Genomic DNA, 72,089 nt, shown 5'->3' with positions numbered 1-72,089 from the left:
AAGTCCAATAAGTTGATAAGACATGGCGAGAGTCAATTAGAATATCGTAAGTTTGCTTTACATTAACACACACACGTGCGCGTGCGCATAAACACACGAGTCTGGTACCCATTTTGAAGCACTCCTAGGTTAGGTATTGTAACAGCATATCTTAGAAAGAGTTTGGCTCATGCATATCTGAGATCCAAGAAAGATAAATAGAACCACATATGAGTGGACCAAGTCTCCTGGAGCCTCAAACAAATGGCCCAAGTCCACCCCAAACTAAGGTGAGGAAATATTTGAGAGATTGGTGAGTAAAGACACCTTCTGGTATCTTCATAAAGGGCTTACAACTTCCCTGCTGTAGTCTATGTCACGTGGGCTTTAGACTGTGTCTGAACTGTTTTCTGGGGTCCCCTACTGTGATCCTTAAGGCCTATGAATTCATATTGACAATTAATAAACTCTTGAGCCTGGTAATACAGATAATTTAAAAAGGAAAAAAAATCCACACTAAAAATGCATAAGATAAAGATATGATATACATTATTTTAAATAAGTGAAGTTGGTAAATAAAATAAATAAATAAATAAATAACTATAAGGGTCTGGTAGCAAAAATGGAAGTGAAAACCACAGACAAACAAAATAAAAAGTTATCTGAAATAGGGTTGGCCCTAACTTCACTTAGAGGACTTAAAGCTGTAGGTAAAATCATATTATTCACAAGCAACATATTAAAATATTGATTGTCAGATTGCATAAACTATTGTTTATAAGGGACACATCTAACATATAAGGCAAAAATGTTGTAAAAAGATTTCAAAAAATCTCAGTCAAAAGCTAATAAAGGTATGGTAACACAGATACCATACCTTTCCACTTTCAAAAGCTGAAATACACACACAAATTGAATTGCATAAGGAATTTACAAAGCATAAAACTAAATGGTCATAAATCATAGGACAATAATGTTTAAAATCACTAGTAATCAGGGTAATTTGAATTTAAATTGATATGCAATAACATTTTACAAATATCAGACTTGGAAAAATTAGTCTGGAAACAAGGATTCCTGGCACTGAGATGGAACAGTAGGCATTCTCACACACTATTGGTCAGAATGTAGTTTGGAATAACCACTTTGCAGTGCAATTTGGCTGGAAATATCTAGTAAAGTTGAAAATGTGCATATTCTGTATTCTGCTAATTGGCCTTTTAGGTATAATCACCTGGAGAAATTGTCATAGATGTACCTAAAAAAAAATTTAGAAAATGTTCTATATATATATGCAAAATGTTGGAAACAGTCTAAATTTATAAGATATTGTGGTGATGATTGGTGAAAAGGTTGAAATTACTGAAAGCAGAATGATATGAATTAACATATATAAACCTCAACTTCCAAAACTTAATTGACAATGATATGTACAGTGTGATAATACACATACTACAAATCAAATACACACACACTTATATGATGAAAAATAGGCCAAACCAGATCATACACTGTTTATTATATAACAGTAGTTTTTTTTTAAATAAAATTATGCCATAATGTATGAAAATGATAATAATCAAACTCAGCAAGTAGTAGGAGAAGATGCCTGGAGTTGAAGACAGACCCAAGTCTACAGGTTGCAAGTGCTCATCTAATTCCAGAAGATACTGATGACAAGAACACAAATATTGGCAGATCTTAGAAAAATTTCTGACCTGAAAAAATTTTCAAGGGCAAAAATATCCCATTGTTGTAGGAGACTCAGAGTAAATGACCTTTCACATATTGCTAATGGTTAACTAAATTTCTGTGGCATTTCTGGAAAGCAATTTATGTCAATATCATTTAAAACTAACATACACATACCTATCTTTCTTCCAAACAGTTTTACACCAGGGAATCTATTCAAAGAATGTTTAAAAATACAAATAACATCTCACACTTATCAGAATGGTTATTATAAAAAAGACAACAAATAACAAGTGTGAGTGAGGATGTGGAGAAAAGGGAATTTCTGTGCACTGTTTCACTGTTGGTGGGTATGTAAATCGATGCAGCCACTAATGAAATATAATTACATATTATATAATATAATTATATATTATATATAATATAGTATATATTATATAATTATATAATTATAGAGTACATTATATAATTATATAATAGAATATATAATATACAATATAACATATTGTATATTATATATTATAATTATAAATATAATTATATGTTATATATATATATATACATATATAAATAAACACACACTCTTTCATTATTCATCTTGTTATTTGGTTGTCAGGTATTGAAACAACAATTTATCCCTTTTCAACTTGAAAAATCTTATATAAAATAATTTAAAACACTCAACAAATTTTTTTGAAGAGCTTTCACCTAAATATTATCAAATTCCATTGCCAAAAATGAGTACATATTTAATTCAATAAGAAATATGTAGATATTCCCGGTGCAAAATCCTGGGACATACTATGGCATAATAACCTGTATTTAAGTTTTAGAATCAAAGAAGCTGGGATCAGATTCTTCCTGTCAGATACTACCTGTGTAAACTTGGAAAATAATCTAGTGGTTTTGTGCACCAGTTCCCTTGTTGTAAAATCCAAATAATAGTGGGGAAAATGAGGATAATAATACATGACTAACAGTATTTCTGAAAATAACACACATGAAACTCAAACATCTGACACACATTAAATGCCAAATGTAGGTTAGTTATTATAATTAAGAAAAAAGAATCTGCAGTGAGAATAAGAAAGAGGGACAACGAACACTAGCTCAGTTAGGTTGTCTGCCTCAAAATATAGATTTCCCAATTCTTGGTCCAGTGATCACAACTGGGACATTTAAGAAACCTTAAGTTCCATTACTGAGACACTTTTGAATATGTGTTATGAAGTGTCTTCTGCACATTTGAGTAAGGAATTCTGAAAATAAGTTTAGCCTCTAATCTCAAAAATTAATAATATGAATAGTTATGGATTAACTACATGTTTACAGTTAATTACTCCTTTGCTTGTGGTAAATAGGTATCAATTTTATGTCTTTCGATTTTTGTTCTATGTTTACATTGATTTTTATATTTATAATCTTCACAAATGTGCATTATCTTCAAATATTGGTTGTAATAGTAACTTGCCAATGCGGTTCAGTGAGGGTCGGGAAAAGTGAATACACATTTGGCTTTGCTCATGATTTCATCATATCTAGATAGGAACAAACAAGCTGATTTAATGTTTAATCGTGTGTAAATCAACTCTGGTTATGCAGAAGAGGATGGGTCATGTCCCGTTCCCCTGCTACCACTTCTGTGGTTGCTCTTGCTCCCTAGGGTCTTAATCCCCATAAAGATCTGACATAGCATGTTAGAATATAACTGTAAACTGACATGTGAGGTTTTATAATTGTATACAAAGTACTTAATCTTCTCAATTACATAGTGAAATCATTATAATCAGGAATAATTCATTTCCTTTCCTTTATATCTCCCCAGTTTGGAATACATGATATGATCAAATAGTTTTTATTTTATGATTGAGGGCAAAAGAAATCATCCTTTAGAATTGCACAACCTAATTAAGTTAAAAACTGGTGCTGGTGTTATGACTGTCTAGGAAATGTTTTATTTTTTAGTTTTTGTTTTTTGAAGTTAGACATAAAAATAACTAAACATTAAGGAAATATTTTTAGAGTTTTACTAAAGTTAATATAATGATATTCAAAAACTTGAAGTTCAGAGCATGCCCTAATTTCAGAATACTAGGCAAAAAAAATAAAAGAAGACTTATTCTTAGACACAATTAAATACTTATGGACTTCAGGGATATATTATAATTTTCTAGTTGGTTCACAGTCACTAGAAATAAGGATTTTATCTAAGTGTAAGGAAAAATACTGCACTTTGACCATTCTCTGCTCTATTCTTATACTAACAAGCCTGGTATAAGGAGTGAAGCAAGGTTACAGCTAGCAATTTGAAACTAGTTTTATCATAAGTGCCATTAGTGTCATTAAGATAGTATAGTTCACAGGTCTTTTGTAAATAATAGCTCTGATTATACCTATAAATAGATATTGAGAACATTCTAGTTGTTTGAGCATCTGGCCATATAGGGGGATCAGGGGACTTTGTGACAGAGTCCTACTTATGTTGGATATCGCCTTATGGTCTGTTTTTTTCTTTCTCTTTCCTTCTCTCTCTTGCTCACTCACAAAATGGGGACCTTTGTCCCATTCAAATTTAGTCTTGAAAGTGAATAAATATAATACAGGAATAGTAGCTGACTTATTTTTAGCAATTGCCATTTAAGAAATGCTATATATGCATTAAATGAACTGTCCATTTTCTATTCCTCTACTTGTATACTTGATCTCATCATTTTGAATATTTCTCAAGTAATATTCCCTGTCTCTAGGACATCAATCTTTCCCTTTCTAATACATCATTATGTAAAAATACAAATATGTTTCTTTTCTTCAAAAGTATTGTTGTCTTGAACCCATTATCCCCTATGTCCAGTGGCACATTTCTCTAATACCCTTTCCTAAACTCTGGGCTTGGCTCTACATGGATTTAATGATGATCAACAAAAAGATGGAATTGAAGCTGTGATAGTGAAAGAATGAACTAAATTTACATCATCAGAATCCTGCTTATTTCTATCAGCTACATCTCATCCTTCTCCCCCTTGGCCATCACCTTGCAGGTGTCTTTAAGAATACAATCAAGGACTTTGCAAAGGTCACTTCTTCCCATGGCCCTCCACCACCACTAACACACATACTTGGGTTATCCTGATCTGTTTCACCAGCCCATTATTATTTTTTAACGTTTTATTGGGGAATATTGGAGAATGGTGTGTTTTTCCAGGGCTCATCAGCTCCAAGTCTTTGTCCTTTGATCTAGTTGTGGAGGGCACAGCTCAGCTCCAAGTTCAGTTGCAGTTTGCAGTCTTAGTTGCAGGGGGCGCAGCCCACCATCCCATTTGGGAATTGAACCAGCAACCTTGTTGTTAAGAGTCGGTGCTCTAACCAACTGAGACATCTGGCCACTCCTCACTAGCCCGTTTTTAAAAGCAACCTTTCCCCAGTCCCCCTAAATGTGTTCTCTATTATTTTGTGTCATCATAATTATATTATTTCCATCATTATATCACAATCTTTATGTATTTATTTGATTTGATTTTTCTACTTCAGTAAGATATAAATTCTATGATGGCAAAACCTATAACTGCTTTATTCACCAAGTACATCTAGTGATTGGAATATAGTAAGTGGTCAAAAACATTCGTTTAATGTCTGAATAAACATGAATTTAGAGAGACAGATAAAATAGCTTATAAAAAAAAGAAGATAGGCTAAATGAGATAGTAGAAAAAAGAGACTGTGGTATTATGGAAAAACAAAGGGAAGAGTTTTAAGAAGAATTAGGTCATCAAGAATCACATGTTGTTCAAGGTAAGGTAACAGATTGAAAAGTTTCCAAAGGCTATGGTGGCAACAGATTCAAAGTGCTACTTTTGAAATACTTTCAGTTTTCATATTCCAGGGTGCTGAGAAGTTAATGAAAGATAATGAGGTCCAGAAAGCAGTTGAATGCAGCCAGCTCTTTAAGAATTTTTTTTTTTTTTTTTTTTTTTTTTTTTGCATGAATACGAGGAGCAAATTAGAGCAGATAGAGTAGTAGCTGGGAAGGCATGTGGTGATCACAATAGGTTTTGTTTTGTTTAAATTATTTTAAGGTGATATATGAGTACAATGACACCATTATTATTCTGAACTTGATTTATTCCCATCTGGGTGGAATTGTAGACAGCCAAGTAGAGGATGAGAGCTTACAGAAAGCAACTCCATAATAACTGATATTTAGTTCAATTATACAGGCATGTTTCAATTAACAGAATGATTATACAATAGCCTATGTAGAATGTCACATTTCAAATACATAAATTTTCCCAGAAAATTCCATAGAGAAGTTTCTTTTAAGCCTTTAGTTTATAACAGGGCTCTAGGAAAGATTTTTCTTACGTTAGTTATTAATAATACTTGGTTTAATAGTAATTTGGACAATTTAAAGCATGATGTCTGCTTAAACAATGGTCCAGCAGTGATCTTCTGATTTCTTGCTCTAGAATATGTGACATGAAAAATAGAGTTTGCTAACTCTTAAACACAGAATCACAAAAGAAAATGTGGATAGTGGTTTAGGGCTGAGAGAAAAAAGCTGAATAACTAGCAAAATTGCATGTTTTATTTTTTCCTTATCGTATTGCACCAATTAAAATCTCCAGCACAGTGTTAAGTGGAAAAAGTCACAGCCTGGGCTGAAAGGCATATTTTTCAATATTTCAAAATTAAATATGAGGTTTGCTCTAGGGATTAAGTAGATATCCTTTATCAGTTTATTTCTACCTCATAAAAATATTTTTATGCAACCATATGTTTGTCTTGCATTTTATTAGTTTATTTTTATATTTAATGAAAGGAGTGTATGCTTCACTTTTCTCCAGATTTTGTTGAAGCAATGAACTACATTGGTTTTCAAATGTTAATCCAAGTTACATTCCAAGAATAAATATAACTTGGTTGTAAGGTATTACACTTTTTATGTATTTCTGGATTTAATTTGTTTATATTTTATTTAGGATATTTGCATCTATGTTCATGAGAATGACTACCTGGAAATTTCCTTTTTTTTTAATAACGTCCTATCAGGTTTTGATATCACAGTTATGCTATACTCATAAAGTATAGAAATAAAAGTACATGGAATAAAATAAATATAATTTGGGAAACATCTTTATATATTCCTTGGGAAAGAGTGCCGAGAAGGTACTGTTTCTTCTTTAAATTACTAGAGTAAGTCAATATTCAAGACGTCTGGATCATGAATTTTATTTGTGGAAAGTTTTTAATCATGGGTTTAATTTTTAATAAGTAGATGGTCAATTTTTATTTTAAAATTTTCATGTGAGGGTAAGGGGTATCGAATGTATGGTGATGGAAGGAGAACTGACTCTGGGTGATGAACACACAATGGGATTTATAGATGATGTAATACAGAATTGTACACCTGAAATCTATGTAATTTTACTAACAATTGTCACCCCAATAAATTTAATAAAATAAAATTAAAAAAATAAAAATTTTTTTTTATGTGTTTTGGAATTTGTGTATTTCAAGGAATTTATAAATTTCATAAAGTTATTAAGTTTATTAGTACAGATATTTATACTATTCTATTATTCTATTTTTAAAGGTATAGTTCTTAGTGATATTGCCTTTTTCATTCCTGACGTTGGTTATTTTCATTTCCTTTTTTTTCTTGATAGTCTCTTTGAGGAGTTTAACAATTTTATTAATTTCTCTCTAAAAACCAATTTTGGTTTTCTTGATTCTATTTTACATTTTCAATCAATTACTTAAATTCTGCTCCTGTTGTTGTTGTTGTTGTTGTTTTTACTTTTCTTGCTTTGGGTTTAACTCTTCATTTTGTGGTAAATTGAGACATATACTTAGATCATTGCCTCTCGAAGCTTTCTGATATCTAATACTATATTTTTACGGCTATAGATTTTCTTCCTAGCTCTGCTTTATTAGCATCCCATGAATTTTGATATACCATATTTGGACTATCACTTAATCCAAAATATGTTCTAATTTCTACTGAGGTTACTTATTTATTTGATAAATGTTTAAGGGGATTAATTAATTTTCAATATTTTTTGTAAGCATTATTATCTATTTTACCTTAATTCCACTCTGATCAGAGAATATCCCGGGGCTGATTTGAAGGTAGGTTGTATTCTTTGTAAGAGTCATTCTATACGCCCTTATTACTATTTGGTACCACTTTAGCAAGCTATCTGAACACCTGGGATCTCTTCCTAAGTCTCTCCACCCTGGTAGAGCCTGGGCTACAACTCTGGTATCTCCAGCCCTGGGAGACTGTGGAATGCTCCACTCAGCTTCTTCACAGTTTTCCAACTGACAAATGACTGGATGGAAAAGCAGTGTGAAATCTCAAGCTCATTTTTTGGAGTTCCCTTTCTCTCTAAGATCCTGGCATGCAAGGCCTCACTGCCTTCTAACAATCTGTTGTTGTTGTTAACGTCGTCCAGAAATAGGGCTGATAAAAAGCACTGTAAAATTTCATAATCAATCAATCTAAATTCTTAAACATTGTTCTCCATTTCATGTTTTTATTTTCCATTAAGTTTGAACAAAAAATGGAACTGTTTATATCCAATAAATATGGGATTTATCCTTAAGTTTAGTGCTTTAGAATCCAAAATTCATAGTAGTAATAATATATTATCTGTGACATTGTCACTTATTTCAGTGCTATTACAAGGACGAAACATTTCATTAGTTGGACAAAACAAGTCTTAATAGACAAAGATGTCGATATTGCCAGAGTGGACTACCATGCAATGACTTGAATCTTATCACGTGGTACAAAACAAATTTTCCAAGGAAGAACACCATATAAGAGTATTAGCAAAAAACATACAAAATGTTAACATATATGAAGGTCAAAACTTCCAAAGACTTAATTTATCTTAGTTTTTTATACCATATTACCATGTATGTTGTTTCTTGTAATTCACACGATTTTGTATTAAAAAAAAGTATGGTGCATAATGTACACTAGAGAGGAGATCATAGGATATATGTTTGTTTATAAGCCCATGCAAAAGATTTTAAGTAGGAGGTAAAACTATGCCAAGTCAAATTAGTAGCAGCAGGAATGTGAATCTTAAAATCCCCAGATAGATTTAATCTTAGCCTGAAAAAAAAAAAAAAAAAAAAAAAGAGTATGTGCCTTGAAATGCAATCTCACTAAGACATATAAGGTCTCCCAGGCACATTTTTATGGAGGAAATCAGAACTTTCTTACTTTAAAACTTAGGAGTTGTTTTCACATGTTGTTTCAAATGTAAGAATTTAATTGGCTATATTTCAAATAAAATGCATTGATTCCTAGTATTATCAGAATCAAGCATACTAATCATAACATTCTTAAAATTAGAAATAAATTATATGTTCATAATATAATGGAGCTAGGTATACTTATTTATTTTAAATAATAAGTGAATGAATAAATAAATATAACATGTATTGAGTACCTAGTATATATAATGTGCTAAGCACTTTTAATTTTAATATGATTTGACATATGTTGCCTTGACTTAATTCTGCTAGAACTCAGAATAGTAATTGCATAAATTGAGCAATTCTTGACCACACAAAATATAACTCCTGGCTCATTCTCATAAAGGAAAATATTAACAATAAAAGGAGACATAAGGTTATCAGATCATTAATTATTTTACCTTTGTTTATTGAACTTCTTCCTTTATATTTATGAAAAAATATTACAAACCAGCTAACAGCAAGAAAAAGAAAAACTGGCAATAATACCCTGGCATATATTTGGATATTCAAACAAACAAAATACACACCTGCTGTGCAAAAATACAGTGCAGATACTGCTTATTGCAAGGACAGCAAAACTGTCTGTACCTTATCTGGAACAGAATATGATCTGCCAAACAAAACAGGTTGTGAATAAATGAATATATACAGAACTGTGGATAATGTAAACATTGACAAACACGTCTTCATCTAAGAATGTCTTGATATAGCTAAGAATGTGTGCAGTTTAAAAACAGGCAAAAACTGTCTTACTTTAACTGTTATGAAGTGAGACTCAAAATCATACTGAAAATGCACTAAGCCAAACTAGAGTATTCTTTAGTCAGTTAGAAAATTATTTCTAATTTCTTTCTAGCATTATTTGTAAGTTTTACCACTCATTACTTCTATAATTCCATGACTGCTTAAAACAAGAAAGTGTATGGGTGTATGCATGTGTTTGTGTGTGTATATGTGTGTGTATGTGTGTGTGTGTGTGTGTGTGTGTGTGTGTGTGTGTGTGTGTGTGTGTGTGTACTAATCGGTAGGGAGTCCCAGAAACACAATTCTGCTCAATAGCCCAAATTCCTTACTCCTGTGAATGTTTAGAAGAAACTGTTTGGGGAATTTTTATAATTAAAACATTGCAATGAAAAGTGGTACAAAGAACCTAGGTATATTTTGAGGGTATCACATTTCTTATCACTCAAATCTCTATTAAGACTCAGGGAGACATTTTTCTATTGGAAATACTGGATGCTAATTTCTTCAGGCTGCAATCACCCTGGGTGATCACACACCAAAAAAAAGTGTGATTTGTTCAGAAAATGTATACTAAGTATCAACTCGATACTAGGCAATACATACAGTCCAATAGAACATTTTTCTGTGAAGGAAATATTCTCCAATTGTTAGGTACTAGCCACATATGGTTATTGAGCATATGTGGCTAGTACCTAACAATTGAAGAGTATTTCCAATTAAAATGGAACTAATAGGACCAAGGTACTGAATTTTTAATTCTATTTATTTTTAACTATTCAATCCTAATAGCTACATGTGGCTAATGGCTATCGTATTGAAGAACACCACTTTAGTTTGCAGGATTTCAATAGGTAACAAAAGAGATAAGGTTCTAGCTTTCAAGTAGCCTCAATTCTAGTAGGATCAATCAGGCAATAATTACCTAAACACATGTATATGTTTGATGATAAGTGCTATCTATAGTGGTGATTAAGAAGTTCAGGAATCGGAGTGAGAGTGCTACCTTAAAGAGGATAGACATGTAGGGTAAAATTTGAGCAAAAACACAAAACATGTAAGTGAGTTATGCTGGTATATTTGGGAAGAGAATGTAAGGCAGAAGGAACAGAAGGTGCAGGGGCTTAGAATGAGAGTATGCTTCTATTTATTCAAAAAAGAGCAAGGACGCAACTCTGGCTGTAGAAGAGACAGAAGTGGGCCACATCATTCAGGGCTTGATAGCTCTGGTAAGAACTTTGATTTTTTACAGTAGGTGAGAAGGAAGCCATTGGAGTATTTTCAGCAGAGAAATGACATAATCTCAGTTATATGCTGAAAAAGAAGTAAAATAATCATAATGTATAACTTAAAAAATCACAGCTATAAAAAAATCCCGTGCTGAACATGTTGCAAAGTAATTTCAAATTCCATCATACAGGACCCAGTAAATTCCCATTTATCCTCAATTAGTAGAACAAAGGTCTTTCTCTTGCTGCTGCAATATCTCACACACGGAGCAGCATTTTTTTAACTTGTAGAATCTACAATTATTTTATTCTTATTTTTTTGCAGGAAACTTGCAAAATAAAAGTGACAGTAATTTTGGAAATTCTAAACTTCTTGAGAAACTTGTCTACACGTTCTTTTTCTATTTCTTACTGCTAAGCATCCCTTAAGCCTTGGCAGAGTAACTTGTCAAACACTGTTCTCCTCCAAATCACTGATGGCTTTCTAGCAAACCCTAGCACATCTGTTCCTTTCTCCTACTTGATCTCTTGGCATCATCTGGCATTCTTAACCCTGCTGTTCCTCTCATAATGAAAACAGTTTGATTTGGGACTTCTGAAATAAAACTCCATCCTCAGTTTACTCCAAAAGGCCCTTACGGTTCATGCATGGTCTTCTTCGCAGAGTCCTATTCTTGTAATCATTCCTTCAAAACTCAAGTTATTTGGGCTCGTGCACTGCGATCCTGTCCCTCTTCATTTACACAGTTTCCCTGGGATTTGGCATTCCATAGCTTCAGCTTATACTTCTGTGCCAAAGACTTACAAATCTAAATTTAACATCTACTCATATACCTCAATGTTGCCTAAAATACACACCCCCATCCAATTTACTTTTATTCCCCTCTTTGTTTCTTATCCAAATGAATATCACCAACATATATTCAATTGTTGACTCCAAAACTTAAGTCAGGTTCCCAAGTCCTAACAACCATACTAATTACTAATTATGTGTTCATTATATGTCACATACATCAACATTAGAGCAATTATTATATTTCCAGGGGAAAAAAAAAGAATCGTGGATCTCAAAAATCAGCTGTCAAAATCCAATATTTGACTCTCAAATATTTTACAATTTGATTGAAATTTTAATGTCAGTTCTCTTTAGACAGGGTGGTGGGAAATGTTCTTGTGTTTGCCGCCCTCCTTCCAATGAAGGTAAGAATATTTTGTGGGGGAGAGCTGGCTTCCATACTACCATGGAATCTGCAGGTACATCAGGTCTTCACAGAAATAACTGAGATGTCTGACATCCCGCTGAGAATGGCCATGGTGCATGGTAATTCTATTCTTCTCCTCATCACTTGAGAACAGAAACCCTCTGTGAGAGCTGTTCATAGAGTCATGTGCCCAGGTACATTTATACATATATCCATTTTCTCTCAGAGTTCTTGACATCTCTTCGGTAGCATTGGCAGGCAGTCTAAAAGAGCCCCATTTCTTTCACTTGTCTCTTCTCCTTGCTACTCAGCGTCGTTACTTTCAGGTAATGAAGGTAGTGGTGTCATATCCACTCACTGCTTCTGCCAAAGACTTTCATCATATACCCTGAATCATCTTTCTTTAACTTATTCCACAAAAAGATATTACATTTTTCCAAGGGTTCAGACATGTAAAAGGAAAAGCCAGAAAGATAGTAAGGTTAGTTCTATTTTATTTCTTTTCCATTCTTCCTTTTCAAAGACAAAGAAAGCTGATGGTAATTGAACAGGAGGAAAGGAAAAGTTAAACGAGTGATAAAAAAATATTCAATAGCATCTCAAAATATTATCTTACCATGCCATATATTTTAATACCCTATATATTGTCTACATTTCTCACTAACTCAAGACTCAGTGAAAGCAGGGACCTCGCATAATTCCTTTGTCTTTATAGTCTATCGCTGCCAGTGTCAGAGATATAGGGAAGGAGCATAAATTTATAGCTATCATAAATGGATACATATTATAGAAAACCTTATCTGTCTTTATATGTATTAGGTTGGTGCAAAAGTAATTTAGGTTTAAAAGGTTAAAAATAATAGCGAAAATCGCAATTAGTTTTGCACCAACTTAACACGTTGCATATGGCGGGGTTTAAATCCCTCCTGAAGATTCTCGTGATCCCTACGCAACGTGTTAATAGACACACCCCCATGAGTTATTGTGACAAAATTGCTTATCCCTATGGCCAAATAGAGAATATAATTCAGATTAGAGATAAAGAGGGGTATTGCTCCTATTCGAAACTCTTTGTGAAGATTATCAAATACCTTGGAGTTATTAAAAAAAAAAAGGAACAAAATAAAACAAATAAACAAAAAACACAACAACAGAATACTCAAAGTTCAGATTTAGATCCAAATGAGAATTTTTAGGAATATAACATTCAAAAGCCGAGTAAACAGCTCTCTTAACATCCTTTGGAAGACTTTAGCTTTTTCTTATTGCAGATTTAATCTTTTGGATATGTTACTGGGCATGAACCAATGCCAGACATGTTTAACTAGCAAAGATTTGCAGTTATTTCAGAATTGCTCAATGGAATGTGTTATTATAAGTACAAAATTAGGTTTTAAATCTGTTCAAGTGAGTGCATTTTTCTTAGAAGCCATATATATGTGTTTAGAATTATAAAAGACAATATTTATTTGAATATGAAAATTAGGTTGCTAGACTTAGCTATTTAGAACATCAGTTCACAGGTTTTTATATTTTCATTTGTTTCACGGATCAGTTCATAGTTGTACTACTCCTGAAAGCTTAACTCTTCGATTACATTTTGGGGGATAATATTCTGAAATACTTCCATTGAAAATTTACTGATTCATTTACAATTTTAAATACTAAATATGTACTTCTAAAACTGATATTATGTCTTTAGTAGTGAGTAATGAACTTTATTTAATAAATAGATATTGAATGCATATCTGTTCTATGAACACTGTGGAGGGAAAACACACACACACACACACACACACACACACACACACACACACAAAAATTACCTGCTTGCAATATCTATATTGTTATCTGACCTGTCTCCCATTTGTTTTCTTAAGTGTAAAAGTCTAAACTAATTTAAATATGATGATACTGGGCAAGACATTATCCCCTCCTTGGTTTGCTCTTTCTTTATAGTAAAGCAATTGGGATAAAACAGGAATGGGCATAGTACAATTTATAAGCTAAGTAGAGCCTGCACCTACACTTTTAAAAACACATTTTACTTATTTAATTATATTTTTATTGAGCTATATTAACTTGTAACCTTGTGTAAGGTTGAGGTGTACAACATGTCAGTTTGATACATTCGTATATTGCAATATGATACTATAGTTGCATTAGCTAACTCCTTTAGCATGTCACATGATTATTATTTCTTTTTTTGTGTTGAAAACAGTTAAAATCTAGTGTCTTAGGAGCTTTTGAAGTTCATAACATAGTAGTATTGACTGTAATCACTACATTTCATATTAGTTCTACAGCACTTATTTATCTACTAGTTTCAAGTTTGTACCCTTCAATTTCATCACCCCAATTCTACATGCCCAGCCCCTGGTAACCATTATTCTATCTACTCTTTGTTTTCACAAGTTCAATGATTTTAGATTTCACATGTAAGTGATCTCATATAGTATTTGTCTTTTTATACCTGACTGACCTTACTTAGCATAATACCCTCAAGGTCCATCCATGAAAACACACACACACACACACACACACACACACACACAACCATTTATTCATTTATCTGTTGATGAACCATTAGGTTATTTCTATACTTTGGTTATTGTGAATAATGCTACAGTAAACATGAGTATTCAGATATCTCTTTGAGATACTGATTTCAATTCCTTTGAATATATATACTTAGCCAAGAGTGGAATTGTTGGATCATAGGGTAGTTCAATTTTTAATTTTTATTGGAATAAAGCCGTACCTCTTCTTTACATGTTGTCTATGGAAGTTTCTGTATTACAATTGTAGAGTTGAGTAGTTATGGCAGACACAATATGGCCCATGAGCCTAAAATAGTCACTCATTGGCTCTTCACAAGGTTTGCCAATACCTGCTCTAATCCAATAATTGATTTAAAAATGCAAATCCATACGTGCCTGTGTAACAATTTTTCTTGCAATAGTAGACCAATAAATGTATACTGTCACACATTTTTTAAAATATGACATGGAAAGACCCCAGGGATGAAAGGGAGATAAGGGTGAGAAGAGCGACTGCTAGCAAGAGACAATTGCAGAAGAAAGAAACTTAAAGAGAAATATAACAGCTGATGAAAATATAGCAAGGGTTGCAAAGGGAAAGAAAAGAGGAAAAAGGTTTTATTCATAGAGCTTTAGAAAGAACAGTTCTACAAAAGTAAATTGAAATTTTGGGCTATGTCTGTTTTTTGACCCTATTGCAGAGGTGAGCTATATCTCCCCCACCCGTCTAAAATGTGGTCAAACATAAGGACTGATGGTGTCCACACATAGGCATATACCAAGAAGTTACAAAAAGGTGTATTACTGATTTACTGGGGTTTACAGGAGAAAGCAGGAATCTCTAAAGCTGGACCAAAAATCGCTTGAGGGAGAAAAGAAAAAAAGGAGACTGGCTTGTGTTTCATCGTAATTAGGGGCTGGGGCTTGGATGAGCCAAGGATTTAAAAACTGGACGTATCTGAGTCTTCTGTTTTGAGGGAAATCATGAGTACAGAGACTTGAGTTTCAGTGTTTTTTGTTTGTTTGTTTGTTTTTTGTTGTTGTTTTTAATAATTGGTATTGCGTCAAATCTTTTAACCTCAAGTTCATACTTGAGCAAAATGAGAATATGAGGTTTCCTTATCTCATAAAAGTATTGTGATGCTCAAAGGAAATATTTGTGTAAGAATACTGACAACTAAAAAGTACAGGGAAAGAAATATACTATTGTATATTAGTGTTTTTTATTGTGTGACTGGGGGATGCTTGTTTTAAATATGTTTATATTTGAGTGTGAAAAATAGACTATGGCTTCTTGAATGAAATTTTGTAGATGACTTTACGTATAGTTTGAAAATAATTGCAAGCCTGCTTTTGTTTCATTTTAGCAACAATTATTCTGTCTGAAAAAAATATATAGATACTATTTTGAAACTATCTGGGTCATCACTTCAGCATGAAAAGGATGGTATTACAAACTTCTGGTTACATGTTGACACTGCTACATCATAAAACTTAGAGTAAATATCTTAAACAACAACAACAAATTCTCAAGCACTGTATCAGATACACAACTTAAATAGACACTAAAAAATGTCTTCACAGGAATGCCCTGCTGTTTCCAGGTGGAAACATGATAAATATTTTCTAATTGAAACACTTTCTTACTATTCCTGCACTCTAATTTCTGGCTGAAAATACGCATTGTAACAGCAACCCACTTGACATTTATTAGCTGAGAAAGAATATGCATTACTTGCTGCTACTGCTTATAAAAATTGATAATAATAATAGAGTGATTAGGAACTCTCTGCAACCAAATACTGACCTCCAGGCTCACAAAAATGAAGCTGTGAAATTCTCAATAACATATCACCAGAGAGAATTTTCTGGTACAAAAAAATAAAACAAAACAAAACAAAACAAAAAAAAACCAACAGAACTACATACCTGGTTTCAAGAGCAAGATACATGAATTCTACAAAATTCCTATTAATTATTTATTTCCAAATATCCATTATATCTCATCTTTTTTTTTTCTTTTTTTAAGTTGCCACATAACTGGCTAATAGCAATGCCATTTCAGGGGACACATTTAATGTTTAATATCCCCATTTTTTGCTTCAGTAGAAGCAAGGCATGAACAGATCAATTATGCATTTTAATTCTCAATGAAATCAATATTACTATTTTATTTTATAAAAATAAATTTTAAATAGTTGTCTTCTAAATTCTTTGATTGAACTCACATCCTGATTTAATTCCTCTCTTGGAAATTATTTTGCCCCAAATAAATTATTTTGTTTTACTTTTCTTGATAAATGTACTTCATTAGGGATATCTACATTCTCTACTAATTAAAGTAATATACTACCATAAAAACTGTAAAATACAGAAAATATTTTAAAACAATTTAAAAAGAAAAATACTCTAAAAATAAGTTTTTCATTTTTTCCAACATGTATCTGAGTTTTTAGGTTAACCATAATTTCCATCATTCTGTATGTTTTAATTCTATATAAATTACAAAACCATTGATAGAAATATGTCTTAAATTGCAAAACATTTTTGTTCATTATTGATAATAGTATATTTTTCCATTGCTTTTTTTATCAGAAAAATTAAATAAATTTGTAACAATTTTTGCTGGTCATATGGCAGAACACAAAATGTGAGATTATCTCAACTTTCTGAATAATACATTTATCCATGTATCTTAATGGTTTTCGTTAACATGTAGCTATAATCAAATGTCACTGGCTGTGGTGTTATGGGTGGATATCAAGTACAGAAGTACAATGAATATTTTTTTCTGCTGCCATTTAGTCTGTATAATAAGTGGCTGCATTTGGGTGTGATGGAAATTATTTCTAGTGTGTTTCATAAAGAGGTAACATCCTCCTAAAACAAGGCAAGATTCCATAATTGATACAGAAGATTCTGTCCTAATACATCATAACCGCATCTCATATCTATTAAGGTCACAGCATCCATCTCCAAGCATGGGTGCATGTAAGAATAAACTAATGTAAAGGTGAAATACCTATTCCAGAAAGATCTCTATGTGACCAGAATATATTAAAAAGGAGTTTGAGTTCTAGAAATATTTCCCTTACTATCTGTGCAACATGAATATTCATTGTATGATATACTTTACCAGCCATTGACTTTATAACTGTTGCAGCAATAATAAGGTTATATAGGACTATTGCTACAGCTGATGTTAGAAGATGTGATATTGGAAACTTTCTCCTGTAATTTCGCATCTCGATGTAAATAACTGTTAGAGTGCTAGCAATTCACAGATGGCCTTTAAGAACATTTTATCAGGTCTCAATGATTTAAACTCGACTATACGTATCATTCACTAATAAGGTTCTGCTTGTTCCCAAGTGGTTTAAAAGTGAGCTATATATTTTATTCTTTCATATTTCACAATTTGTAATTCATGTACGTGGTATGCACTATACTAGACACTCTGCATGCAAAAATGATTGAAATGGACATAACTTGTTTTCATAACGTTTCAATTTTGGAGAGGGCATAATAAGCAAGTTAAAAATTAGTTGACTGTACTAAATTTTATGTTGTGGGAATTACATGATTAATTGAGAGCAAGAAATACTGAAAATAGACTTTTATAGAGTTACTAAATATAGCATAGTGCCACTTGCTCCGAAAGTATTCTTGGCAGGCATTGTTAATTGATCACAGCAATCTGCTAAGATCCCTGGCATGACCTTGCTACTTTCAGCATAGTAATCCATGTAGTATTTGTCAATCAAAAAGAGTTCTCTGGAAAGTCGGGCTCTTCGTACTCTGGCCAAATATTTTCACCCAAAGTCCAGAAATTATATTAAGTTCTTCTTTAAAAAAATAAAAAGAAAAGAAAAAAAAAAAAGAAAGCGCTCAATTCTCCCCTTGTCTTTCAGGCTTATACGTGTGCCCTTCTGTAAGTTGACTACAATTTGCAGGCATGTTAGCTTCAACTGACATAGACAATAATTACATTAGTATAAATCAACCTTTTAACCTTTGTTTTCATTGTCTGTAAAATAGGGATAAGACTAGCACCCACCTGACAGGGTTGTTTTGAGGAGTAAATGATATAACGTATGTATTAAAAGCCCGAAGTCTGGCTTATAGTAAGTGCATCCTATTAGATGTACTTTTTAAAAATACGAACTAACTCAAGTTTAGCTTAATACGCATACAGCTGAATAGACATGGAAATGATTACAGCTTTATGAATATACATACAAATGCGTTAATGTATATACAATATGACCTAGCTCTGTCTCCTGGGAGGCCTAGAAGAAATGACACCCCAAGAATACTAAGCACACCACTCGGTGGCCGCATTTGGTTTCTAAATATAATTTTCTGATAAGAGGAACAAAGGCTATTAAAGAAATGGCTGACTGCAGGCCTTGAGCAAGAAAAATACAAGATAAGCCTGGAACATCCTGTAGTGCCAGAAAGTTACAGGCATTCAGAGAAGAAGAGATCACTTTTAGGCTTGAAATTTTAGAGCAAGAGGGATTGAGAAGGCCACTCCAGGCAGGACTCCGGAGCAGAAAATTAGTGAGTGGGCAGAACGGTTTGTGCAAAGTAACAGAATGTGGAAAGTGAGTGAATACAACAAATATGTTTCTCTGAATGTGGAACATTATCTATGAAAAGTACAAAATGATACTGGAAAAACCTATTTCTCTCTCTTATTATTACTTTTAACGAAATTTGTGTGTTATCATTTTAGAATATACAGCATGGTTTTGTGAATATAAGTTTACTCAAAACTTGCAAAAGTGTGTAAGAGAATGCTTCAGGGTATTTATTTTAAAAAATACACAAGAATGACTTGTAATAAATTAGGCAAAAGAATATAATTTACAGAAATGTTAGGTGAGCCTCTGGCTCAATTCTCCTCTGGCTCACTATTTCAACTGAGAGAAAACCTGGTAAAGTTCAGATTAGAAAAGGATTTGAACAACAGATTTTATTGTTTTGATTTTATTCCATGGGAAGTTAGAATCCACCGTTTTATAGTTATTAGTCTGGATTGCATAAACGTATTTGGAGATAAATCTGTCATATGGAGTTTAAAAAGTCACTCAGTCCATTCAAGCTCTTCTATGTCTATTCATAAGAATTTCAAAAGCAAGGCCTAGGTAAGAATAATTGGGAGAAAGACATAAAAAGGAAAGTTGTTAGAATATTGGGTATAATTAATTATTGGAAAACAATTTTGACTTAAAGAAAAGATAAAGGTGATACAAAACTTGGATGGCATGGAGGATTGTGGCATTAACAGAAATAGCTCTGTCAAAACGAGGGAATATCTTACATATATCTAGCCATATTTGGGGAGTTTCGTATGAAAGCAGCAGATGGTCCTTTGTAGCCACAATTATTTTCTATCGGGCATATTAGCACATGTTTGGGATGAGTCCAGACATGGAAGACTACTTAAAAAAAAAAAATCCTAGTAGACTATTATTAACCTAATTTTAGAAAGTTAAATATATTGGATAAAGCAGCAGCTGTATGGTGCCCTAAGGTGGGAATAAAAAAAGAAAAAAAAAAAAAAAGAACAGACTAGACAGAAAAAAAATTGCATTGAGGACACATGAAAGCAAAATTTCAGACATGAGGTGTCATTGTGGACACCTGGGCATTTGATCTTTAGGAGGTGGACCGCCTCCTGTGCCACAAAGGACAATGCCATTACCGGGGCTACTTCACTCAATTGCAAATGTAATTACATCCATCTCTGTGGTACCATTTTCACTAAATAAGACTGAATCAGCTAGCCAAAGATAGTCTATTTAGGCACTTCTGTGTTACTTTTAGTATTTTAGGATTAGCCATGATATATTAGTTGAGAACATAGAGAAAGGAGTGCATGCACCTGGATGGATTTTTCAAATATTTAAAATATTTGAAAGTATTTTTAAAGTACTTTTAAAAAAATCAAACCTACTTAAGGTAGAATTATTTCTGTAGCATACCATAGATATTTCTGCTTTCTTATGCAGGAAATAGTTAAACATACATGCATTTTTTTTAATTAATGATTTAAAGTGATCAACCTATTATTGTCTTAATAAATACAGTGAACTGTAACTCCTGCATCCTTTGTCAATGTCATCCTGTCAACTGTAAACTATTACTTTCCCTGCTGTCAGTGTGCCTGACTCTAAAATTCCACCACATTCTAATTTATTATTTGTTTCTCCTCTAAGAAAATAGGCACACAATAGTGATAAAATTTATGTATTAAATAATTTTCAATATTTAGCATAATGAGTGACTTAGGAGTAAGTTGCAAGAGGCTATTCTACTGTGTAGTTTGTTCTTATTTTTATGGTCAAAGGAGAAAAACCTTATATATGCAATGAAAAGGTATCTGCCACCAAGAGAGATTCAATGTAAAATTGATATATTTTTAACATAGGAGAAAAAAAAAAAGGTTAGATTAAGTAGCATTAAGGATTAAATATGAAGTAACAAAATCTGTTTTATGTTTTTATGTATTTAGTCCTGCTCCTAATGTTCATTATATTTTGTAGCTATAGAAATAGATATAGAAAGAAGAATTTACTTAGAATTCCACTTTGAACCTGAGAATTAATCTTTAATGTATACCCTACTTGTTTTAGAAAGGAGTGTTTGTTATAGAGTTATTAATCAAGTCAGAAGACATGTTAATCTTTGTTTTAATGAGCTATGCTATAACACAGTGAGCCGTTTTTAACACAAAATGATGACACCACTATCCATCTGGTGGCTGCTTATTAAAGATACAAGCATGAGAGAACATCAAATAGCCTCTAGAGTCCTGATATTGCAAACCCACATCTAGTAATAGATAACTCAATTATAACAACAACAAATTGCATCATTATTATTAATGTATCTGAATTTATCTTTAAACATAGTGAATAGGCATTGGGATTCCATTATATGTCATTAACAATGCCCCCACAACGTGAAAAATATTGTTTATACGATATTGAGTAACAAATGTACATTAAGCTTAGTTCCACACAAAATAGGAGCAACTATTAAAGGCGCAACTAACTAAAATGTGACATGAACGCGATACATGCCAAGACAGAGCACAAATAAAATGCCACAGGAGTGTGTAAGTAATGAGATAAATTCCTATGTGAGGCAATGGTTCTCAGCCAGAGGCAATTTTGCACACAAATGCTCTCTCCTACATAATAAACATATGGCAATGTTTGGGGACATACTTAGTTTTTGTACCTGCGGGTCACTATGGTATATAGACGGTAGAAGCCAGGGGTGCTGGTAAACAACCTACCACATGCAAGACAGCATTCTCAACAACAAATTATCTGGCTCCAAATAAAAATGCTTCTAAACTTGAGATACCCTGTTGCAGGAAAGTGAAAAGCTACTTCAAAGAAGCCACATGTATGTTTACCATTGAAAAATATGTAGGATTTCAAAAGGTAGAATTGGGGTGGCAATATAAAACATGAGGGATCAGTGTGGGAAAAAATGATAATTTTTAAAATAAAGGTTATATACAAGGAATAAAGGATAAGTATTTGGCTAATGGCTAGAATGTAATGTGTATTCCAGATATGCAGATGCAGAAAAGAGGAGGTTGAAAAATTGAGTTGAATGGCATGCCAAGACTTTGTATGTACAGTCGTGGGCTGGTTGACAAAGGGATGCATTTTGAGAAATGTGATCTTGGGCAATTTCATCACAGAGTGCACTTACACAAACCTAGATGGTAAGCCTACTACTGTAATTCTATGTGTTATTCTTTTATACCCCTGGCAGCTGCACAGCTGCAGGTGCGTTCACATCAGCATCACCACAAATACACTTGGCTTTTCTTTTTGTAATGCAAGTACCCAACTTAAACTTTGGTTGTCCAGGCATCCACTTTAACCAGGCATCCATTTCAAAGAGGCATCCAGCATCTACTAGGGCCATCACACATTGCCAGCTACATGGCTCGATAAAGAGCCAGACCAACTCCTTCCACTGCGGCTCCTTGTTTTAGATCTTGTGTTGTTATATTTTGTTTCAATTTTTTTTTTTCTCCACCTTCAATTTAAATTCCTGCTCTTATGTTTTTAAATTCATCAATGAAAAATGAGACTGTGAAACCCTAGGCCTCCACTCTCAAGCCTTACAAAAGCAGAAGCCTAGGACTCCGGTTTTTTTCTCTCTCTCTCTCTCTTTCTCCCTCTCTCTCTCTCAATCTCCTTTGACTTTGCTGTGTGACCTCTGGTGTGCCTTGTATGCTACCTCTTAGGGCCTGGAAGTAATAAACTCTTTTTTTCTTCCAAATTTCCTAACAGTTGCCAAAAGGCATCTTGTAATTGTAAAAAGAATCACAAGAGTTGGTCCAGCTGTTACACTGGTTTAGAAAGAGGAGATGTGTGTGGGAAGCTGACTGAGGCCTAGGTGAGTGCCCCCAGGCCTTTCTCGCCCATTAGTATCCATAAAGTGAGAACTGCAGGAAAGAGTAATATACTGGGCTACAAAAGAGTAATGCACAGAGCTCTGATGTTATGTCTGACAGCTACCAGTCACTAGGCAATAGAACGTTTACAGCCCCATTATAATTTTATGGGACCACCATGGTATATGTGGTCTATCTTGACCAAAACGTCACTATGTGGTACATGACTGCATGACACACCACACAAACAATGTCTTTCATTTTGTAACAAACTGGGATGATTCTATAATTCTATCTTGCAGTGAGTTCTTGGGATCATTGTTATTTTGTTTTGTTTTGTTTTGTTTTGTTCTGTTTTACTTAGCTGGTATTTCCATGTCAGTCTGTCAGTTTTTCTCCTAATGAGAAATTAATTTATTCTACTTTACCGGTGTATGAGAATGTATACAACCAGTCCACCACTGATGGGAACTTTACAAGATGCAAGCAATGATGCAACTAATGTTCACACATATTTTCAAATGTTTTCCAATGATATAATTTCTAAAATGCTTTAGTAGCAATGTAGGATTTTAGGAAAACAAATTTCAAACCAAGTCATTTTGGGAAAGCTGAAGAATGAGGTTACAGGGATTGTAAGTAGGGAAGAGGCAGTGGGAATGGAAATATTAGGCCTATTTAATAATTATTGTAGAGGTAGATTTGATACAATGGTGTTAGAGTGTGTGTAATTTGAAAGAGAATCCAAATTTCCCAGAATGAGTATGTGGTGGTGATATATATAGTAGTGTGATGGTTAATTTTATGTGTCAGTTTGAGTGGGCCATCGGGTGCCCAGACTTTAGATCGACATTATTCTGGATGTGTCTGGGAGGACATTTCTGTATGAGACTAAGATATAAACTCGTAGATTGAGTAAAGCAGATTGTTCTCCCTAATGCGGGTGGGCTCCACCCAATAAGCTGAAAGCCTGAATAAAACAAAAATGCGGCTCCTCCTGTGAGTAAGAGGGAATTCCTCCTGCCTGACTGCCTTTGTGCTGGGACATCAGATTCTTCTTGCCTTTGGAATTGAACTGAAACATCAGTTCAGCCTGGGTTTTAAGTCTATGGTCTTTTGGAGTGGAACCACACATCAGCTCTCCTAGGTCTTTAGTTTGCCAGCAGATCTCAGAACCGTTCAGCCTCTGTAATTATGTGAGAGCATCCCTTGTAATAAATCATTTAAAATAAATATATGCATATGCATATATACAAAATAATAATATTAACTGATTGATTAATTTGCTTAATATTAGCCAATTGATATTAATATTAATTGATATTAATAACATATGTTATATATTTGTATCTAGTTATGTATGTATATATCCTTTGTGTTCTATTTCACTGGACAACACTAATTGATGCAAGTAGTAACTGTGATGAGTTTCTCTTAACGTGTTTCTTTTACCTTGCTTTGTTTTGATGTTGTTTGCTCTAAAAATGAGTTTTGGTGCTGACCCGAGTCAAAATGCTTAAAAACTAGTTCATCTTTTATTACCGCCATAGCACATATTGGTAATGACTTATTCACAGCTTTGACTCTCTGGGACAATTGTAGTCGCCATCTTTATTCTGCCTTTAGACTCCCTTGACAATCAATAAATCCCTATTTTCGGATGAATTCACTGCTCTTGTTCTCACTGTCAGTGTTCCCCGCTGTTCTTTCTGTTTAACATACAAAGTCATCCATGCCACAGCTACTAGCCTCACCGTGCTATTTCTACCCATTTTCTCTGTCCATAAATATGTTTTTCTGTGTCATGTTATAAAACTATGCAGAACCTGAACTATTTTTCTCAGATAGCATATTATTTTTTTAATTTACATTTAAATTAATTGTTATTGATTTATAAGGGGGAAAATCTATATTCTTACTAGCTAGATTAAATATTTATTTAAAAGACAAATGTCAGAGGGGTAGTAGATGGGGGAGGAGAGTTATCACTGTGTGAGGGATATAAATGATAAATGTCTAACTATTACATTGTTTTGTACACCTGAAAAAAAGTTGAAATGAACAAACAAAAAGACAAATGTCAATGAGAATATCACAGTTGATTTTTGGATATTAATATATTAACATCACAGAAATGTTGAAAAAATAATAGGCTTCTAATTTTAACTCTTAACAATTGTAATAATGCTGGGAAAATTTATATTTATTTATATAGCTTATGAATCTAAGATCATTTCTGAAATCCAAGACAGGGATTACTTGAGAAAAGATCACTGTTTCTATTGAATGTAAACACTATTGCTGCATGCCTGGTGTTCCATTCACTGTGAAAACAATTATGACGGAAGCTGGACTCAAGCTGTCCTCCACTCAGGTACCAAAGACATACAGAGAAGCTCCACCTGGGCTATTAAGGATAGGCTAGTGGCCATCCCTTTGTGTGATTCAGCCTCACCATTACATCTGCCCAAAGATAAGAGAATCTCTTTGAATAAAAAAAAAAAAAAAAAAAAAAAGATATGACTTTAAACCATGTCCACAACTTTTTACTTATTTTCTTGCAGCAATGTTTAAACTTTATAAAACTCAGTTTCCCCATTTTAAAAATGTCATTAAAATTTATTATTTCATTGGATTTTGGCAATGATTTATGAGACAATGTAGGTAAAATCTGTGTCCGGTACGTACTCATTCTTTCTTAAACATAGATGGAAAAGGTATAACTATCCAACCAAGTCATTTTCTTATGACCTCTTGGTTTTCTCAATCAGGGATAAAGAGAAGAAATCTATAGGGCATTTTTGTGAATCCCTTTAGTGTCCATTATCCAATCACTTTCCCCCACCCCTTCCTTCCTTCTCAAAGTCCCAGGGATGCTCTCATAATTCATTTAGAGGATAATGGCATGCTCTAGGTAACCCTTTCAGCTCATGGAGAACTTTCATTGTTGGGCTCACTAGCAAATGGTGAGAGCAATTTTTCAGATCTACTTTTACTGAAATCAGTTACTACAGCAGCTCTTCAAGTAATGTCTTTTTATTATAACCTTCATGAAAAAAAAAAAAAAAAAACACACACACAAAAAACATTCCTTGCCAGGGCCACTCTCTGAGTGGAGTTTGCACATTCTTCCCATGTTTGTGTGGATTTTCTCCAGTTCCCTCCCACATGCCAAAGATGTGCACCTGAGGTGAACTGGCATGTCTAAACTGTCCCAGTCTGAGCAAATGTGGGTGAGTGTCAGTGTGTCTGTGATGAAAGGGCGTCCTGTCCACCTTGTGCCCTGGTATGATGGGAGAGACTGGCCATCTGTGACCCTGAAATACAATAAACAAGTTGGAAAATAAGGATCTTACTTGTTTTTATTAATCTTTCTTAAATGTATATATAGTTCACATTAATTTCAATGTTTAATATTAGAAGCATTTGGTGATGTTTTGGGGACCAGAAATATGCTTTAGGAAATTAACTCTCATTTATATCAATAGCCTATGGTAAAATAGGTTTCATTATATGCCCTTTAGCTTAAAGTTGCCTATCCATGATGTTAAGTGAGGGCTCGTGTATAATGAAATGTTTATTAAGAAGGCAGATGGTCTAGTTTTCTTAAAGCATATAAAATATGCTATGGGTTACTACATTTCAAGTCTCAGCCTCATCATTAACCTCATGTACGACACATGTGCCTCAAAGTCCTTGAGAAATACTTATCTTTGCCAAGTGGACAATAGTAAGAACACTGTTCGGTTCGGCCAACTACTCTGTATGTACCACCTGACATTTATAGTGCATAAAACATAGTTCAATACAGAGATGTGTCTTCCCTACCCACAACTGGCTTCCCACGTAACATTACATACTATTGTTGAAGGTGCTTATATTAGTCCAATGTCATGAAGGATAAGGTTAGTCAAGAAGTGCTTAAACTTCCCTTCATGTATTTTTTGTCCTTTTATATAAGGCCATATGCCCCCACTAGAGTGGACCTCTCTTGCTCCTGTAGATTCTATATTAATTCACCCTCAACCAAAGCGTTAATAAGACAGTTTTAAAAAGACTAAACTACAGCATTGGTGGTTAGCAATCCTACCCCTAAAGAAGAGCACAGTATATTATAATTATAGTGTTATGGTATCTTTCTCAATGTAAATACTGATGTTGATTACAATGATCAATACCGGTTGACAATTTATCTTCTTTTTGTTTGTTTGTTTGTTTGTTTGTCTGTTATATGATAAATTCTTACGAATGTCCTCCCATGCCATTTTACTGAACAGATTAGGAGGAAGTATTTTAAAACAGTAATATAACAAATATTGTTGTATCTTTAGAAATGACTCAGGGTTTTCTTTCCTAGAGCTCCACAGCCACCTGTGTTACATGTTTCATACAGAAGAATGGCAGATGAGGGTAAACGGGATCAAATATATGGTGATGGAAGAAGAACTGACTCTGAGTGGTGACCACACCATGTGATAGATAGGTGATGTATTACAGAATTGTATATCTGAAACTCATATAACTTTACTAATCATTGTCATCCCAGTAAATTTTAATTAGAAAAAAAAAGAAATAAAAAAGAAGAGTGGCAGATCATAATCTTAAGATTTTTGTTTTGTTTTGGTTTTTACTTTTCAGAATTTTCTCACCAGGAGAGTATTTGACATAAAGTGGAGTAAATACTGGTGGGTAGTGACGAAAAGCCTTTGACTCAATGAGTTATTATGGTTCAGGAGCGCTGCCTTCCTCAAGATACATTTCCATTCAAAGAAGATAGCTGGAGTTTCATGAAGTGAAACAAATATTTTAAAGACCTCTATTCCAGCATGTCAGATGTGAACTTTGAGACTGTTTAAAATAGCTACTTGGGGGGAAAAGTACAAAAACAAAAGACAAGCAAAATAACCATTTCATTGGCCCACTGAATTTCACAGATTGGAAATGAACACCTGAGATTTTGAGTTCTGCTTGTCAACTGAAGGCAATAAGTAATGATTTCAGCTTCATTTTCCCCACCTGTCACATTGGAATAATGTTCTCCTTTATACTCTCAGTGATATGATAAAGTCCCTGAATAGTGGCATGGGAAATATTAGTGAAGCAGATAAAAGTGTTTGGCCTCCAGTACCATGGCTGTGACAAGAGTTAATTGTAGCGGAGGGACATGATAAAATATTTGGAATCCAGGCCTAGATAGTGGTAATAAAAAGAAAAGGAAATAAAAATCCCAAAAGAAGCTGCGTATATTTAGATTACTAAAATAGTGTCTATTGGAGAGAGGTAGTTGCTGCAAAATGTCCTGGCTTTGTGCTCTATCTCCTTTTGTTTACACAGGTATTGGGGGAACATTGTGGAATAGGCCCAGAATGTCACCAGCATTGATAAAAAGACCAATGTTTCCTGAAGCCAGAGACATATATTCTTTTATGTTATTGTCTTACTTTTCTGTTGAATAGTTGCTTACTTCATACAGCTGAAATGAATGCCAAGAATAGTCAAAAATTCCATTCAAATCATAAAAGCTCAGTTTTGATGAAAAATACAGGTCTACTGAAAATGACCTTCTGTTCTTGAAAGTTGAAAGGTGGGGACTGTTAAAAAGATCTTGTTAGATATAAGCGATCATTGGGAAGGACAAAGAGCTAAGTAATGTCTGAGACAAAACTTACAAGCTTTTAAAATAAACGCAATATTTTTAAGTTCACTGACTAGTAAAATAAGTAAGCAGTATTTCCAAGATACTTGAATCAGCTCTTTTTGTAGCACATACATATGCACTTGTAGTGCACATACATATACTCACCCACACATATATGTGAGAAAAAGAGAGACAGAGGTATTGTAAATTATCTTCCCTTTCCAGACAGAGCTACGCAGTATACATTAAATGTGTTCATATTTTTATTTAAAATACTGAATCTGTTTACCTAACTATGTAAAACATTTAAAAGCTTCACCTTACCTGTCTTCATTACAGCAATGTCTGTCTTCAAACATATAAATTTTATCAAAATATTTTAACTGCAATGTCTTATAGAAAGTCTCCTTTGGTAAAAATTAATGTATAGCTACATCTGATTCACCTCTTTGGCTTTTAATACATTCAGAATACCCAAGGTGATTATTATTGACAATAGTTGCATGTGTATTGTATTATTTATATTGTCATAAATATGAAGGTCTGAAACATGTATTTATGCATATTTGCATGTATTTATAGTAAATAATTATAATTATTTAGACAGTACTACATTGAATTTCACTCAATGTCATCATGCAATACTAAATTATATATATTTATTTTCTGGTACTACATATTTTTTGAAATACATATTACTACTTATCGATTCTGTATAGTATAAGCCAGGTAGATAGTAAGTTGTCAATCTGCCAAGGAAACAATGGGAATAGCAAACGAACACATTTTCCAAGGACAAAGTATTGATTAAAAGGATGGATTTATCAATCTGGAAGATCACCTACTGATAAAATTCCTGGGTAAAGAATAATCTTCTGAACACAACAATCAAATTGATAAGTATATTATGAGTCATTTGACTAAAATCATTTGCACTAATAATTAATATTTCACTTTAATTTCATGGAAAACAATATTGAAAAAATAAATTCTTTATTGTGTAATTTGTAGGATATCTTGGTGTTTTGGAAAAGGTTTTAAATATTAATGACATTAATAAATACTTCATGTATAATTATTTATTATTTCATTATGCTATTAATCAAGTTAAAAAAATATAAAAACCCTCGAAGAAAGACAATAGAAGTCCCTAAGGCATTCTGCTATTTATAATAAAAATATATACATGACCTTTATAATCACAGTTAAAATGCATTAAGTTAAGATGCATTAATGCAACTGAACCCTTTTCATGTCAATTTTTTTCCTTTCGGGTTTATATAAAATGATATTTAATAAGGTGCGTACTTATAGAATAATTCTATCACTCAAATGTAATACAAAGTAATACATATTCCAAAAAACTCATTTGTTTGCCTAGCTTTTAAGTCATGATGTTTCTTAGAAATAGATTAAATTGACTAAATATAGTTATTTTAGAAAAAATTGACTTTTCAACTCAAATATTGTTTTTTAAACAACAATGGCTATACCTCCAAATTCTAGTAGCACCAATAAAGTCAATTACTATTATAATTTATTATGTTGCTAAATGAGAAGTACAGAATAAATACTAAGATAATAAAATTATCCATGACAATGAGACAGCCTAATTCTCCTGATTTTGAATGTGGTATTATTTCAAAATTCTTCGGTGTAAGGTATCAATTCTCCCCTTGAGATCTATATACATAGGTTCTTAAGTCCAGGCTAGATATCATATTCTTCTTTGCTTCTCATGCCTTCTGTAGGGCTTAGGATATACTAGTATCTCACAAGAAAGTTGTTTGAAAAGCAATTAACACATAACTTAGAAGTGACCATCATTTGGGGGGAATTTAGGCTACTGCAGCAGGGTAAATATTCAAATAATCCCTCCATCCTACCCTCATCTATTTCTGTTTGCCATTAGTTTGACCAAAAAAAAAGTAAAAATCTAAAGTATAACCCTAGGAGAGACAATGTTATATGCCATCATACGTCAGTGATACATATGTGAGGTTTTCACAATAGATAAGAAAATTAGAGGATGGAAGGAAACAAAGGGTATACTGGCATATGTCAAACAATAAATCACTGTATAGTCTTAATACTGCAAACATTTTATCAAAAGGATATCTTACAAAAACAATCAAAAGTATCTTTGAAAAAATAATAAGAAATACATTCTATTTTAGGGAAAACCTTTTGACATGCTAATAGTGTTTCATGGGAGCATACACCTATATGTCTATATGTCTATGAGCCTCCTGTCTGTGAAACAATGTACCTTTTTTTTTTTTTAATGAGTTGGCCATAATCCATTTTTTTCAATCAGTTTATCTGAATAGCTTTCAAGTAAAACTGGCTTGGAAAATTCCTGTAAACTAAGCATTAGTGATTTGCTATACACTAAAGGTGATGGTGCTTAAACTTTGGTTTTTAGAAAGTTTATATTTTTAACAAGCTCCCAATATACCATAAATATAAAAATCACTACTTTTAGAGAAACTCTGATTTCCATTGCATGACTATAGACATCCATTCTGCAGGAGATAAATATGGACTACCTCTTTTATGTAAAAAGCTAAAAATAAATTTTGTATGAAAAAAATTTACATTGTGGGATACAGATATGACCTCTATAATGTTATTCAGTAATATGTTGTAGTTTCAAAGGTTTCCATGAAAGTATTTCATCTGCTTTATCTCAGTAAGAAGTCATCTCCTTTTCTTTCTGAAGTTAATTCTACTTTCTGGGTATTGGCTAAAGTGCCCTTTTGCTTTAATTAGAATTTCGGATTCATCGTTATTTCCTAAATTTTCTTACATTAAAACTCTAGCTCTTTCCTCTTAACAAGTAAAAAATCCTTTAAAACCAGTCTGCCCCTGTGTCTCATAATACTTTTTTTCATTATTCAAGCTTTTGAAATAAATTATCCTCCATTTATTGGCTAGTTAATATCTGGTTAGTTTCAGAAGCATAGTTTCAAAGGATAATTCCCTAACACTCCTCTGGAAAAATGTCATCAAGCCCATTTTAATTGTGGAAATCAAATAATCCCTTGAAGACCTAATGACACTTCATGATCTATTCAAAATTTCAATGCTTTTTCTCACTGTTAAGACTCATGTGAGCTAGTCTGAGTACCTGAAACCTATACTAAATTTCATCACTGCTTCCTCTCTTTCAAATCTCTTTCCTTTTCCTTCCTCTTCACTTAAATTAACAGCATCTATGTTTCAGTGATCTATGTAAACATTATTTTCTCTAAAACATCTTCCTTCTCCTTGCAGAGTTGGTTAGCTGATCCTACATTACCATGTAATTATCTTGATAAAGTACTTCTATCTCATTGGAAATTGTTTGCTTAATTGTTATCTTTCCCACTACAACGTCAGTGCCTGCAAAATAAGTACCACTTCTTTCTTGCCAGGAGGCACTCAAAAGTGAATGTTGTTTTGTTCAACTATGAGCTCTGGTAGATGCATCCTGTTATTTTGAGTTGTTCCTTTCCAGTTAGTTTTGTAGATTCTTCTTCCTAGCCTGGATCTTAATTATATTCATTCATTTAGTCATTCAGGAAATATCAATTATGTATCTATAGATGACCAGTTCTGCTCTGGATACCAGAGATTCTACAGAGGACAGAACAGAAATATTTCCTGCTCTGTGTTTCTCATATTCTGGGCTAAGACAGAATATAATATTTCATGAGTAATAACTATATTGAAAAACTAAGTAGAGTAAGTGAACAGTTAGTGACTTGTGGCATATGGATTTTACTTAAGATTAATACACAGGGAAGTCTTCTGTGATCTGGTACATTTAATGAGAAAACTAAGCCTTCAAAACAGTCTGACTTCTGAGAGGAAGCAAGTCCTAGGCAGAGCAAACAGTAATTGCAAAGTCTCCAGAGTGAGAGTGTGAATTATGTGCTTGAGAGAAAAACAAAAACAGAAAATGATGGTTCAATGTGGCTGAAGACAGTGAGTGAGGGAGAGATAAAGGAGATGAGACTAGAAGGTTACCTGAAGAAAAAAGTCAGGAAGAGATTCATAGGACATTGTAAGAACCTAAATTTCACTATGAATGGGTTGGAAGCCATTAGACATCTTTAAGCAGAAGAATGATATCATCTGGCTTTTCATTGAAAATATCACTCTGACTGCTCTTTGGAAAGTAGACTGAGAGAGCATGGCTCCTGGTAGAAGTGGAGAGACAAAAGGGCTTTATTACAGGTCAGAATGCTGGGCTTTTTCAGTCCTAGGAAGAGGAGGGAGACCTAGCAACACAGAGTGAAAGTGTGAAAGAAGAGAAAAATGAAAGAATGTGTCACAAAAACAATTTGAAGAAAAAAATTTAAGGAAGGGGATTTTCAAGTCAACTGTATCAACTGATCTGTTGACAAAATGAAGACTGAGTTTGGCAACATGGATGTTACTGACAGTATGAACTTAAAATTCCCTCATTTTACTTATCTGATTCTGTTACTTTTTACTGCTTGATGACGTCTACTTAGCTAGTCTTTCCCTGCTGCCTCTATTTGATAACTAGATGTTTCCAACCCAGACTGCGTTAGCAAATTGCAGACTACTTTTCCAAATTCTGTTGGATATATCCATTTGAAACTCAACGTATTGCACTTAATAAAATATCCCCATTTACTTCCACATATATTATTTTACTTAAGTCTCTTTTTCAATGTGGGAAAGAATTTAGATTCAATGAAGTTGTCATGATTCACAAGTAATGTTTATTTAATCTCTTAAATATCTGTAAAAAAAAATCCCCTCCTTGCCATTCCTGCTCCACAGTTTATGAAATTGTCATTTCTTGCCTAAGCCCTATGGAAGGCATGAGAAGCAAAGAAGACTACGGTATCTAGCCTGGACTTAAGAACATATTAGTCTCTTTGACACTGTCATCATAAAAATCCAAAATGAAAATGGAAGTAGGAGAGTTCAGATTTACAAAGCAAAGAAGTAACTAAACTTAGATCCATTTATATATCACTGTCTGAGAAAGGAAATGAAGGGTCAGGAACCAGAAGTCAAATATCCTTTGTCCGTGCAGTTTTTGAAACTTCTTTTGGGTTAGGGCCACATTGTTGTTTGTAAAATCATGGACATAAAATGGGCACAAGGAATTTCCCTTCTTGCTTGGATCATTGCTATATTCTCCTTGTCAATTTTTCAGTCTTTTAGTCTTATTTCTCTTTTGATATTCTCAAATCTCTTGTCATACTAATTATCCTAAATGTCAAGCTTGATAGTGGGATATTCCTGCTCACAGGCATTAGGGGCTTCCCATTCGGGATGAAAATCTGCATGTCAGGAAATGGTATTCCTGATCTACTTTTATGTACTAGTGAATTGAATCATCTGCCTGTATTTCTGGAATTTTGTATTCCAAGAATTCTCTATTATTTTTCTTTCTCTGAAATTGGCATGAAAATTCCCTCATTTTCAGTGTTTTCCTTTATCCAATTTTCTCTGGCTGGACTATCTTTACATATTGCCCAGATGGCATTGGGGCACTGTATTGACACTCTTAATAAGTGTGGAAGAATAGAAGAGACAAAAACTTATCTTGTTTTTTATAAAACGTTAGGCTGAAATTTGGAAAACTATTGGAATCTAATAGTGTTTCTAACATGCAGACCCTTGAATGTTCCTTTCCCCTGTGGGAATAAAAGCTGCACAAAAGGTGCTTATGTGCTCTTCAGGCAATCCCCACAAAGGATTTAACTGATTTTAGCACATGGTAGGAAACATAATTTGACTTACTAAACCTTTAATTCTGAAAATAGAAAACTGAATGTGACATGGACTTATATATGTAGAATAAATTTTAGCCTTTCAAGTATATGGCAGTCAATTAATACATGTGTAGAATACATATGTGTACATATAAATGCATGTATACATATAAATGCATACACACACACACGTATTTTTTGACTGCCATATACAAATATGCAGTTTAAGCTTCAGGATCTTAACAGTTTATTATTAAAGGCAGAATGCATACAGGTGAATTCCTTTACCAAAAAAAGCTTTGCTTAAACAGTATTTGTGATAAATATTCATTTAGAAATACAACTGAGCAAACGAGTATTACATAGATTCTTAGAGTGCCCTAATAACCCTAATATGAATTTTCAGTAACAAAAATTATTTTTCATAGTTGAAAGCATAAAAAGATTCAGACCATTTATAAACTCTTGATGGTTTGTCGTTTAGAGTCAAAGATGATTATTATCACAAGTAATAACCATTCCTCAAATACATATGAGACCGAAAATATGAATCAGGCAAATGTTGCAGGTTCTGAGAGCAAACAGGCTGGTACAAGCACTATGTTCTAGCATGAAAATAAACATTAACATATGGAAAAAAACATAACAAACAAAATAATAGAGACTTGTCTTTTGTTTCTAAGCACATCAAGTTTTAAAAAAGAAAAAAGTATCAGTTGCTTTTTTTTTTCAGGATATTTATCAAAATTCGATTTTAAGGATTTTAAGAAATCTTCTAAATTATGTGTTAAATAATTGTATAATTAAAACTGTATATTAAGCAAGCAAAATGTTATGTTAAATTGCTTTTAAAATGGTATAAATATTAACTAACTTAATCAATTTTATGTGGAAGCCATTGTGTCCAGTTGGAATTATGGATTGACTGTCTTCAACTGTTTGGTACATAAGAAATGTATTGACAATCTACTGTTTCTGCAAACATGATAAAGGAGTGGTAATTATAACTTCAGAATTATATTGTGTTTTTACAACTTTAACAAGTTTATAGTGATGTAATCACATCTTTAATCACATTCATTGATTCACTCATTAATGTGTATAAGCCAATGTTTTTAATATATTTATAGGGTTGTGCATTCATCACTGCAATCTAATTTAGAACATTATCATTCCCTCAAAAAGAAATCCTTCACCTATTAGCAGTCACTCATCATCCCTAGGCTTAAGCAGTCATCATCACTTGACTTCTGTTTCTATGGATTTTCCTATTCTGGACATTTCAAATAAGTGGATTCATGTAATATGTGGCCTTTTGTAACTGAATCTTTCATATAACATAATGCTTTCAAGGTTCATCTATGTTTTAAGGTTAATCAGTATTTTATTCCTTTTTTATGGCTAAATGATATGCCATTGTATAGCTATATATTTAATTATCCATTTATCAATTGATTAACATTTGAGTTATTTCAACTTTTTGGCTATTTTATTTTTTTGTTGTTGTTGTTGCTTAATTTTCTTGGCTAGAACTGTCAGTAAATGTTGAGTAAAACTGGTAAAAGTGGACATCTTTGTCTTGTTCCTGATCTTAGGTGGAACAAGTTCAGTTTTTCATCATCAAGTTTGTTGTTAGCTTTGAGTGAAAAATATATACAACAAATTAGATAACTTATATGAAATGTCAAATTCCTAAAATACATTATCAAACTGCCTTAAGAAGTAAAAGAAAATATAAAGAGACATAGAAAATAGATTGAATTATGAATTAAAAATTTTCCACAAAGAAAAGCAAGCACAAACCTAGATGGATGGATTCACTGGTGAATTCTACTAAACATGCAAATAATGATTCATGTGAGTCCTTCACAAACTTTTCCAAAATTTAGAATAGGATAGAATACATCCTAACTTAATCTGAGAAGCCAGTCTTATCCTCATATAAAACCAAGATGTCACATTGAAAAAAATACAAATATTCCTAATGAATATTGACACAGATATCTCAATTATATAGTAGTGAGTCTAACTTTTGAACATATAAAAAGAATTGTGCACCATGACCAAGAGAAATTCATCCCAAGCCTGCAAGCTTGGTTTAACATTTGATCATCGATATACATATAACATATTAATGGAATAAAAGAGAAAGAGTATGATCATTTTCATTGATATAGAAAAGCATTTGATAAAATACATTACACTTTTATAATAATAATAATAAAAAAAAAAACATTTAAAATACTAAGAAGAGAAGGAAACGTCCTCAATTAGATAAAGGGCATCTGCAAAAAACTCACAGCAAACATACTTAATGGTGAAAAACTGAATTTGTTCCAATTGAGGTCAGGAACAAGACATGATATCTAGTGAATTGTTGTGCATTTAAATTATGTCAATGAAGTTAAGGTAATAATAATTAGATTAATTTTACCATTTAAATAAATAGCATAATAAATTAATTTATTTTGTTGTCTATTACACTGTGTTCCATTGTGGATAATGTTATGAAAGAAAAGGTCCATTAATAAAATAATTGAATTAATTTATCAGAAGAAAGTTTGTTTCTCCAAGAGGGCTTTCAAACATATCAACAGTTTATTTGTAACTAATTTATTTTGTAAGATCAAATTTAAAGTTTATAGTTTTTCACTTTGTTCTATTTCAAGTGGAATAAATTTTCTTTGAGAAAATAATGAAAGTAAGCAGTTTTTGTTTTTTGTTCTTTTTGCAGAAAACTTAAGTTTTCAGAAAATGTCTACAAGAGATAGACGTACTATGGTATAATTAGACACCTTAACAATAAGTACCCAACTTCAGATATTTTCACTAGTTATGTAATGAGACCTGAGAAACTGAATTTTAACTGCACATTGTCCCTGTCAAATTTATTTCACACAAATAAAGAATAATTAATAAGATTTATAAAGTATCACCCATGTACCACCGTGTGATAATCAGTTCTGTGTGTAATCCTATGGGATTTTTAAATTCCACATTGAAATGTTGTCACACAATGTTTAAGATATTTCTTTTTATGAGCCTGTACCTCACAATCATCTAAGTAACCTATGTGCAAAACATATACCAGTTAGTCTCTTTGACACTGTCATCATAAAAATCCAAAATGAAAATGGAAGTAGGAGAATTCAGATTTACAAAGCAATGAAGTTACTAAACTTAGATCCGTTTATATATCACTGTCTGAGAAAGGAAATGAAGGGTCAGGAACCATAAGTCAAATATCCTTTGTCCATGAAGTTTGTGAGACTTCTTTTGGGTTAGGGCCACATTGCTGTTTGTAAAATCATGGACATAAAATGGGCGCAAGGAATTTCCTTTAAGAAAACGTCCATGATGTTTAAGCTATATCATTAATTCTATGTTGCAGTAGATTTTCAAATTAGTCAATATTTTTAATTGTATATTTAGATATTTAGGAGTCATTTAACTCTTCTGTTTTTACTCCCTGACCTTTGAGCCAGGAGAATAAAATATATTAATACACTAAGCTGGTAGTGGAAAGACAAATACTACACAGTTTCACTTATGTGACGCATCTAAAGTAGTTAAACCGCTAGAAGTAGAAAGTAGAATGGTGGTTGCCAAGGGCTGGAGGGGTGGGGAGTTGCTGATCAGTGGGTATAAAGGTTTCAGTTATGCAAGATGAAAAAGTTCTAGAGATCTGCTTTACAAAGTTGGGATTCTATATTTAGCTTCGGTATTGCACTAAACACTTAAAATCTTTAATAGGGCAGTTCTTATATTATGGGTTTTTTGTTTGTTTGTTTGTTTTTGTTTGTTTTTAACATGAGAAAGAAAGAGAGAGAGAAGGAGGGAGCTAGGGAGGGAGGGAGGGCGGGAAAAAGGGAGGGAGGAAAGGAGGGAGGGAGGGAGTTGTCCCAAAGCATGTCCAACAGAAATATACTAAAGCAATCATATTATTACTAATGATGGAAGTTTCTTAAATCAACAATTATGAGAAAATAAACAGAAATTTTTATAGGTTGGAATCATCCTCTTTAAGATACTTATACATCATGGGCCATTACATTATTAGGAATTGCTATTGACAGATTCAACTTTCTTATATAGTGAAAAAGAAACTTCCAATTATAAAAGGACCTTCTGAACTCTGCATAATTACACGTTCTTTTAAAGCCAGACAGCAATGGGGACAGCTAAAGAGAGGCCCATTAAGGCTTTAAGGCAGATTCATTTATTTCCAACAAAATGTGGGATGTGAGAGGATGCAAAGAATGTGTAGACGCCAGAATGAACATATTGTCCCTACTTTTATGAATCTTTGTTTTTCTTAAAATGAAATCTTTAAGCATCAGATTAACCTGTGTGAAATTATAAAACAAATATCAATATGCCATTTGAATTCTTTGCACATTAGGCTATTATATTTCAGGTTGAGAATAATCAATAACTTGTCATGGTATTAATTATATCAGGTACATTTGAAAAATGTAAGTAGGCTGCATCCAAATTTACTTATTATTAAAATACTTTTTTAAACCAATATCATGTGGCTCAATCACATGTAAATTTCACAGCCTGAAGCTAGATATTCTCAATTATTTAGTCATTAACCAATCAAACAAGTCACTTAACCTCATATTCCACAATTTTTGTATGATAATAATGTATGACTCAAATCAAATGACAAATGAGAAGCAATTAAAACTGTAAAATGGATATACAAATACAGTTATGAGCATATTTATGTAAGTAAATTATGGGTAAATCAGAAAATACTGGAGCTGTAGTCAGTCTTAAACTGCATCTTATGTCTGAATATTTTGTTTGTGTCATGGCAGATTGTAAAAAAATAGAAATAGCAATGGAGGTTGATTTTTTTAATTTGTTGCCATGATAAATTTCCACTGAGAAACCTACTCCTAGACGTCCAGGCTTCTTGTTGTTTTCTATATTTAGAATTTTGGAAGAGATGAACTGATTCCCCTCTTTTAGTGCTGCTTCTGTTGTCATAACTGCTTTCTCATAACTCTGCCTATTGCAGCTGCAGAAGAAAAGGTCAGAAAGAAATTCTTTAGTAGCCCACTTCCACAGCTACCTTTCTAAGCAACAGCAATCAAATATGTATAAATAGCAATCCGTAGAAGGGGAGTAACATGAAGATCCATGTGGCAACATTTAAATGAGTAAATCATGCTGAAACAAGTTTCAAAGAACATTACAGTTATGTTCAATCTGGTGACCATAACTTCAGGGCTCAAACAGAGCCTGCCATTTTGAAAAATGAATGGGAAGAATCCATGTGAACTCAAAAGCTTCTAGGCATTCTGCTAATTTCTCTTAGGCTCCTCTCATTTCCTTTAAGTCTTACACACATGACCACATAGTTGAGACCTGGGGTATATTGAGTTGTAAGCTGTAATGTTTGGAATGTGATGGGTTAGAGACAACTCACTGAAGAACTCTAATGCTAAGCAGTTGCCAGAGGCTTGCAGAAGCATGCTGTAGATGAACCAGATATGAATGGTTTTAATAAGAAAAATGGTAAAGTGCAAAACGCCAACTAAGGTCCCAGAATACTGCACTGAAAAATGGTAGATATAACGAAACATTAGGTCATTAAATGTCTCGTAGCAAAAAAAAAAAAAGCCTTCTGAAAGACCACAGATGATGAATCATTGGCATAAAAGTCAAAGACTCCAAGAGTACTTGGTTAGGAAATGATAAATGTGATAGATAACTCCATCAAGGTTATAAGATATATATATATCATTTATATGTATATGTATATATGCATATATAGATAGATATATAGATATATAGATATAAAAGTAGAGTAGACTCCTGAAACAATGACCATAAAACATGCATAAGATAATAGAAAGATTAGTCCTAAAGGTTGAAAGTGGGACTCTCCCCTAAAGAATGGTTGTTGTTTTTCAATTTGCATGAATAAAACATAAAATAAATAAAAATAATGTAAGAACTGCTTATGTCTTAAAAATAGGCTTAGCTTTTTAATAAGAAAATATTAATATGCCGCTATTTATTTATTAAATATTGAGATCAACAATCATATTGATAATTATTATAACTACTTCTTTTAAAGCTGCAGTTGTAACTGAGATTATTTATGTGAACTCTAGAATACATTGCTGCCTCTAAATGCACAGAAGAGCACAATAAATATTGCTTTTTTAAAAAAAAATAATTTTACCTTTTCTGAAAAAATATTGTACTTTGCTATTGTGAATAAAAGATATCTGAATATATTTAAGGTGGATATGACTTCTAAAAACTTTTTTAAAATTATAACATACCGGTAGTATATGCAAAATAAATACAACAATGTCTGAAATAGGGTGGATGTTCAGTATTTTATGATTATTTTCTTATCCACTGCCATGAGGGTACTAATATATGAAAACAATGTTTAAAAAACCGTTAAGTAGTAAATATTTCTTTAGACCATATATAAAACCAGGTGAATGAATCACTCTGGTAATTCATTGGAAAAGCTACCCATCATTTAAAGTGAAATGATCCATGTGAAACAGAATTAACCATTCTAAAACTCACGTTGTCACATGGTATAAGTGAGTGATGTTCATGTGTTCTGGTTACCTTTCATGAGAATCAGATTATTTTCCTCCAAATATTTTCCTCCTTTTAGTAATTTGATTTTTTAACTGTTTATGGATGACTTCCATGGTGTTTCTCTTGACAAATTGATGGTTATAAAAGAGGAAATGTCTATTTTTAAAAAAGTCAAACCCTAAATCAAAATTAAGTATCAATATACTTTTTTTTTATTATTTCAAAAAGAAAGTTACGTACTGAAACATGTTGATGTGAGAAATTACTTATTGGTTTAAAAGCATAGGAAAATATGTATATATTTTTTAAACCAGCACTGGCAGTAATTATGAAGAAATAATTAAATTGCAGGGTGCCATATGTAGTCACTTTTATAGTTGCATTTATGTTGATTGCATGTAATTTCTAGAGCAGGCCTCTTTTAATTTTATAAGAGAATATGACAATTAGATGCCTTTTACTTTTCTATCTAATACATTATCTAGTAGAAGTGCTGTGGAAAAGCTGTCTGAATTTAAACGTGTATTTGCCCCACATTAACAAATATCCTGCTTGGTATTTTGAGAATTGTAGAACAAATAGTTTAACATTACTGTTTTTTTATGATTACCCATTATTCTGTGGGAAAAAAAAAAAGATCAACATTATTAAACTGTGAAGTTTAAAGGTATGAAATTAAGAAACGTTTCCCACACATCTACTCATAGTAAGATTATTGATATTTAAAATTTTAAATATAATATCTGAATTACTAAAGATTGGCATTAACACCTTTTCAATAAAATGTGATTTTTTGTTTGCTTTTATAAATTGCATGTATGTCAGTCTGTTAAATTTTACTCTCTTGTTGTTTAATAATAATAAGATACTAGATATTTTAAATCTCCCAATTGAAAGATATTCTATTTTTAACCCAAAATGTATGCGTGTAAGATCCTCACACTGACACCATAATGCCATGCACTTCCTAGTATAATACTGATCAATTTGCTGAAATTTTAGGGAAAAAATCAAATATGTAAGGTTTTTTAAAGTAATTTAAAGATTTCTAAGATAATGTCTATAACTTGTTCAGAATGTGGATTTCCATTGTGGGGAAAATTAGAATCATTTTTTCCTATCTATCATTTTTGAAAGAGTATTTATAATATGCTTTCTATTCCCCTTCCCCAATGTTTTCTTTTTAAATAACAAATTTACAACTTTAGTTTTTTCTTTGAAGGTTTTAAGCTAATTCATTTACATATCCTTATCATAAATGGTTATTTTATTATACATAAAAACAAAATATGTTGCCCCTGATGAATAAAATTTTATCTGCATGAATACAAAGTTCCCATTTAAATGTTCATATTTGAAAATGAATATTTTAATCGCTTTATTCGTGCTCTATTGACCAGCACATGTTCCAGAGATGTGATGGTACCATCTCTGGAATATGTGCTGTACCACTTAAGCGATGAGAGAAAAGCCTCTCAAATCTATATGTCTAACTTCTCATATTACAAGGGCTCAACATTTAAAATAGTTCAAGTCTCCTTTAGCCATTGCATAATATTATATCATTTGCACAGTTTCCTTTAACATAAAAGCAATTCTTTCTAAATACAATTTGCTTCCGGAGCCAAATGCTTACTATAAGAGAGATCTGCTTTGAATGTCTGTATGAAGTAATCACTCTAAAGAGAATTAAATGAACTGTACTACCAATTCAAATCTGTGAATTCAAAAATGAACTGTAGAACAATATACAGTGAAATTGGATACATGAGGATCAAACTTCTGATGTTGGCTCCGACAACATATAGACAAAGAACAGATTCCGTCAGATGCTGCAACTCAGGGAATGTCAATGGTGAGGTCTGCTTTCTGCCTTTCCCATTAAAACAGCACAAGTCTGTTTCTTTCACAGATTCAATAGAAAATTCTGGCATGTGATAGAGATTTGGAATTTTTATACTTAGCCCACTAAAAATAGGAAAGGGCATCTCACTGCTGCCTCACATGAACATATAAACTTGCAATACATGACATTAGGAAAGATTGATCATGGGATACTGGAAATAATAAATTACTTGGATATTTGTGTCTTATACCCAATTCTGCTACTACCTGTCTATGTATTTGGTGGCCCTTGATTGTTTCCTAAAATAGCTGTGTTGAACTACACAATCATTGACATTCCTGCACAAATTTTCATGTTTTTACTCATTCAAATTATGTAGTAATCTCTTATCAACTTTAATTATATAAAAAATTGCCTATATGTACGCCATAGTCAAATATAAATAATTTGTGGATAATTATTACAAATATAAAATGTTTATGTGTGATAACATATAAATAAATTAACGTGTTTATAGAGCGTTATGATCACAATATTCACAGATTTGAATATGTGATTAGTAAATCAAAAGGGATAATAATATCTATACATAAATTACTGTGAGACTAAAATGAACTAACATACGGAATGTACATTGCATCAATTTAAATCACAATTTGATAATTTGATACAATAAAGATAATCATTTCTTATGGAATTAGCTTATTAACTCTGTATTCATATCTAGTGGCATGTGAAAAATAAAGGGTTATCAAAACCTTGGGTCTACTCTAGATTCTATTTTATGACATCGGTAATGAAGCACATAGAAGTAGCAGCAGGAATAAGAACAAAATATTGCATATACGAAACATTCATGGAAAAAGTAGAACATCTCTACAAGGTAAATTATTACTGGAAATTATTCCTCCACGTTGATTCATTCATTCAAAAAATGTTTACTGAACACTCACACTGCTACAAGTTCAAGTGGAACAGTATGAACAAGAGAGAGGATCTATTTCATCCTTGGAGTTTACAGGCCAGTTAAGGAAACTGGCCATTCAATAAAGAATAACAAAGCTGATTTTTCTAAGCCTCCATTGATAGCTAATTTTAGAAACTTAGGACAGAAAACTCCTTCCCAATGAAAAATCAGTATAAATAAATATGTTTGAGGACTGTCAGTCATCATCATAGGAGCTAGATAAGGTCAGGAAGATTAGTTGACTATAGATGTTATTTGTAGCTAGGGTAGTTGTGGATCTGTGTGGAAGCACACAGATCAGGGTAGTGACTGTTTTTATGGGTAATGAAAACATCAGAAAGTGTAACGGAGTAATTGGAAAGGAGTAATTGCAGGACAAATTTACGGGAATTTGTTCCGTATATCCAGAGAAGACTCAAGGCAGAAAAATATTTTGGTAAAACCCTGTAGACCAGTTAGTCTAAAAAGCTTAGACATATCTGTTCGGTGGAATCCAATGATAGTTAAACAATACAATATGTACATTCCCTAGGAATGAGGGATCATTCTTATAATGGGTCAAAAAGGAGAGGCTTCAATAGATGGACAGATACATCTGGTTTCCTTGACATGGAGCTCCCTTGCTGATTTCTCTATTCTCAAAGAGTAGTCAATTTTCCAGGTAGAAGGAAGGTATAATTATACTCTTTCTTACTGACTTACTACAATACATAATGTAAATGTATTATAGGCCGAGATAGGGAATTGAAATGTTACTAAAATATTGATACATTTAAATTATAACTCTAAAAAGTTGTTAAGTACTTGACACCCACTCATGATTTAGAACTAAAAAAGATAGAAGTTTAGATATATTATGATATATTCCCTCATATAACAAGTGACAAAAATTTTTTAAATACCAGTTAAGTGATTTTTGCCCAAGTTCACACAGCTACCTCATTGGTCAAAGACAGACATCTGAACTCAATTCAGGGAGATTATGTATGACACTGAATCTTATTAACAGCTTTCCTAGAACTTGCTTCACAGAATTAATCTCAGAAAATTAATTTATGAAGCATTTGTGAAAAATCACATTCAAACAAGGAAAATTTAGCAAAAGTTATGAAACCATTAAAATATTTTAATTTGTCTGAAAAAAAATTATAACACTTTAAATAAAGCAATTAAGAGGACATTTCCTATAATTCTAAAATAATAGTGAAATTACATTTAACATAAAAAGGCTGTTTTAATACCATTTTATAAAATAAAGTAGCTGTAATAAAACATGTAAGCATATATTGCTGATTATAAATGTAGTAATATATGCATATCTATAGAAGAGGAAGATTCTATTTTTTCGCTATTATAAAATCTATCTATTCCAAAATGGTAAAATGCACATTATTATGTAAAACATCCAAAGGGCTTTTGCAGTTTATACACATATACCCTGAATCCTTTTGACAATCATCTGAATTTACCTGCATTCTGTATAAGAGCTTTGTATGAGACTTTGGTAGACAATTCACACATTTTCATATGATTTGCTACCTAATGGCTGCCAGAGCTGCAGTCACAGAAACTTCTCTTATTCTAGGCCTGTGATTAATATTATGTAAGATTCTAAAATCAGTATTATGCTATTTCTTAAAATTTTTCAAAGCAAGTGAGAATAAAAATCTATTTTTGCATATTATTTTGATATAAATATTATTTTAATATAAATCACACATTATTTTGATATCAATTTTTAAAAGATTTTAAGAGTTGGTAAAGATCTATAACAAAATCATTTTCCATCTCTTCATAATGTGAATTCTTTTTATACCCGTTTGCCGTTAGATCTAAATTGAAAATATTTCTAATTTTATTTTTGGGTATTTTACTCTGTCTAAATGACTTTTTTATTATAAGATATTAAAGCAGCATGAAAGCTGTGATTAGAAGAAATCTGATTTTTTGCTGTAAATTCACATACCCACAATTTCCAATGAGACACGTGAGCAAGTAAGCAACAATCTAAGATAGAATAAAATCAACCTATAAAGGAATCATGTTCTGGTTACATTAGATTGTTAGTAAAAATTAAAATATCATCTGAAGTGTTATTTACCTGTTTCATCAAGCTCCTAAATTTCAGTGTTACTAAGTACATTATCTCAATGGTATTTTGTCATGAATATTTGTGGGATGATAAAAATAGATTCTATCTGATTGATTTTTAAAATTCATCAGTGAAGCAAATCATCACATGAAATTACTAGAAGACCGTGTCTACATAAATGAGTGCTTTCTGGCCATACTGAATACATATGAGATCATACTCACCAGTCCAGCTGGCTTTTTTTTTCATAGCTCATGTCTACTTTTATTGATCATTGTGTCCATTTTAATGGTCTCTGTCTTGAAGTACTGGTTTTAAAATATGGTTAATATAATCCCTAAATACATGATATAAAATAGTCAAATTTAATAGAATTAAATATTTGCATTCTTGACTACTGAAGGATTGTAAGAAAAATATATAATTGCTCAATAACGTTTTCAGTATCTGTTTGACTCTAACTTCGAACAAGTCTCTTCTATATGATCAATCATACTACTTCAAAGGAAATATTTTGATTGATTATTTATGCTCTGCAAAGAGGAGTCATTTGTAAAATAGATAATAATATTCTTCCTCTAAGTGGACTAGTTCCTTGGGACGAGTAGAGAGGTCAATAAAGAAACTTAAGGAGAAAGCCACAGGATTTCTAAAATAAACTCTGACGATGTGTTGGATTTATGTAGCTGGTTCATTCTGAAACCGTAGAAGTACGGCTGAGGTTAATACTGTGGATTGGCTTAATCCTACTCTTCGGTGATCCACAGATAGCAATTTTAACTAAACACTGTATAAAAAATAAAATAAATAATGTACAGCATTTGTCAGTCACTTAACCAGAATGACCAACATAGTTGCATATTTATGTAAAAAATTCACCAAGAGCCAAGATAGTCTAGACATGAGGGGTTGGATATTGCTGGGAGATGATTCTACATAGTTTTTTCACTATTTTGTTTTATGAATGAGTAATGGACTACGTGTGTGTGTATACACATATTATAATGAGTTGTGGTATTACAACAGTAATTCATGTGTGTCTCTATTTCATTCAATATAAATATTTATATCAAATTATGATGCCATTGAGTAAGAATATCCAAACCTGTAGAGAACTTTTATAAAACTTTATTTGAGCAAAACAAAGGCTAAATCTGAAGCAAGATCTCAACACACTGAGATAAACGTTTTTGAGAGTAACAATTTGCAGTTTCTTGTATTCATTTGAGATTAAGGAGGGGACTAAGGAAGATTGCATGAAGGTGGGAGAAAGTAATGTAGGGATCAGATTACAAAATAGGTAAAATATGTGCTATGGGGGGTCTGAAATGGTTGGGAGGTATAAAAAAGACAGATCTGAAAGGGGGCATTTTTAAAGCTTCTTAACGTACATGCACAGAAAAAATGGACAGGGCTTTCTTATGGCATAGATAAGCGTTTTATAAAGAAGTTAAGGCCTGGGGCATAACTACCCACCATGACCGGCCTAGTTAGATTTTTATGATCAGATCACCCTTGGAGGTTAATTTTCATAGAACCCCTTTTTTGTCCACAATACTTAAAACAAAAGAATGTCAGTTAAATTAAACCATGTCATACATGTATTCTTCTATTAGGAGGGCTTTAAATGATACATTATTAAATATCAGTGTGACTATTATTAGACTTTAGTTTGTTGACTATAACCTGATTCTATGCCTCAAGGAAAATTTTAGACACTTTATATGAGAATTATTGTATAGTTGAAAATAACTAGCAAGATAATGCTGTCGCAGTATAGAGTGTATTATCATAAATAGAGTCCCACTACAGAAAAAGTGTTGTAAGGGACAAACCAGTCTTAAAAGTGATGTTAAATTTCTTAATTGATCTCTTTATTTCCATAGATAAATTCAATGCTAACATTTAAAAGGCAATTTATTTTCATTTTACGTACCATAATTTATTTTAATTTCACTTTTTCAGGGCTTTATATGATATCATATCAGCCACAGCTAAACCATTTGTCCCGTGCAGTAAGGGAATTTATGTTTAAAGTGAATTTGTTATTGCTAAATATAAACTGCAAACTTTATTTTGCCTTCATGGATTACTTAGCGATGTGTTTAAATGACTTGGTATTTGATGTGTTAAATATTACTTGATATTTTAGATTACATACACAAATGTTTATTAATAATTTTATTGCTGTGCTCAAACTATTATTGATCTGATTACTATGCCACATTAATTAACTAATTAATTGAATATTAATGATAGAAGTCATTTCAATAAAGAGCAAGCATTGTTAATCTCGTATGGCTTTATTTTTCAGATACAGTTTCACAAAGATAGTGGTGCCGTCACCCATATATTTAACTAATGAAATAACAAATATGTAACTGAATATGATAAATTTGTCTTAGTAATATGCATTTCTCTTCTCAAATTTATCTACCATAGAACAGAGTTCCTATGTCATTTAGATAATAACTTCTCATTTCTAAAGCCCTGGAATAATTTTATTTTAATCTTATGTTAAGGCAGCGGAACAAGTTCAAATGGTTGAAATGAAATTTAAAAAAATAAAATAAAATAAAGTAAAAAAAGGTTTTACTAGCTCCATCCCAAAACATCACAAGGAGGAGAAAATATATAGTAGTATTAGAGAGGACAAAAATTGGTAATCTTTTACCTCAAATCCAAAAAAGTACATGTATTATATCCAATCCAACCTTCCTCATGAACTTTCTACTTTCTGTGAAGAAACAATGAAGAGTCTGAGGTTTTATCCTGTTGCTAAGTGAACCGGTTAGGCTGTCACTTGCTCATGGATGCTGCAGAATGCAGGACAACCTTTGGTCACAGAACAGCAGGCAGCAGACTTCATCTGCATGTTGTTTTTCCTTGTCCCTCAAGTCTCACAGGGACAATGCAAAGCAGTCTGGATACCTGCTGTGCAGAGAGTGGGACTGCATCAAGCTGAAGAACCCCAAATTTAGGAAATCCCAATCTTATATAATGGGCTGCAAACAAACTTGTCATTCTTTGTCCCAGAGGAAGAGCTTCTTTTCATTAAACTGATAAGCACACAAACCTGCCATTTTCTCTGGAGGGAGACACTGCCTGTCTCTTCCAAGGCTGATTGCTACATAAACATCTTTGAAAGACAGACTGGCACAAAACCCTGTCATTGCCTTTGTTCTCAAGACACACAGAAATATGAAAGGCCCATCGAGAATTGTCTCCCAACACCCTTCTGTGTGTCAGGGAAATACATCAAGAAATCATATCTTAATATTTGCCAGTTCAAATAGTCTCCTTTGAATGATTTGTTCTTAGATAAATGCTCAGACTTTAAGATTTTCTTCACTTTAATCTACTTCTCTGTATATGGCGGTTGTGAGGAACTTAAATGAAATCATTGGAATAGGGTTCCTCTGATTTCAATAGCAAGTTTCACTTTGAAGTTCAATTACCAGTTGCCTTGATGTCATCCACTGTGGAAATGTGTGGCCAGTAAATTTGTCTCATTCCCTTCCCTTGGAAAGGGTTTTGGAGACTTCTGTTGCTGGATTGACACAACTTGGACCCACACCGGTCCTCTGAATAACCCTGCATATCAAGTTGTTTTCTTAGTCCATCCATGCAATAGCCCAGCAACTCTAACAGCATCATTCTGCCTCTTCTTTGAAGTCCCTTTAGCCACTTTATCAGATTAGATGATTGATTATCTCCTGAATTCTCAAAAAGATTCTTAAATCCCTTCTGTGAAAGAAAGCCAGCTGTGACAGCATAAAGAGTGCTACCGTGTTTCCCTGAAAATGAGACCTAGCTGTACCATCAACTCTAATGCATCTTTTGGAGCAAAAATTAATATAAGATCCACTATTATATTATATTATATTATATTATATTATTATATTATATTATATTATATTATATTATATTATATTATATTACCTGGTCTTATATTATATTAAAATAAGACCGGGTATACAATATAATATAATATAATATAATATAATATAATATAATATAATATAATACTGGGTCTTATATTAATTTTTGCTCCAAAAGATGCATTAGAGCTGATGGTCCAGCTAGGTCTTATTTTCGGGGAAATACGGTATCTAGGGATCTTTTTTATAACACCAAGTTTCCAGTTTTATTTCCCTGAACCTGTTCCTTGTAGTATTGGATGGATAATGCTACTCAGTTGTTTCACTCAACTACTTCAAATTCACTAAAATTTCTAATGGTGACCATAAACTTTCCCTTTCTTCCTACTTCTTTTTCTCATATGCTCCCCAGGTAAGAAGAGGTAGTCTTTTTCATCTCTGTACCTGAACATTGTTTGCATCCTATTTTCCTCCCTAGAGAATGTAGCCTGATTGCCTAGTTATTATAATTAATACATATACCCTTTTCTGGAAAATAAAACACAACTTGCTTTGCATTACCAAGTATTGCTTCTTATCATGGAAATTATAAAAAAGCTATAAATAAGAACAAAAGTATATTATTATTATTATTATTATTATTATTATGTAAATATTATCCTTATTACCCAATATTTAGTGTTATGACCCAAAATCATAGCCCAGATGGTTAAAGTTTGAGACTCAATAATGAATGTGTAAATTGTAAACAAAATGAGGAGACTATTGACTGTTACATCAAGAAGACTGCAGGGGACAAAGGAAAAAATAATCGAAAAAGATACTCTCTTAGAAATGGATATTTTATCAACTCAAAGAGCCATAAAGTCAGGATAAGAGTTTATCAGAAGTCTAAATCAATTGATGTAAAAAAGGTAGAAAATCAAAACAATAATTAGTGAACAAATGAATATTGAGTTCATAAGACATTGATATTCAATTTTGAATAATTTTGAGTAATTATTGTTTGTTTATGAGGAAGAAGATATAACCAAATGTCTCCTGATATTCAAGTGATATATGTGTGTGTGTGTGTGTGTGTGTGTGTGTGTGTGTGTGTGCGCGCGTATAATGTTAATCATAATGTTCTCATTTAGGTATTTTAATTGTCTCAAAATATGTTCTATTATTTATCCATTCAAAAATAATTTATTGAATACTAAGTGGAATTTAAAAACCCCAAATAGTAAGTTAAAATGCAGTTTTCTGAGTAAAGAAAGGAAAAGTGGGCTTAAACTAAGTAAAGGTATTAGATTGACTTCAGTTCTCAGACAAGTCTCATGACACCTGATCCTACACAAACCTACAGCTATGTCCCATTTTCAACCACACAGTAACAGTACGGATTTCCCACAAATTATAATGCTCATTACCAGTGTGTTCAGTGGAGTGATACCACTGTAAGAAGAATGTACCTTAGCAAAGCAGTGCACTTTCTTCTGAATAGTAACCAAACTGACTTCAGTGGTTATTGTTTTTTCCTCTTACAATTTTGTAGACACTAAGAAAAGTAATCATATGCTTGTGCTTCAGCTGGCTCAGTGAAAAGAAAAATGCTTCCCATGAAACATTTATATTCAATTGAAGCTGTAAAGTATCCATTTGTTTTGCTGTCCTATAGAACTAATACAACATAAAGTTTCATAGCAGATAAAGATAGATGAGTGAAATTGCAAACCCACTAAAACAGTTATGCTGACAGATTGATACATAAGTATCGTGCATTGTGGTTGACAAATGGGTCCTGTAACAGTATTTTTTATAGAGTAAGCTTGATATCTCATCTACCCATTTTCCAAATGCGATTGTAAAAGGTCACACTCAATCTTCATGGATAAATGTTATGTATGAAAGAGTGTACTACAAGGAAAAGCATATGAGAAGCACTATGTTTATTCTACACATAGCTTTCTGTGAATGGCATTGATGGTTAGTTAAATTCAAGTCACTCTATAATATCTCCTTCCATCTGTTTCCTTGAAGGAAATTAGGACACGTGCAAATATATTTATATCTCCTTAGACAGTGAGAACTTTAATTTCAGTAAAAATGAACTGTCAGTCATCTTTGCAATAGGAACTGGGTTATGAATAGAAATAGAAAATAAGGCATAAGTGTAAGAAAAAGAACACTTTTCCTACTTAGGTTTAGGGAAACAAAGGAAATATTTAGGATTAAAGTCCATATTGAGAATAATACTGATATTAATAATGTTCAGTACAAAAATATATACAATGTACAAAAATTTACTGAAACAGGGCGAGATAATCAAAATTTTAGAAGTAAATACAGGAGGGTTATAAAATAAATCAATTACAAGACATGGTGATAAAAACAATAATAGAGATCATGGTGGAAAATTCCGACACTATGGAACATAATAGTCTAAGTACATCAATTTTTTTTAAGTGTTGGTTAAGTAAATATCACACTGCAAATGCAGATTGCATTTCAGCTAAAGTATCCACTATATTTAATTAACATTGTAAATGTAAACATTATAAATTTTAAATTTGTTTAAAGTTATGCTTGTATTTAAGGTATGGATTTCTGTGTAATTTTCAGTGATACTGTGATAAAAATAATATTAGTAATTACTTGATATCCATTAATTGGTCATGTTTGAGAAACACTGACTGAATCATAGTAACTAGATTAAACAAAAAAAAGTAGTGTTGGCATAAGATCTTGCCTATGAAACATCATGTAGTTGAATAAAATCACATACTATTTAAGGAAAACAATTTAAAACTTAAAATTGACTTTCAATGCTAAATAATATTAGCTATATAAGTATAAATTAGCTTTTATAACCTACAATTGCATTAAGTTCTACTCTAAAACTGAAGAATAAGATTAGAGAGAGAGCAATATTGACTTTAGTTTCACAACTCAATTTTGTACTGAAAGATGACAATACTATAAAAATCCACAAATAATTACTAATACTTATCGGCTATACTATTCAGGTCGGGATGTATTAACATCAGTGTCTTTCATGACATACAACATCAAAAGGAAGTTGTCCAGGGAGATAAAAATTTGTAAACCTAATAATAGAGAGCTCTAACAAATTTCAAAATGAGGGGGAGATTCTGCCTTTTCCATATAATGTAAGGTGATTGTACTTTTAAAGAGAGCTTAAACAGGAAACTGAGGCTAACTATTTATAGTCAGTAGGAAGCATAAAGTAAAGAACTTATTAAAAACACAAGTTTTGGGTGAAGTGGTATGTGTTCCACTGATTGGTACAAACACAGCTAAGATGCCCCCACTCAGGCTCCATTGGACAGCTTTCTATATAAAGAAGTAACTTAAACTAAATATCCTTAAGGCCTTCTAAAGTTGTGTATATTGAATTTCTCTATGGGAAATTGGGCTGCAGATCAACTAGGGGGAGAAATAATATTACAGAAAAGTTTAATGATTGGCAAAGTGACGTAGTGCTAATGAGTGAACTGAGGTTAGAATCCTTGTCTTTTAGATTGGCTCTATATTTTAACCCTGCAAATGCTCTTAATGATTTGATATCAAACCTTAACTCTGTTGCAATATTATTGATATTTAAAACTTGAGAAACAATTAATTTTATAGCTCCTTTAAATTATATTTTGAAAAAGTCTTTGTTAAGACATGTCACTACTTACCATATATTCCTGCAGCTTTTGTAAGACTCTTTCTCAACTGTATCCTTTATACACTTTAACATTCATATGTTCTTTTATACAATATCCTTATTTTGTAATATTTACTTCCATTGTTTTTTTTGTTGTTCATTTCCCTGTCTTTTTTTTGCACTTTTCTTGTCCTATTTGCTACGACTATCTTACGTTTTATTTCACTTGGAAAATCATTTCTAATAATATTTTTCTATACTTCATTAAAGTTTTAATTCCATTAATTTTACTTAAAGTACTTTTTAAAGCAACCTAAATATCCAATAATGTGAGTTAGGGAAAAAAAGTACACGTGTGTGTGTGTGTGTGTGTGTGTGTGTGTGTGTCTGTGTCTGTGTGTGTGTGTGTGTTTAAATACCAGGTTAATAAAATACTATGAATTCATGAAAGTGGTAATATTTAAGTAGCAAAATAAAATATATCAATGAATAATAGAAATAAAATATTGTAATAAATATTTGCTTTTGAGCTATTATTAAACTAGGTAAACTAACATAGCAGATCGAGCATTGTCAACTCCACATCTCCCCATTCACACTCTCTTCTGGAGAAAAACCTAAAACTCCTTTCCCAGAAAACAAGTAGAAGTGGCTGTTCTCTGTCGGCAGCTGTGGGGGGTCAGCTGAGACCCTTGGTGGTGGCTGTCTTTGGCTCCCACAGGCCTTTCAGTGTATTGCACACTGCAGAGCTGCAGGCAGCTGGGATCACCTGTGGTAGCTTCCAGATAGGCTTGCTAGATTTAGCAAATAAAAATACAGGACACTCAGCTAAATTTGAATTTCAGAGAAACATTGAACAATTCTTACTATAGATATGTCTTATACAATGTTTGGGACATAGTTATTCTAAAATAAAAGTTTGCATATCTGAAATTAAAGTTTAACTAGTCATACTGGTTTTTATCTGGCAATCGTACTGCCAGGTTCTCTGGATGTGCTCCTGAATATGCATTTTCATTATCAGAGGCAGCTGGAATCATTGGTGGCTGCTCTGCTTCTTTAATCCCTAGGTCCCAGCCCTCTCACATTTTCTCAAGACAATCTTTCTGGACTACTTTCCCTCTACCCTTCTAACTGTTGTATGTCTGCAACTATCTGTGATAAACTGGTAAATTTCTTTCTTTCCAAAACAGTCCACTAATTTCTGTTTCTTAACCAAATGCAGATAAATAGTATTGTACAGACAGATAGATATATCTCCTAAATCTATAATTATTAACATATTAACATGTGCATATGTACATGTATATATGAAAATATATAAATTTAGATGTTACTTATGGGTCATTTTTCAAAATTTTCTTATTTTTATGTTTATGTACTATGAAAACACACCATGTGTTAAATATGTGGCTTGGGCATACATAAAATCTCATGTTGTTTACTGATTTTCCTCTCTGTAATAACAGTTTTGATTATTTGATTCAGATACTCTGCAAGATCTCATCTTTCTTTTGTTTCTTTGTTTTGGCTTTCCCATTCTATTATAAGAACTAAATCTAAAAGTGTTTTAGAAAGAAACAGTTATGAGACAAAAGATCTTGGCAGTGCATTGCATTATGCTTTTATAGATCCCCTACTGACAGTTAAACTCCATCACAGAGAAATGCCTAATAAGGTATAAACTTATTAGGTTGATTAAAATGAATGGATCACAATGTGAAATGTAATTGTAGGTTGACATATAAAAAAAGAAAATTATCTTGATAAAGCTAATGTTTAATGAAATTAATTCCTCTTTCCACATGTGATAGGGTTTTTCTTCTTATCAAATGTTTTCAATAAAACTGAATATATGGTGTGTGTATTGTCCTTATAACTACATTGGAACAATAGTCCAAATAATTTAATAAATCATTTTTCTCAAGCAACTGACAGCTCTTAAAATAGTATGATAACTATAACACAAATGGGGCAGTGCATGTTTTGGAATCTGACATTTTTGGATGCCATTTTGCCATTCTTGGTTATATCACTTACTAGCTGAGTGACCTAGGAAAACTCATTTTCTTGCTCCATAAAATTAATACACTAGTACCTATATCACATTGTTTTTATGAACTGTAGATTAAATTATATACATATACATATATATATATATATATATATATACACATATGTGTGTGTGTGTGTGTATATATATATATATATATATATATATATATAATGTCTAAAGCAAATAGTTGTTTTTTGTTTTTTTGTTTTTTGTGTGTGTTTTTTTTTTTAACTGGTAGGTTGTTATATCAGATGACCTCATATATTTTTACTATTGTCAGTTATACATGGGAAAACCTATTATCTTAATTACAATTTTACGTTATGAACAAAATACCCAAATGATAAAAATAATACAGCTGTAGTTAGCATCTATTTTTCTTCAGAAAAGGCTACTTTATCTCTGAATGATCTGTCCATTTTACCAATACAGCTCAGCATTCCACTTTCAAAATTACTTCAAAGTATTTTTAAAGATTAAAATACTTTTAGTGTCATTATTTAAATAATATAATATTATTAAAATTAAAGGGAAATTTTACTTATAATCATACTAAGTACAATGAAATCAACATGCATTCATTTTCCACATAATCTTCCATGACAATATATCATTTTATTAGTAATATTTCAATTTTATGACATTCTTTCATCATCTAACACACTTCAAATTTTTTCTGACTTCAAAGAAATCAGTGCTGGAGTGGAAAGAATACAAACACTGTAAGTGATCATGTGTTCTAGTCTCAGTTATAATTCTTATTAGACTTTTGAGTTTACGTAAACTACTTAACTTCCCTTAAGTTCACTTTTATTTTATATAAAATATGGAATCTAACAATAACAAACTTGAAGGATTGTATTGAAGGTTAAATGCCAAGTGCCTTAACATGCCTGATCGTATTGAGTCCTCACCATAACTCGGGCATGTCTGCATTTGGATGGCTTACAATTTTTAAAAGTAAATTAATGTCTACGGGCAATAATCCTAAAAGACTGCTAAGATCATAAAAAGACAGATGGTTCCAGATATTATGTGAATCCTCATGAAAACATCTGACATTATTTATGTAGTAATGTTGAAAAAAATGAACATGAAACTTCCTATAAATGGAACGACCAATTTACATAAGTACAGAGGAAAGAAAAGCCCATTAAATAGTATCACAGGGATGCAATCATCACAATCTGCAAGATGACACGCTACAGTACTAATAGCCAAATTTCTTTAATAAACATGGAAAGTACTGAAAGTGAGAGAGAAAACCAGAGGTAGAGAGTATGTTTGTTTTATAGTATTGCCATAACAAAGTACCACGTTCCGGGTGGCTTAAACAATAGAAATCCATTTCCCTACCAAGGCAGCCATATTGAATTAGCCCCTCCCACCATAAGACCTCATTTAATTTTAACTAGCCATTTAAAGGCCCTGCATAGTCACGTCTGAGGTGTTGGAGGTTAGGGTTTCAGCATGTGAGAAAGACAAATACTGCATGGTATCACTTATATGTGAAATCTTTAAATAAAAAAGACAATTTCATAGAAACAGAGAATAGAATAGTGATTGCCAGGGGCTGGAAGTAGCCAGAAAAGGGAAGATGTAAGTCAAAGTGCACAAACTTTCAGTTACAAGAAAAATTAGTTTTGAGGATCTAATGTACAACATGTTGACTATAGTTAATAATATGATACTGAATACTTGAAAGTTGCTTAGAGTGGATCTTAAGCATTCTCACCAGACACACAAGAAGGTTAATTATGTGTGGTGATGGATGTTTTAATTATCTTGTTCCTGGTAATCATTCCACATGTATATGTATATCAAATCATCACAGTGTACATTTTAAATATATACAGTTATATTTGTCAATTATTCCTCAAAAAAGTTAAGAAAAAAGAAACCCCCACTTGTACAATTTTCATATAATGTCAAAAAAGAATATCTACAATTATCTAAACATATTATTGAAAGTAACTATTCCTTTTCCAGCTACACAAGTATGGGGGACAAATTTCTTCACATATATTCCATTACCACAACAAATAGCAACACATTAAATGCAAAATAAGATATGAGAGCTAGCAATCTTTTATTAAGCAAAACATTGAGGAGAACTGCAAAATATGCAAAGGAATGCCACTCTTCTCACTTTTAAGGGGAAAATTAGTTATTTATTCATTAAATATGTGGAATTTGTGTTAAAGTAGCCTTGATTTTTATTGCTATGTTTAAATAAATGAATAAATAACACAATAAAATAAAATAACTATCAATAGATATAAGTTCATAAGGCAAAATATTTTTGGATATATTAATAATCTTTAAAAGTATAAAGATTACCTTAGGTCAAATAATTTAGAGAACCACTGTAGTATACAATCAGATATATGTGAAAATTGACTGGATATTTATTTATCCATTATCGGGACATTATAATTAAATATTTCTGGTGAACAAAACTTTATTGTGACTTTTAAGTTTTGAGCCCTAATCATTTAGAGTCAGATATTGAAATATTCATATAAAATATTTGATATCTTCTATTTGAATAAAAATAATCTGAGTGGGGGGTGTTGAGTTGTAAAGTGGATGGCATATATATGAAATAAGACTGTTCATAGGTTTCTAAATATTGAAGTTGGTTGACATATACTGCTTCAATACAGTACTCCTACTTTAGCATTATGAAATGATACATATTTTAATTTCTAAGAAAAGTATAACTATTTGATTCTGATTACCTCAGATTTTTATTGCCTGTGACTTCTCCTACTTTGTGCTTGTGTTAATTGAGGGGTTTTTTTTGTTTTTGGTTTTTGTTATTTTGATGTCTACTACCTAGCACAATTCACAACCTATTCTCAAGAAGTGTCCGTTGAATGAAAAATAAATCAATATTTCTTCTGAACTACTCAGCAGTATGTGTTTTTCTCCTACTCATCGCCTGCTCATCCACTTTTTATCCATGTTTTATATACAAAGTCTCTAAGAGAGAAAAGTATTGGTTTTCCTATACCACCCAGTAAACTGTTCACATAATGTGATTTTTCTTTTTCATTTGTAACTATATCAGGCAATGCAAGTTGTCTTCTAATAAGTTGTCCATGCCAAATCTAACCAGTTATGGGCCATGATGTCACAGTGACCCATATACCTCAAAAGTAAACTATCTCAATAGTAAACTTAAATGATAGAAATTCTGAGTCTTCCTGAAAGATAGACTGTAATCTGGCATGCTCTTTGCTTGTGAGTAGAGTAACTCGGATTTAAGCTTTGTATTTAGAAGAAAAAAGTAGACTCACATGTCTTCAGGATCCCTCAGAAAGACTTCCCAACTACCGAATCTGATGCCTCAGTTTATTTTTAACTAGGATTTGCATTCTGTACTTAAAAATATGGCTTACCATATACTCATAAATATTTCTCAGAGCAGTTATATGGTAATTCATATTGAACAAAAATATCTATTTGATTATTTCTTGAAGACAGATTTAACCAAGGAAAAGAGTGACAAAAAGCCAATAATAAATATGAGAATATAAAAAAAGTTTTGAAAGACACGAAGTACAAGAACGTGTTCAACACTCTGACCCAGCACATAGTTTGGTCTTAAAAACAAATATGATAGAAATATATATTATATTTAATAAAATACACTGAGACAGATGATTGTAACTTTTAGGTATTCTCTTCACTTAGCTAGATATTGTTTATTCTGATAACATTTAGATATACTCCTATAAAATACCTCAAAAAAAAAAGACATATTCTGATATCACTGACTACAAACCCCATCATTCAAAAATCCTATGGACAAAACAGTATCATCATTTATCAAGAGCTGTGCTATCTCATAGACTTCATCTTTAGCATTGTCAGCAAGACAGAGTACATCATCAATCTTTCTTTATTTATTTCTTTTTTTGTTGTTGTTAAAGCTGCTTCTGTAACATATTTGAATGAAGAGAATTAATTTCTTATTCAGCTATGATGAAAAGAACATTTTTGTTAGTGGAGAATGAGCATTGTGGAATTGATGTTATGCTACTGGAGTCTGCTTTTGTGTTTTCAGTAATTCATTTATTCATTAAATATATGTTAAGAATTAAATATGTCATAACATAGTGCTTGTATTCGTTTTTCAGGGCTGGCATAACAGAATACCATAGATGAGGTGGCTTAAATTACATTAATTTACTTTTGCAGTTTTGGATTCTGGAAGTCCAAGATCAAGGAGTCAGCAAATGTGGTTTCTTCTGAGGCATAGCTTCTTGGCTTTCAGATAACTGCCTTCTTGCTGTGTCTTCACCAGGTCTTCTCTGTGCCTGTGCATCCCTGGTGACTCTTTGTGCCCAAGTTTCCTTTTTGTATAAGGACATCAGTTTTATTCAATTAGGGTCCACACTCACAGCTTCTTTTTAGCTTAATCACCTCTTGAAAGGCCCTGCCTCTAAATATAGTCACATTCTGAGGTACTGGGACCTAGAGCTTTCACATATGAATTTGGGGAGCGATACAATTCAGACCTTAAAAGTGATACTCTAGGGATACAGCTTGGAGTAAAATAAATATCATACAAGTTTCCATGGTGCTTATATTTTAAGGGGGGCAGGGTTTTAATACATGAGTTAACATATAAAAAAAGATTATTGTTTATGATTTAAAAATATTTTAAGAAATAAACAAGAACAGGATGCCATTTGTTCAGTAGTGTGGTTAGTTAGTTAATGCCTCTCCAAGGAGATGAGCCCTTGCAGATGAGATAGGATGAGCCCTCCAGGGAGTGAGAAACCTTTGCTGTCAGGTATACTAGTTCCTGTTGATCAGGCTCTGGGAAGGGAAAAATTTGCATATATTTAAGGCTATTATCATAGTCTGATATTGCTAGAATACAGTCAACAAGGAGAAGAGAGCTAAGATATAGTCTGTAGAAGCCAAATGGCACAGGACATTGCAGGTCATAACAAGTGGGTTGCAATCTAAATTTGAGAAAAAAAGTGATTGAAGGGGTGTAACAAAAGCAGTAACATAATTGATTTCTGTTTTTAAAGTTTCACATTGTTCTATTGAGTATAAATGGGGTGGTATAAAAGAAGCAATGAAGAAAAGTTTTTAGAGTAATTTAGAGATAACATGGTGGTTTGGAATAAGCAGTATTAGTGGAGAGGAAAACAGTAGACAGAATTAAAATATGTTTGGAAGGAAGATAAGTGGGCTCACAGTTTGGCATCAGTTCATGTCAAAAACCATGAAAGATCTGAGATTTTTATTTCCTGCCTACAAACTATAAAGCTAGTTTGTCACAGTTTCACTGATGACGGCAGAAGATATGTAGCACTTGAGTCCAAGCTAAGAAGTTAGCCTATTACAGAGAGTGGAGGCTGGCAGAACACACAAGGATCTTAGGTCAGAAACAAAGGGCATTATTACTCCCATCATAACTAGAAGCCAGAATATCAACACTTTTTTTTTTCTGTACCAGTTCACTGACCTTAAATTCCTGCAAGTTGACATAAGAGAACCAGGTGACACTAGGGCAGATAATGAGGAGTGTTATAGAAAAGAATCACTGAGATTAGAGAACTCAAATCATTTCCAATGAACAGTAAGGAAACTTTCCTTTGTCTCTGGTGGGAAATACCATGTAGGTTGTCAAATTATAAGCAAATCTATCTTCTTGCTCTGTCAGAGATGCTATCTCCATCATCTAGGGCTGCGTATAATATAAATGCCCTTGCAAAGATAGCTTAGAAAAGAAGGTCAGTCACTACCACCACTCACATGAGGCACAGAAACATGACATATATACAGAGAATCATTTCCCAATAATATATAACCTTCATTTCTACTCTGCCTTGGATTCTGGCAAATATTCCCATGAGAACACTGTTCCATCAGCAACTTCGATTAATCTGACAGACTGGGAACAAATCTGTTCAATCTGTCTCATACAGCATTTAATTGGGGCTATTATCAATAGAAAGCCAAGGAGCAGGATGAGAGTAACTTACAATATTCACTTCACCTCAGGGTCCCAGACCCAAAAAAACTGGAAAAATAACATAAAATACATGGTTAAGTTATTCTTTAGAAAACCAAGTTGCTTACTACTTAAATTTGTCTATAGTGACATTTTGTCCTTGCCTGAGGCATTCATCAAGGTAGAGCAAGCCATATTAACAGTTGCTCAGACTTTTTACCATAGCTTGCAAGGAGGAAATCTATGGCAAATCTATTATCCATAATGATTCTGGTCAGTGAATTGAGGCTGACCTGAATATTTTCTTTGCACTGAAGTGGTATCATTGATTATTTTAGCTAACGCCAAGGACAAATTTCGTATCACCTTCTCCAATTGGATCACGTCTATTGTAGGGATAACATCTTTCAGGCTGGTACAAGTGAGTAAGGTATCTCTCTAGGAAGCTCCCCAGAATAAACAAGTTGATGAGACTTTGGAGAGGTCTCTAGTTGTGTAACAGTTAATGGGTCATTTTGGGGTATTTTCTTAAACATTTGAAGGTCTCCAGTGTACACCTTTCATGTGTAAGGCACTGTGAAAGAGGAAATATAATGTCCAAACCTCCGCACAATAAGTACAAGCAAGAGAGTGCACAGGTAGCTCTCCTACATGTTTAAAATTGTTGGAGGGTCTGTATCTATATTCAAGTGAGATCTATATCAGTCAGTGCCTCTAACATGATCTCCCGATGGTAGCTATGTCTAAGGATTTCCAATTCATTTCAAAAAATTGAATTTAGTTTTTGTGTTTGGAGGGACTACTGAGAGGAATCGTCCAAGCTGTCTTTTTTGTCCATGACATCCATGCACCCCATGGAATGACTGAGCGGTGGATAGGACAACGGCAAGGGAAAGATCCAGAGGGGATGGCAGGTGCTTTGTAAGGGACATGTTGGAGCTGGAAGCATACCCTGCTACAAATGATAGAATTCTCAGTAAAATTAAGGGGAATGGTGATGAAATAATAATCAGAGCCTTTTGAGAGGTGATAGTCAGCCCAACAGTTAACTTAAATTGAAAGCAATATAAGCAGGTTTGGGAAACCTGCACCAAATTATTTTCTTCATGAGGAGAACTCCAGAGATGACTTTCAAAGACAAAGTTTATTAGTGTTCCCTTGTACCATGAAGGATCTAAGATATTCTTTCCACAGGTGCTGAGGTTTCTATTTATATTCTAACACCTTGAAATCCATACATTCATCCCAACAGCTATGAATTCCCCTACTTCTCAGTCATCTCTTACCCATATCCAAACTTTTAGTTTGAGATGGTGGGGTGCAAGGGAGAAATGCATTTTTATAAATTTACATAGAATCATATGTACCTACAGTGAGTGCTACTGTAGGAGGGCTTGGCAAGCAGTGAGTCGACCAAGTGGTCATTATATTTATGAACTAGGACTATATCAATCTAACAAAAGAATCCAGGTTGCTGAAGTAAACTTATGTTTGAATCTCCTGAGACCCCTTTGGGAATACTACCACCTGTAGAATGTATTATCTAGGGTGACATAGGGCTGCTGTTAAAAGAAAGAAAGCATCACCATGCCAAGTAGTGGTCAGGGTTGAATCCCATTTTTTTTTAAGTAGTCCTCTATTGATTTCATAATGATTATATCCACAAAGTGTCCAAGAGTAGATGACCTCTTACTCAGAACAGTTACATTCAGTATGTTTCTTGTCTTTTTTTTTTTTTTTTTTTTGATGGCTTCCATAGCAATGGCTGAGATGGTCTCTGGGGACATTAATTTATAAGGGACGAATGAAGTCAGCACAATGGTCATTTGTAAGTCAGGGACAAATTCTATTTGAAAACTCCACATGGTATTTGGTCTACTGATGTGAAGGGTCAGAGCACTTCAGGGGAATATGTTGAAAAATTTCATAACATTTTCAAGTCGTCAGAAAATAGGTCAGTTCATCGAGGAATGGGTCATAGGGATAATTTGTGCTAGCAAATAAAATGTAAATCTACATCTAATAGTATTTCCTGGATGAATAATTAATGCTTTATCAGTTTGTGAATAAGACAGTAAAGTGTAGTAACCCTGTCTTCAAAACAAATATAACAATATATCTCATGTATAGTTATAATAAATGGTTATTAATTTTTAAGTACACACTTAATATGCATGTGGAGATTCAAAGACAAAGACTGTTATATCTGATTATTTATTAATGAAACTCTGAATTCTAAGTATTATAAATAAATACTGAGTACTTTACATAGTATTAGATAAGGTAAACTCAAATATTAAAAAGCCATGTTTAAGAGAGAAAAATCATTTGATCAATATATTTGTAGTATTAAGTAATCAATTAAAAATGTACGATGCTTTGTTTCATTCTTATGCAAAAATGAAACCATCCAGGTATAGAAAACATGATAAGCTTTATACAACAGGATTGTTGGAGAACTGTTTGCTACCTTTTGTCACTTTCTTCCTGTTATATTTATTTTCACTACGTGAATCCTGTTTGACACACAACATGCTGATGGAAGTGGAGTGGATGGGTAGGACAAATATGCTTTCACCTTTTTGGTTTTCACTAAATTAGAAATAATAAGCACTTATTTATTAGAGTGACAACCCTCCAAAAGAGTTACGATGTTTCAAAACACACTTTAGTGGTTTCCCAAAACTGGAAACAATAATACCGTGTTTCCCCGAAAATAAGACCTAGCCGGACAATCAGCTCTAATGTGTCTTTTGGAGCAAAAATTAATATAATACTTGGTATTATATTATATTGTATTTTATTGCATTGTATTGTATTGTCTTGCATTGCATCGCATCGCATCGCATCGCATTGCATGACATCACATCACATCACATTACATTATGTTATACCGGTCTTATTTTTTATTCAAAAGGAAGCCTTAGAGCTGATTGTCCATATATGTCTTATTTTCAGGGAAACACTGTATTATTTGCTTTATCTCCAACACAATACTTTTATTGATTTAGAAATCTAGATAAATGAAGGGTAGCTTTAATCAAAGAAAAATAAATCACATGTGGTTCCAAAGGTGTCAGTCAAACAGAAAGAGGAAAAGGTAAGGGAAATGAGATGAGGAATGAGATATTGAAATAGAAAGAGTCTCTGTTGGTTTAGGAAAATGAGAGGGAGATTGGCTGTAAAATTTGTTAGACGTGATGAACAAAGAAGAAAATATATGTCTGTGGATCGCACAAGAACAAGAGACATTAGTACCATGAGATGGAGGTACTATAGAAATCTGTGATGGCATTGGGCAAGAAGTAACACTTAGTCACTGGTCTAGTTAAATAAAAGGAAAAGGTAAATGTTAAGGTAATTGTTTTGCTATAAAGTTATTTTCTTTTGAAACAAATCTCATCCTTTAGATCCTTTAATTAAAACAACCACAATACTAACAGCAGCAACAATAACACTTCTGTTAATTTCTCATTGCAATTAAGTCACTACATCCGTCTGGGTTTGTAACACCAGAACTGTGTTACAATGTATCTTTTTACATACTGGTTTTGGGGATTGTTTTTTGCTTGTTTGTTTGGTTTTTGTTGTTGTTTTTGTTTTTTCCTTATAAAGATCTTCTCCACTTGGAAAACTTCTACTTCAACTATAGAAATCAGTTTCATGGAAAAGTCCTTGAACTCCTTCAAGCAGGGTTCATCCGTATTTTTTCCCCTTAGTAATGGCTTGAGCTGTTGTTAGAGCTCTAAGCCTATGGTGCTTTAATTTACTTGCATTTCTCCTCAACCCCTCACACAGCTCCTCCAGGGCAGAGGTCACAAATATTTCATCTTTCATTTTTTCTTGCTGTTTTCTAGTGCCTGGTATATTACATCTATTAGTTAAATGAACATCATTAAAAGAAGTTTTCCTTCTTGAATTTTGGATGTGGGGTAAAACGGATATTTTACAATTCAAAGTATTCTTGAGACACAGTACTTGGAAGATTAAAATATAGAATTTGGAGTACTCTTAATAACAATTGTAAGGGAAAAATGACTTCTGTATTTTTCAACTGTGTTCCTTTTTTTCACACAGAAATTTGCACAGAACCTATGGACATCCTGAAGTATGTTGATAAATATATTTCATTTTCCTCTTTTGGGGCATGTGGGTGTAGGTTATACTTTCTTGGTTCTATGAAGTTATGCGTGGCTACTTGACTCACTTTAGTAAATGAAATGGAGAGTGCTAATCACTTTGGGTGGAAGTCTTTAAATTCTAATGTGTGATTTGCCATCTTCTCTCCTGTCGCACTCTTGAGTGCAAAGCAACGTTCCTTATGGAGGCTACGGCAGCTTGGCTCACAGAGTGAGAACGATGTATTCCCCACCTTACTTTGTACACATTGATCTGAAATGGATATAAACTGTGAGCAAAAAGTAAACCTATGCTAGATAAAGTCCTGAGTGTTTTTGGTTTGTTATCCCAGCACGTCAGCCTGGGTTATCTCAATCTACACAGTACCAAATATTAAAATGAAAATAGACAATTTATCTGCATTGAATTCCATTTTTTTTATCACAATGACATAAGAGTGTGAAAAGGAAATGAGGCTACTAGTTCCCAGAAATTTTAGTGTTATTAATTTTCATTCATTCTGCCTTTGTCAAATCATGAGTGAACATTATTTCTACCAAGGGAAAATCAATTGAGCCTGCACAGAATCAAGCATATTAGTTATAACACCTTCAGGGGAAGATTAAATAAATTTAGAAGCATATTTTGCTTACATGTGTTGTTCAAACGACCTCTTCAAGCATCCCCATGAATTTAGGGAGAAGCTGTGCATATGTGAAACAAAATGGTTTGCACTGTTCCTGTGTCTGTTCAGTGTCCCCTAAACTTGCTTCCAGGAGTTCCTGACCTGAATTTTCAAGATGTTTGCTTTACTTGGTTTTGCTGATAATGTAAGTCAGAAAATAAATATAGAAATATTAATATAAATGAAATGAAATAAAAATCTCTGAAAGTGATGCAATTTGAGCAACTATAGGTACCTAAGTAAACTATCAAAAATAAATAGCACTATGATCAGAGGAGAGGTATAAGAATGATAAAGATGAGGGTTACACTGCAAAGAGAAAATATTGCACCGCTGATGAATAGAAAGAAAGCAGTGATGTAGTACTCAATGATTTTTCTGATTATCCATAACTAAGAAAGGTTACAGTTTATGGCTGTGCTCTGCTTCTGAAAAGCACAGCTACCACCTTTGATGCCAAGCCAAATGGTATCAATATGCTCCATAGAGGTAAAGGTCCCAACTGTAGAGCCATGGCTAGTCAACATTTTATGAGAAAGACAATTTTTCCCAAGCTCATGTCGAGTCCCAAAACAACTTGTCATTTACATTACGATTATTTAAAACTTGTGCATCTTTCAGAGCTCAATTTCAATAATCTCACAGAAAAGTATGCTACCTGAGAAAAGAGAAATGCATTATCCTTTTTTGCCTTTCTATTTTTAAAAAAATTTCCTGTAGCATAAACCACAGTTTGGTGGTTACTGGTCATTTCACCCACAATATATTCCATTACATTTAAGTGAAGGAAGCTGAGTTCGCTAGTTCTCTGATTTACCTGCATAAGACACACACGCGCGCACACACACACACACACACACACACACACACGTGTATTTGGAAAAAGAGATAGATACAAAGTTCTTGATTCACCTTCACTCTGACATGTCTAAATATACATAAATATTGGTAAATGAGGAGTTAGATGTAACCCTTTCATCCATTCATATATCTCACCTACACATTTACATAGAAGCAGAGGGATGAGCCAGAGGAATATTAATATGACCCCTTTCAACATTACAATTATTCAATTGATTGAGGTGGTCCTGCACAAGGGCAGAATTTGAGGATAACTATAGAGAACTCAAATGAACACTGGAGGAGACAGGAGCCCAGGCCCCTGCCTGGTAGGCCAACAGTGCATGAGCTCATTGATTCTGGCTCTGTAAAACAGCTGGTGTTCAAATCTGTTCCACATCTGGCTCTAAAGGAGTCATTGTTGAAGGAGTTTTGCTGTAAGAGGTGTCTCCAGAAATGCAATGCATGGTGTCTAGGTCACCATGGTGTGGTGTGTCACTGGTCAAGTCTAATTTTAATAGAAGGATAGCACCTGAGGAACTATTGTGACTAAGTGAATTGGCACACTTCTAACCTGGGAGCAGTCAGGCAGCAGCAAGGGTGGGCTCAGAAAGAACCTGGATGGTAACTCAATTGCACCTCCCCTCTGTGGCCTCTCCAAGCTCAAGTGAATGGCAGCAAGGAGAGGGGAATCAGAATAGCAAAGGACAATTCTGCAGGCAAGGCCCTGTCTTCATAGGACATCAGGGCTCTGGGTGTAGGTGAGATATACCACTGCAAGGTGGCAATACTGCAGTGATGGAGAAAAGTTAACTCTGAACTGTTTATTCCCAAGAAAAGTCCAAGAGAAAAATATTTGATCCAGCACAGCTAAGTGTATAGACAAACTGTGTGTCATAAGTGTGGACTCCACTGTGACAAAGTCTTGGTAGTGCTGCAGAAGGGGTGATGAGAAAAGCATATTTATAAGGTTTCAATTTTTGAACTCAAATGATTTAATGCAGGTCGTTAAGGTCGGCAAAGAATACCTTAAGAATAAATTTTTGGTAGATTAGCCAGCTGATGCTAGAAATACCTTGTCTTGAGGAGTGGATTTGGGGTAGAATATACTATGAACACCATGTTAATTAATGTTTAACATTTTTGAAATAATCTTAATTTTACTAGATTTATAGAAAGATAATGTTTAAATCTAGCACATAATCTCTAATTTGATGTAAAAATGTAGATCAAGGGTTTCTAAATATTCCTGTTGATAAGAACCATCAGCATTTCCAGACCCTCCCCTACAGTTTCTTGTTGAGGTGGTCTGGGAGGAATGGAATAGAATGTATTGCAGGTGAAATGCCCTAAAGTCCGATCTTAACAAGAATCGCAAGGGACTCTTATAATTTGGTAAATTTAGACTTTTAAGTAATTTTCTGATATCAATGAATCTCTTAACAGGGTTTAGTTATTAGTTTTAATTCCCCCCACCCCCCTTCTCAGTCAAGATAATGGGAAAAGAGGAGCAGATTTAATCCCAAATAATATTTTAAGCAAAAACTAAAAGGATTAGGAGCTCAGGCAAAGCTGAGTAGATTCTACTACTGTTCCTTCCCCACTGGCTGTGCTAGCTCATAAGATTTTTAAAATTTGTTCTTGTACTCTCTGAGGATCTATGAGAATCCGATGTTAGCAAAAACCTGCTACTTTCAAATTATTGGAAAATGTTAGGAAGACGAACAAATCCCAGACCTTAAATTGTATTTGACCTAGAAGCTAATATGATTATAATTTAAAAAGGGCAACCTTTCCAAACCCTTGAATAATGGATCATGCAAGAAATGAAACTTACAACCACACAGACACCTATTTTTTTTTCAATTCATGAGACTTTCAACCACACAGACACCTTTTTTTTTTTTTTTCAATTCTGCAACGTACTTTTGCCTTTGAGTAACTTATTTTATCAAACATTCAATTTTCCTATTATAAAGAAATATACACCACGTGTACCTCCAAATGAGCTCCTACATTTGTGATATGGATTCATTTAATAATTTATATATTTTTATATTAGAATGATTAATTGCATACAGGATAATCATATAATTATTCTAAAGTTGTGAATAATAATAAGCAGTTCAGGTGTTTAAAAGTAATGACTGCAATAAAGTAGGTCTATTGATGTAAACTTTTACAACTGACTTGAGTAACAGGTTATCTTTTGTGCATCATTATTGTGTTAAATTTAAGCATGGAACTGAGCATTATAAAAATAAAAAAGAGCATTATTAATTCATACAACCTCCTTGTACCAAAATAATGAGGTAACCTTCAAAATATCTTCTAAGTTAATGATGTGTTTTTCATGTGCATGTCAGTCTCACTAATATCCAATTAAATATATCTTTTATACATCTGATCTGTAATGTATGCTGTGCTTTGTGCAAACACAGCATGGAGGAATATTTACCATCAAGTTAATAGAGATCATTTATCTGGCCGTAATACAGATGTGTTTTCCATTTGTTATCAACATATACTGGAACACATCAGGTGTGAAATCCATAATTTAAAGCTCAAGAGTAATTTCAGATAGACATCCATCATACACATTTAATTGTCAATTTAATATTACATTTCCATAAAGATGAATTATTAATATGAGGTAAAAAGCAAATTGCAGTCACCATCAAAATTACCTCATATTAGTCAAAAACATATTAGTGTTGAGCTCTGAATGCTTCAATGATGAGCAACAATAGAGTCATTAAATAACTTAAAAATAATATTAAACATATACAATAGCCTGTGGTAGCTTATATGTGTAAGTTTTTAATTTACAGAAAAAATTGTGAAGATAGGGAGTTACCACATATCCAGTACCCAACTTCCCTATTATTAACATTTTACATTGGTATGCTAATTGTCACAATGAGTGAATCAATATGGATAATTGCTATCAACTGAAGTCCACAATCTATTCATAGTTCCTTAATTTTTATCTGGTATCCTTTTTATGTTGCATGATCCTATCCAGGATACTTCATTACATCTGTTCATCCTGTCTTTTTAGGCTCCACTAGGCTCTAACAGTTGCTCAGACTTTCCTTGTTTTATGATGACTTTGGCAGTTTTGAGGAGTACTGGTCAGCATTTTGTAAAATATCTCCAGATTGGAATCTGTCTGCTGCTTTTCTTATGGTTAAACTATGGCACTAGGTTTTGAGGAGGAAGGTGATAGAGAAAATGCCATCACGTCAAATCCAGTGCACACACTATCAACATGACTGCTGATGATAACTTGGATCACTTGTCTGAGGAAGGGTTTGTTGGGTTCCTCTGCTATAAAGTTATTCCCCACCCCCTCCCTAATATACCTTTTGGAAGAAAGTACATAACCTACACTAAAAGAGGGAAGAATTGTGTTCTATATCCTGGAGGACAGAGTCATTATTTTGAATTCCACATGAGAGATGTCTATTCTCCACTATTTGTTTTTTCTCTTTATTTTATTATTTATTTATGTCAGTATGAACTCACGGATATTTATTTAATGCTTGGGATGATGATCCAATATTAATTTACTTAATTTGTTGCTCAAATTGTCCCAGCTTAGGGACAGTGTCATTCAGTGGGCCCCTGTACCTCTTTAACATAGCTCAATCATTGTGATTTTTTTTTTTGAGCAGTTTCTTACTTTCTAATACTTTAAGAGGCTCATCTTGACTATCTCCTGCCCCATCCTGCAATGAGATGTTTCTACAAGGAGCCCTAGTTCCCTGTAATGGAGAACTGTGTTAAAAACCAAGATCTGGGTTCTGGGTGTGTTTATTGTTACTGGGTGCCATTACTTCTAGGCCCTCTCAATTTATATTCTAAGCAAACATATGTGTGTATATACACTAACCTGTGTATATACACATATCTGTAAATACTTCTATTTGTAACCATGTATATCTATATTAACTAATCCTGAGTTCTTAAAACTGAAGTCTCCATCTCTAATATGCTTCACATGTATCATTCTAGCTTCCTCCCCTAGTGTATCTATGAATTCTCACAGTAACAATAACAAACCTGTCTCCCTCTTCCCATCATCCATTTGCCTAATTGTTTAATTTCAGTATAATGTATAGTGAAATCAGAATTACTAACCCTTACCCCAATGGGAAACAACTTGTACCTCGTAGAGCCTACGCAAGCTGCCTGTGGTAGGGCGGACTTCGTTCATCTACCAAGGTACTTAGGTTAGCACTTTTCCTACCACTTGCTTCAGTGAGGTTTCATTCATTCGTTGTACAGCTTGTCTCTTATCACAGTCTACATTCCTTCCAGGGATCACCAAGTTCCTAAATTACTTTTTATGAATTTGCACACATATTGCGTTGTAATTTTCTATGGGTTTATACAAATGAATAGAATCGTGTATCCACTATTACAGTATTATATACATAATTTCAATGCTCTAAATAATCCCATGCACTTGACTTATATAACCCTCTTGCCTCTCCAAAGCCCATAGAAAATGTTGATTAGTTTACCATCGATATATTTTTGCATTTTAAAGAACCTCACATAATTGGAATTATATAATATGTGGTCTTTTTCAAATTGGATTTTTTCTCTTGCCAATATGCATGTAAGTTCCCTCTGTGTCTTTTTTGTGGCTTAATAACTAATTTTTAAATTATCCAGTTAGTTGAATAATTTTCCATTGTACCACCATTTCTTAATCCATTCACCTATTGAAAATCATTTGGGTAAGTTCTGGTTTTGATGATTATGAATTAAGGTGTTATAAATATTTACGTGCAGGTATTTGTGTAGATATACATCTTCAAATCAGTTGGAACTACCTAGGAGTACAATTGCAAGATCATGTACTAAGTTTGTTTATCTTTGTAAGAACTATTAGGTTGGTGCTAAGGTAACTGCA

The 72,089-nt window shown here is 32.9% G+C and overlaps 1 long non-coding RNA gene across 2 annotated transcripts; it reads left to right on the top strand.

Annotated features, from left to right (window-relative positions):
* Positions 1–19,061: 19,061 nt before the first annotated feature.
* On the top strand, positions 19,062–31,334 carry LOC109458358 (uncharacterized). 2 transcript variants are annotated; one of them, XR_016019221.1, is made up of 4 exons: positions 19,062–19,259; positions 22,246–22,402; positions 27,441–27,566; positions 27,722–31,334. It is a non-coding gene; the product is annotated as an uncharacterized LOC109458358 (long non-coding RNA). The 2 variants fall into 2 exon arrangements; XR_016019220.1 differs by lacking the exons at positions 27,441–27,566; positions 27,722–31,334 and adding an exon at positions 22,980–23,088 and having other exon boundaries at positions 19,063–19,259.
* Positions 31,335–72,089: the final 40,755 nt, after the last annotated feature.

This window comes from Rhinolophus sinicus, chromosome 16 (assembly GCF_057876585.1).
Source record: "Rhinolophus sinicus isolate RSI-liver-muscle chromosome 16, RSI-T2T, whole genome shotgun sequence".
In the NCBI taxonomy this organism is placed as follows: Eukaryota; Metazoa; Chordata; class Mammalia; order Chiroptera; family Rhinolophidae; genus Rhinolophus; species Rhinolophus sinicus.
The sequence above is the reverse complement of the archived record's forward strand: the minus strand, read 5'-3'. Positions and strand labels throughout refer to the sequence as shown.